The sequence below is a fragment of the Pinus tabuliformis genome, chromosome 7 (assembly GCF_031772625.1).
Source record: "Pinus tabuliformis cultivar Carrire ecotype Pingquan chromosome 7, CPIR1, whole genome shotgun sequence".
Classification (NCBI taxonomy): domain Eukaryota; kingdom Viridiplantae; phylum Streptophyta; class Pinopsida; order Pinales; family Pinaceae; genus Pinus; species Pinus tabuliformis.
This window is the reverse complement of record NC_142293.1, coordinates 1,993,181,062-1,993,253,150: the sequence shown is the minus strand read 5'-3', so window position 1 is coordinate 1,993,253,150 and position 72,089 is coordinate 1,993,181,062. Positions and strand designations below refer to the sequence as shown.

General features: G+C 39.3%; 1 protein-coding gene across 1 annotated transcript; it reads left to right on the top strand.

Moving 5' to 3' along the window:
- The first annotated feature begins 29,352 nt into the window (after positions 1-29,352).
- Positions 29,353-54,168, top strand: LOC149256456 (uncharacterized). The gene is made up of 3 exons (XM_089460752.1): positions 29,353-30,711; positions 53,072-53,629; positions 54,051-54,168. The coding sequence occupies exons 1-3, from the start codon at positions 29,830-29,832 to the stop codon at positions 54,147-54,149; spliced, it is 1,539 nt and encodes a 512-aa protein (XP_089316878.1). The 5' UTR covers positions 29,353-29,829; the 3' UTR covers positions 54,150-54,168.
- Positions 54,169-72,089: the final 17,921 nt, after the last annotated feature.

The window sequence follows — 72,089 nt, the reverse complement described above, 5'->3', positions numbered from 1 at the left end:
ATTTTATATTGAATCGCATTGTTGGATTATGTTTTTTTTTTTCATTGGCAACATGTTCTATGGTAGATGTTGCATTCAACAAAATTTCCCAGTCATTGTTCAAGTGGTTGTATTGCTTATTATCCATTTTTACATCCCCTTTAGAGACAATGTAGACATTTTCATTTTGGATTTTGTCGAAAAAATAATCTGCGACATTATTGAAACATGTAATATGTATTTCTCCACCCTCTGTATCGAACAGGTCAAAACCAAACACTTTACCAGGTCCGTATTGATTCTGAAACTGTCGAAGAGCTGTTTTTCTTTGGACGTATCCTTTTATGCACCAGTTTGAGTGGTAAGGGTTTCACGATTTGATGGGAATTTGAACTGGCAGAATGGACAGAGTTGGAGTAGTTGGAAGAGGGCAGTGTCTTTTTGATAAAGGATGTGGGTCCGATGAGGATGGAGTGTTTTCATCAGATGTGATGGGGATACTCATAGTTTTTGGATTGCCAATTAAGGGTGCAAATGAAGTAGATATTTCAAAGTCTATTAGCTTTATAAACCTACACGAAAAATGAGAGTCATAGGAATAACTGTTAGAAGCGGTTGTGTTATAAATAAAAAATGTTAAATTTGAAATAAGAAATTTATAACAAACTTACGTTGAAGGACCAATAGCTGAGGTAGTCCAACTTTTAACATTTATAACAGAACCCTTTTGTAGCAAGCATGTTGCTACGAGATCATTGAAATCTTTTGGAAGCATGATGTGTTTCTTATGTGTTCCGTCTGAAATTGCAGTACGATATCGTGGAGTTGAATTTTGCATTGATTGTATTGGTTCAAGTTCAACAATTTGTAGGTATGGTTGAATATGAGTTGATCCAGATAACATTGAGGAAATTGCATTTTCAGTAAGGTTTGTTGTCATTTTCTGGTACAAAACAAAACACAAAAATGTTGTTTTCTTCGCGTAAGATGTTTAAAATTCATTACATTCCTACAGCATTACTTGAAAAAATATGAATTAAAGGGCAAAGGGAAAGAAGCATGTTCAGTTTTTTTCTAAATGAGCGGGCATCTAAGCTTGTAAACATAATGAAGAAAGATATTTATTACAACAACTTTTATACGATCATTTTTTTTGAAGCATAGTTCCACCAAGCGAAGAGGAAGAAGGAGAGGGAGAAACAAACGAAATAGAAGGTTTGGGGGTAACTCTAGTATCATTTGGTTGTTGATTTGATTGCCCAAGAATCATGGTGTTTTGAACGACAGAGGTCGAGAAAAGCCATACCGGCGGGCGAAGTGCAAGCCCTGGAAGGGACAATGTAGCCATATGAGGTACACCAACATCTCCCCTAGAGGAAAAGGGAGTAGGATTCCCCCAAGGGGAAATCTGTTATGAAACCAGCTCAAGAAAAGATAGAAAAGAAAGATCAACGCCTTAGAATTCAGCCTCTTCGAGGGGGCAACCTCCTTTACATTACATAAATGAACAATTCTTGGATGATACAAATGAAAAGACCTCCTTTCTATATATAGGAGTCTAAGGGGTTCAGAGCCTACATAACAATAATAATGTAAGGGCACAATAATAACAATGGTGGGCTTCTATGGGGCACAATAGTAACAATATGGGCACTACATGGGTACATCAATATAATAAGAGGGTTGTACTAATAATAATAAGGGGTTACACTAGTAGTATAGGGGCCTAACATGCCCCTCTCCTTCAAAAAGTGTTGTCCTCAACGCTTGAGTAGTTCTTGATGCTTCTGTATAAACTTCTTGTCCTCCGATGTGGAATCTTCAGCGGGTAAGTTCTTCCACTTGATGAGATACTCTGAAATTGATTGATTTCGTAGCTGTCGGGTTCTTGTTTCTGTGACTACTCCAGGTTCCAATATGATTTTTCCTTCCTCTTCAATTCCTGGCAATATTGTTTGAATTGGGATCTTTTGCAACTTTTGAATAAGTGGCCATACTTCTTCATCCTTCTTCGATTCATCCCTTGCTTCGTTTATCCAATCTAGTTGGATAATAGAAATAGCACAAAACAATGCTTCCAAATCCTCATCCTTGAAGAGTCTTCCCATTCGGTAAAGTCGCCATTTTTTAAGTGCACGTAGTATTGCCAACATTTGCTTCTCATAAATAGCTTGCTTGAGATGTAGTAGTAAAAATACCCAATCACCTACATCAAAACATTTTTCACTACGATGTTGATCTACCTGTTGTTTCGTTTGATATTGCACCAAAGTGGCATTATCCTTTAAAAGTTGGAGAACTTGTTGTTGATGCACGATGTGATCTTTCACCACTTACACCTTTTTCTTCTTGATATGTCCTTCTATCTTTAGAGTTTGAGGAGTGATAATTTCTTCCAATCCTTTATAAGATATGGTCAGATTCATTTCTTGATGCTCGATGTGATCTTTCACTTCTTGAACTTTTTTCTTCTTGATATGTCCTTCTATCTTGATAGTTTGAGGAGTGGTAATTCCTACCAATGCTTTTCAAGATATGGTCTGATTCATTTCTTCTATCTCTGGGGTTGGATCCTGGCGTATATCCTCTTCTTTTGATGTTTCTTGATCCTTTTCTTCCTCCTATTCATACTCTATGTAAAATAATTTCTTCTCAACACACTTATGACCTTTAGTGCATTTGCTATCACAATTGTAACAAAGCCCTTTTTCTCTTTTTTCTTCCAATTGTTGTGGTGTAACCCTTGTAGGTTGTGGAAGGTTAGGAGAAACAACACTTCCATCTTCATAGATGTGAGGGGTAGAATTCATTGTTGCCATAATTTTACTTTCTAGTATGTCACAAAACCCTTTTACTCTTTCCAATTGTTGTGGTGTTGCTCTAAAGAAGGTGTTGCTCTTTCTATCCTCATAATGTGCTATCATTTCCTCTGTGAGAATTGACCACGTAACAAGTCGTTTACAAGAACAAAGCCCTTTATACCATAAAAATTGATTCGGTTCTAAATATGAAGATGCAATACATACCTTCTGTAACAGTGGTACACCATGTAGATCAAAATATTGCTCCATCTGAAGTATCCAATTTACTGGATCCTTCCCATCAAACTTCCTCATCTTGTTTTTTTCTTAATTTTAGGAGCTCAATCTTGAAACGACTGTAACTCTTTACTTTCAGATCTTTAAGTTCTGAAATTGTGACCTATAGTAGCTCTCTATGTCCTCTTTCCAATTCCACCAGTATGATCCAAATTGGATTCTCCAAGAAAGAGTTATGCACAATCTCCCAAGATGACCTGATTATAGACCTTTCCAGAAGAGTGAACTTGTATGAAGTGCCACGTGTACAATTTTCGACCTTTGATTCTGAAACAGATGTACAAGAAACTACAGTCTGTCCTCTTTCTGCACCTTCTTACGAAATTTCAATCCGATCCCCAGAGAGAAAGTTATGACGATTTTCCCTAGGTCACCTGTTTTGAATGTAATTCAGGAGTCTGTAAAAAGACCAACTTCCTCAGAGCATATCTCCGCAAATATCGCGTGAAAAGATCTGAAATTCAGACCCAAGGTTCAGCGCGATTTCTTCTCAAATGGGTTTTTTTTGCGACTTCTGAAACATCACAGAAAAAAAAGTTATAACGAAAATTCCACGATGACCTGTTTGGAGCAGCGAAACCCTAGTATCCAAAGCTCTGATACCAAATGTTATGAAACCAGCTCAAGAAAAGATAGAAAAGAAAGATCAACACCTTAGAATTCAGCCTCTTCGAAGGAGAAACCTCCTTTACATTACATAAATGAACAATTCTTGGATGATACAAATGAAAATACCTCCTTTCTATATATAGGAGTCTAAGGGGTTCAGAGCCTACATAACAATAATAATGTAAGGGCACAATAATAACAATAGTGGGCTTCTATGGGGCACAATAATAACAATAGTGGGCTTCTATGGGGCACAATAATAACAATAGTGGGCTTCTATGGGGCACAATAGTAACAATATGGGCACTACATGGGTACATCAATATAATAAGAGGGTTGTACTAATAATAATAAGGGGTTACACTAGTAGTATAGGGGCCTAACAAAATCCTTGATTGGTGGACTCCATTTTCTCAAACTTAGACCAATGAGGGAGCAGTGATGTTATTCCGATTTGAATAAATTTTATGACGCTTTGACACAACTTGCTTTTTCAATTTTTAAGAGTAGAGAAAAAGCTAAAGATGACTCTAGTTGCCTTCGATTTGGGTAACTCTAGTATCATCTGGTTGTTGAGTTGACTGTTCAAGAATCACGGTGTTTTGAACGGCAGAGGTCGAGAAAAGGCATACTGGCAGGCCAATTGCAAGCCCTGGAAGGAACAATGTAGCCATATGAGGTGCACCAACATCCCTCCTAGAGGAAAAGGGAGTAGGATTCCCTCAAGGGGAAATCCTTGATTGGTGGACTCCATTTTCTCACCCTAAGACCAACGAGGGAATAGTGAGGTTATTCCGATTTAAATAAATTTTATGACGCTTTGACACAATTTGCTTTTTCAATTTTTAAGAGTCGAGAAAAAGCTAAAGATGACTCTAGTCGCCTTCGATTTTTAATGAGCCTGAAGTGACAAGTGCTCAGATGGTCCTTTTCTTTTAAGGAGTCTCAAAAGGAACGAAAGTGACTACTCTGGATATCTAGACAGGGGGATTACCAAACCAATCGCAAAACTGCAGAATACCTTTTATGGTACGACAATCAATCTTCCCGAATGTTGTGTTCAGTGCATTGCGATCGATAGGGCGGCAGACACGACTTCCTAAGGATAAAGGATATAGCCTACTGTGGTCTCCCAATATATACTCGACGGTACGTGGGAGCACAAGTCCATACTGGCACTTGTCGTTTCAAAGAGGAGGAATCACCCAACCTACGATGAAAGTGATAGTTACCAGGCTTTACGACGCCGGAACACGTCTCTAGCCTAGACTTCTAAATGGTGTGCGTTAGGTTCCAAAGCGTTTTTATGTTTATTGAAATGTATTTTACAGTTGATCTTTCTTAAGAAGTTTACCTTTAAGGTTGATCGCGTGATGTACATATACAATTCCTAAATATGCAATCTAAAATGATAAACAGGCATTTACTTTCTTTTTGCAGTGAAAATCCTAGCTACTAAGGAAAGAGAAGTGAAATTGTTTCAACATAGAGCAGAGAGCACACACTAAGTCCTAAATCAATTGCTGCATGCATTCTAAATGTAAATGTACATTCATGTATTTCTTTTCCGCTTTCTTAATGTCTGCATGACAAAAAAAATGCCAAGTGGAATATAATATCAATACAGGGATATGACTATTCCAGAATTCTGACAGACATAAGCAAAGCTATTGAAGTTTGTATCTAAGATTTTCTAGAGTCTGTTCACTAGAAACAAGATAGTCACGATGGCACCACTTTGCATTAGTTTAACACAAAGGAATAAAGTTTAAATTATCAAGAAAGCATATATATAACTGAATCATTTCAATCGGGAAATAATTTTGAATCAAATTTATAAGACTCTGTAGCTGCTCAGTGGCTAATGTACAATTGATGGAAGAGGATTTTCTATCATGGTCCATGGATGAAATAGAAATGAAGCAAAAACTCGGAAAGGAGATTAAGGCTGTTACCGGAGATGAAGCAATACAGAAAACGTCCAGAAATGTCCTTCAACACTGAAAGTTGAATTGCCCAGTGACAAAACAGAGTAGGCCAAGGCAAAGTATCTGTATTTAACATTGCTGTGTGAGTAACCAACATAAGCTGCATAGTGCTATGCAAATTAATAGTCTTTGTGGGAAAAAAAACCCAATATAATCCACACAATCTAATCCTCACGAGGAAGGTTTTGCAGGGATTAAAAGGTTTTCTTATGTTATAAAATCCTAGGCTAATGTGGGTGTCCCAACAAATAAAAATGTATACCATAATACCCACTTACTATTAAGCATCGTCTCCAAAGGAACTTGAACAATATGATAAAAGATTCATCTTTTACTTCTATAATATACATAATGTTAAATATATGAAAAACACTTTCTGCTTTCAAGCAAGTTGTTTTTTTCTCCTTTCATATTATCAGCCATTTCCATGGCTCATGTTTTTAATATGTTTAGCCTACCGCCTTATACTTGGAAGTTGGTACCAAATGTATAGTGTTGAATAACTAATTGTTTTAGCTCCATGCTATACACTTTAGAATTAATGCATGCATTTTACTTGCTTAGTTTCTATCTAACCATTTATCATTTGTTATAAACTATAATGCAATCATGTGACCAAATGTAAGAAGTGATTATTATATCATAATAGTTGAAAAGCATTAAGGAACTACACGCTTTCCTAAATAGTTGGTGAACTTTCCCAATTTTTAAAGTGATGCAAGAATTCTGATCAGCAAATGAAGAGCTTCTATCCACTTTTATATATTTTGCTCGGTTGAAAATTGCTGAAATATAGCATAGACGCAAAAAAGATCTAGAATGCTAGCCTTATGAGCTAGATACACATTCTAACATGAAAACATGCAACTCCATTCTGTCTAATGTTTCTGGGACAACCCATAGATGTATCCTGATAGTGTTAACTTAGCATCCAACTATTGTAAAAAGGGAAATAAAAACAGCAACTACAAATTAGTTAATATCATATTTAGCTTGCAACTGCTTGCTATATAGTAAAAAATGGCTATTGTCAGATAAAGGTAGGGAGAAACAACTGCAAATTTAATAATAGAACAGAGATTAAACTGCATGCAAGATGATCCAAGAACAAGTAGTAAAGAAAAAATTACCAACACTTTCTCCAAGGTGCGTAGATATCGAATTCAGTTGTGCCCTATTCTCATAAAGGCGCTGAATAGCTTGCCTCGATCTTACAATTTCTTTTGCCAAATTCTGCCCAAGAAAAGTTTGACTCATTAAAGATAAAAGCGAAGCCTGTTTCTGAAGAACTCCTAGCAGCTGCAAATACTGCTATGAATGCAAGTGAAACTGCATGTTCATGACCATTTTGGAATAACTGGAGCCTCTTTTTGCATTCTTCACTTAGGATGGCCTAGACCTCGTTAAGGAACAAATGAAATAGGTGGAGGACATACATGCATCTACAAATTATATATCTGGGGACCATCAGAATGGAAGGCTGGTCCCATTATTACAAGCAAGCAAAAAAATATTGTCAAATGGAAGTGTGAATAACAAGGCCTTGAGGCCTGGAAGTTTGAATGACACAAAGGATATGGAGGGTTCAAAGGGTGCTCTCAGCTTTAATTATTGAAGATGGCCTCCAAGAAGCCAACATAATTCTATGTGATGGACAACAAGACAGCTCTGTTCAATGCACTAGTGAGGATTGTCCTTATGATACTATCTAGATTAGCAGTGACACTAAGAACACAAACAATCACAATGCCTAAGGTAAATGGCTCCTCCAAATCTCAGAATATATACCATGATTTCAAAAAAAATTGGGGGAATGTTACCTTGTAAGACTTTTCCAAATTACACATAGCATCCAACATTGCCTTTATTGCTACAACTCCCTTCCACAGTGTCATTGGTAAGGGTTGCATCATGAAGAATTGCAAAATTCATGCAATTGATATGTTGGAATGTCTAAGAACGGATTCTGGTAAAGTCATTCTGCTTAAGCTTTATTTGGGAACACAAAGGACTGGTCGATATTGAACCAATCCAATAAGTTTGGCAATTTTAGTGGAGGCCTTTACCTTTAAATTGTTTGTTGGATAGATTCCATAATGAATCAACAAATTAATTGACAACAGGGGATTCAAGTTATATTAACTAGAAGCACACCTTGCAAGAAAAGTTCTTATTGATGGATCCATCTTTGGCTGCATGGTTGGATCAAGTACACGGTGTGAGCTGACAGTGTTGAACAATTTATATGCATGCAAATTGATAAGAAATAATTTCATACTGGAATTGATTTTTAAGGAAAAGATCAAAGATGTGTAACACAAATCTGTTGTCCAAGTACATCAGGTGTTAAAGGCTTTGTTCTAACACTGGAGTAGGAGCACAAACCAAGTTCATCTCTAACACTTGTAAGTAAAGTTGAAAAAGTCGATTGAGAAATATAATTAGAAGTCAAAGTAAAATAGAGTTGTCAAGACCCGGATGCGGGTGTTTACTCCAGCCATTAATTATGCAGCACGCCACGATACCATCAACGCTGACGGATGGCAGGCAGGCGTCCTCCGAGGTTTGTGCTGGTGGTTATCAGTTAATGTTCAAGGCAGGCGACAGAATTCGCATTCAAGGCGAGCATGGCAACTCTGTCCTTGATGCAAACCAGGCAAATGGATGTGCGTCATATTCCTGCGGCGGTGAATGTTTCAGTTCTTTATAATGTGCAGTCTGTTTAATTTCATGACCAAAGTTCTTCTGTCGATGCTTGTGATATGCTCAGGGATCCTCACGCCTCTAGTGCTCACTGGCTCGAGCGGCTTCTCAGGTCTCTTGCTCTGAGTACTATGCCACGTAGCAGGGGAGTTCCGCGACGAGGGGGTCGGTCTGGCATCAGAGTTGGCCTCGCTCATGCGGACTTGCAGCAAGCGGTCCCAATAGCCTCTGTTCCCCCCTCATCCCCGATATCGGACCAGGAGAGATATGTCTCGAATGGCTCATATCAATCCTTTAGCCTCAGGTTCCAAAGTAGGCTTATTAGACCAGTGGTGACTGTCAATTTCACTGTGCACATCTCAGAGGAGGAGCCTCGCACAACCAGCTCGACTTCCCCTGCTTCCACAAGTGCTCAGGAAAGTGGCATTCTCCTGGGGGACATGAATGGGCTGGTTTACAGGGCTGACTGTCTGTATGAGGAAGCCCCGGTCCAGGAAGATCCTCCGCCATCTAACCCTGCTAAGGAAAAGGATACGACCAGCGAACATTCGCCGCATGGTTTTGGCTGCCTTCACTTGGTCACTGACTCTCGTGGAGAGCCGATTTTGGATGAGGAAGGATATGTCACTTGGCTGGCCTCACCAAGTCCGGAGAAAGAGGAGCAGCAAGCGTCGCCCAGCCATGCGGTCTAAACTTCTTCGGGTGCATATGTCAAGCTTTTTTGAACTTGTGTCGTGGATTATGCAGCTATCTCATCCTGTTTGTTTCAGTCTAATGCTTCTGGTTGTTAGTTCAGGCAACACAGTCATCCTCCTCTGTTCTAGAGTCAGCTATGTTAAATGGTTTTGTATAGTTACGATTACTGTTGTTTATGGTAATTGTAGTCCAAGTCCAGTTAGTCAGAATGTCAGGACAAATCAGAACTATGAAGTATTTTTTGTAAAACCGCTTGACCGGTTAGACAGTATTGTCCAGGTCTTTTTGTTTGAGGACTGGCCTCGGCCTCCTCGGAAGGTCTAATCTCTATGTACATATTTTCACTTTTTTAATATAGAACTAGTCTTTACTTAGAAAAAAAAATAAAAAAAAAATAGAGTTGTCAAGAATATGTTGAAATGTCCAATTCAAAGCCTGTACTTGATGTGAATTCCAACCAGCTTGTGACGTTGAAGAACAATAGTCTATTAATTGCGGTCGTGGCAAGAATTATAAGTCATTGGTATTTGATGTGTGCACACAATTAACTTAGTGATAGTAAGCACTTTGAGGGGGTTGGAATGGGAAGGCGAACATAACCCTCCTCTATTGTCTCAGAATTGCAAATAGAATAATTGGTATTAGACAACTAAATAAACAAAAAAATTCCCAGCTAAACAGAGATGCCTCTTTTACAATGATCAAGGCTTATAGTACAAGACTATGCCCAAACTGTACATTTTGATTCAATGAGAAGTAAGCTCCTGGAATTAGTTAAAATGAATGTTGGTGAATCACTAATGGATGACTAATCTAAAGGTGTGCAAACCGATATTAGGAGAATGGTGAACCCATGAGTAACGAGGATGTAGTCCATATAGTCTCATGTGGTATTGATGTGGAAAAAAATACATTTAGAAACATGTGTAGGCAGTGTAGATCAATAAGTTCTCACGTGAAGGCAATGTTACAAATACATTTGATGTCATTTGCAACTATATGTCTTGAAGGTGTATCTTTCCAAGTTAAATACACCAAATCATCAGATACCAAAATGACACAGGTCTATTTGAGGCATTATATTTATCTCAAGTTTTATTAATTTTTCTATGCTAAGGTTAGCTACAGATTCCCAGCTAAACAGAGATGCCTCTTTTACAATGATCAAGGCTTATAGCACAAGACTATGCCCAAACTGTACATTTTGATTCAATGAGAAGTAAGCACATGGAATTAGTTAAAATGAATGTTGGTGAATCACCAATGGATGACTAATCTAAAGGTGTGCAAAACGATATCAAGAGAATGGTGAACCCATGAGCAACCAGGATGTAGTCCATATAGTCTCATGTGGTATTGATGTGGAAAAAAATACATTTAGAAACATGTGCAGGCAGTGTAGATCAATAAGTTCTCACGTGAAGGCAATGTTACAGATACATTTGATGGCATTTGCAACTGTTTGTTTTGAAGGTTTATCTTTCCAAGTTAAATACACCAAATCATCAGATACTAGAATGACACAGGTCTATTTGAGGCATTTTATTTATCTCAAGTTTTATTAATTTTTCTATGCTAAGGTTAGCTACAATCAGGCTTGAAAGCATTAGTAGTTGGACAATGGTGGCTTTGGTGCCTGGTTATACAATAAGCATCTTCTAAGCACTGCTTGAAGCATAATATCTTCCAGCATATTTCCTTTAAAAGATGTGACTGAAGCTGTTATCCGGTATTGGTAATTTTCGGAGGAAGTAATCCTTTCAATAGACTAAAGCAAGAAAGAACGTAGAAGATATATTTTGTTACTATTGGGGGATAAAATGGTAAATAAACTCATGGCTTATGTCAAATGGAAGAAAAAATATGTCCAAGTACATCAGGTGTTAAAGGCTTTGTTCTAACACTGGAGTAGGAGCACAAAACAAGCTCATCTCTAACACTTCTAGAATGCTAGCCTTATGAGCTAGATACACATTCTAACATGAAAACATGCAACTCCATTCTGTCTAATGTTTCTGGGACAACCCATAGATGTATCCTGATAGTGTTAACTTAGCATCCAACTATTGTAAAAAGGGAAATAAAAACAACAACTACAAATTAGTTAATATCATATTTAGCTTGCAACTGCTTGCTATATAGTAAAAAATGGCTATTGTCATATAAAGGTAGGGAGAAACAACTGCAAATTCAATAACAGAACAGAGACTAAACTGTGCATGCAAGATGATCCGAGAACAAGTAGTAAAGAAAAATTACCAACACTTTCTCGAAGGTGCGTAGATATCGAATTCAGTTGTGCCCTGTTCTCATAAAGGCGCTGAATAGCTTTCCTCGATCTTACAATTTCTTTTGCCAAATTCTGCCCAAGAAAATTTTGACTCATTAAAGATAAAAGCGAAGCCTGTTTCTGAGCACTAGCAACCTTGCTGATGTTTTTTAGTCACAAACATGATATCATTTAATTTAGTACAATATGATATCATTAAATTTAGAAATTGTACTAGAGAGAAATATAACAAGAATTGTGAAAGCAGTACATCAGCTTATAAGATGTGGGAAATTTATTTAGAACAAAGGAGGACATTTTAGATGCAAATAAAAGGAATATTTTAACACCCAAGGTACATCTTCTAGTGCAGCTTATTTTACTGTAGAGGAATGGTGAAGATATTTGTTGTGTTACATTTGTAAAAAGAGTGATTGCAGCAGCAATAATCTCTAGACTAAAGCAACGAATTGGTTACCCTTCATTTGTCATCAATCACTACTTATCTATAGCAACTTCTACAGATTGTGGGAATAAGTAGCAAAAAACACAGAGATGTTTTCTATTGGCAAGGTAAATCCAAAGGCAAAGTTTTCTTTCAAGCTTGTACCAGAAACTGGAATTAGAATTATTCTCTGTGGAGTTGTCAAAGGTAATGCTGATATAATACAAATATCAGAACATGAAGGGGGCACTAGAGAAAGTTTGATAAGTTCTATAAAACACAGGAATTTTGGGAGTCGAATGATGATCGTGAAGAACTCCTAGCAGCTGCAAATACTGCTATCAATGCAAGTGAAACTGCATGTTCATGACCATTTTGGAATAACTGGAGCCTCTTTTTGCATTCTTCACTTAGGATGGCCTAGACCTCGTCAACGAACAAATCAAATAGGTGGAGGACATACATGCATCTACAAATTATATATCTGGAGACCATTAGAATGGAAGGCTGGTCCCATTATTACAAGCAAGCAAAAAAATATTGTCAAATGGAAGTGTGAATAACAAGGCCTTGAAGCTTGGAAGTTTGAATGACACAAAGGACATGGAGAGTTCAAAGGGTACTCTCAGCTTTAATTATTGAAGACGGCCTCCAAGAAGCCAGCATAATTCTATGTGATGGAGAACAAGACAGCTCTGTTCAATGCACTAGTGAGGATTCTCCTTATGATACTATCTAGATTAGCAGTGGCACTAAGAACACAAACAATCACAATGCCTAAGGTAAATGGCCCCTCCAAATCTCAGAATATATACCATGATTTCAAAAAAAATTGGGAAATGTTACCTTGTAAGCCTTTTCCAGATTACGCATAGCATCCAACATTACCTTTATTGCTACAACTCCAACCTACCACAGTGTCATTGGTAAGGGTTGCATCATGAAGAATTGCAAAATTCATGCAATTGATATGTTGGAATGTCTAAGAACGGATTCTGGTAAAGTCATTCTGCTTAAGCTTTATTTGGGAACACAGAGTACTGGTCAATATTGAACCAATCCAATAAGTTTGGCAATTTTACTGGAGGCCTTTACCTTTAAATTATTTGTTGGATAGATTCCACAATGAATCAACAAATTAATTGACAACATGGGATTCAAGTTATATTAACTAGAAGCACACCTTGCAAGAAAAGTTCTTATTGATGGATTCATCTTTGGCTGCATGGTTGGATCAAGTACACGGTGTGAGTTGACAGTGTTGAACAGTTTATATGCATGCAAATTGATAAGAAAGAATTTCATACAGAAATTGATTTTTAAGGAAAAGATCAAAGATGTGTAACACAAATCTGTTGTCCAAGTACACCAAGTGTTAAAGGCTTTGTCCTAACACTGGAGTAGGAGTACAAACCAAGCTCATCTCTAACACTTGTAAGTAAGTTGAAAAAGTCGATTGAGAAATAGAATTAGAAGTCAAAGTAAAAAAGAGTTGTCAAGAATATGTTGAAATGTCCAATTCAAAGCCTGTACTTGATGTGTCTAAGAACGGATTCTGGTAAAGTCATTCTGCTTAAGCTTTATTTGGGAACACAGAGGACTGGTCGATATTGAACCAATCCAATAAGTTTGGAAATTTTACTGGAGGCCTTTACCTTTAAATTATTTGTTGGATAGATTCCATAATGAATCAACAAATTAATTGACAACAGGGGATTCAAGTTATATTAACTAGAAGCACACCTTGCAAGAAAAGTTCTTATTGATGGATTCATCTTTGGCTACATGGTTGGATCAAGTACACGGTGTGAGCTGACAGTGTTGAACAATTTATATGCATGCAAATTGATAAGAAAGAATTTCATACAGGAATTGATTTTTAAGGAAAAGATCAAAGATGTGTAACACAAATCTGTTGTCCAAGTACATCAGGTGTTAAAGGCTTTGTTCTAACACTGGAGTAGGAGCACAAACCAAGCTCATCTCTAACACTTGTAAGTAAAGTTGAAAAAGTCGATTGAGAAATAGAATTAGAAGTCAAAGTAAAAAAGAGTTGTCAAGAATATGTTGAAATGTCCAATTCAAAGCCTGTACTTGATGTGAATTCCAACCAGCTTGTGACGTTGAAGAACAATAGTCTATTAATTGCAACTGTGGCAAGAATTATAAGTCATTGGTATTTGATGTGTGCACACAATTAACTTAGTGATAGTAAGCACTTTGAGGGGGTTGGAATGGGAAGGCGAACATAACTCTCCTCTATTGTCTCAGAATTGCAAATAGAATCATTGGTATTAGACAACTAAATAAACAAAAAAAATTCCCAGCTAAACAGAGATGCCTCTTTTACAATGATCAAGGCTTATAGTACAAGACTATGCCCAAACTGTACATTTTGATTCAATGAGAAGTAAGCTCCTGGAATTAGTTAAAATGAATGTTGGTGAATCACCAATGGATGACTAATCTAAAGGTGTGCAAAACGATATCAAGAGAATGGTGAACCCATGAGTAACCAGGATGTAGTCCATATAGTCTCATGTGGTATTGATGTGGAAAAAAATACATTTAGAAACATGTGCAGGCAGTGTAGATCAATAAGTTATCACGTGAAGGTAATGTTACAGATACATTTGATGGCATTTGCAACTATTTGTTTTGAAGGTGTATCTTTCCAAGTTAAATACACCAAATCATCAGATACCAGAATGACATAGGTCTATTTGAGGCATTATATTTATCTCAAGTTTTATTAATTTTTCTATGCTAAGGTTAGCTACAGATTCCCAGCTAAACAGAGATGCCTCTTTTACAATGATCAAGGCTTATAGCACAAGACTATGCCCAAACTGTACATTTTGATTCAATGAGAAGTAAGCTCCTGGAATTAGTTAAAATGAATGTTGTGAATCACCAATGGATGACTAATCTAAAGGTGTGCAAAATGATATCAAGAGAATGGTGAACCCATGAGTAACCAGGATGTAGCCCATATAGTCTCATGTGGTATTGATGTGGAAAAAAATACATTTAGAAACATGTGCAAACAGTGTAGATCAAAAAGTTCTCACGTGAAGGAAATGTTACAGATACATTGGATGGCATTTGCAACTATTTGTTTTGAAGGTGTATCTTTCCAAGTTAAATACACCAAATCATCAGATACTAGAATGACACAGGTCTATTTGATTAATTTTTCTATGCTAAGGTTAGCTACAGTTAGGTTTGAAAGCATTAGTAGTTTGACAATGGTGGCTTTGGTGCCTGGTTATACAATAAGCATCTTCTAAGCACTACTTGAAGCATAATATCTTCCAGCATATTTCCTTTAAAAGATGTGACTGAAGCTGTTATCCGGTATTGGTAATTTTCAGAGGAAGTAATCCTTTCAATAGACTAAAGCAAGAAAGAACATTTATAAAAAAGAACCTAGGGTAAAAAAGAACCTAGTCAGTCCAGGCAATCATTTTAGGAATGCTTCCAGTGGTCAAGAAACTAATTTTGAGATTAAAGAAAGCTGCTATGTTCAACGAAATTCCAACATCAACTGATAGACTTAGCACATTCAATGAACCCAAAAGCATTCTACAGCGCAGGTGGAGAGGGTGGGGTGAGCCACCATGTTTATGTTCGCGCGTTTGCGCATTGAATGTAAATGCTAGATTAGGGATATTGAATATGGATGCTACCAAAACCCATCTGAACCCAGGTTTGATATATCCCTATAGATTATCAGGCACAAAGATGCACATATTTAATTTGTGCAAACGGCCAACGTACGATTGAAAAATGCCAAAGCTGCAAAATGAGGCTCAGAGCAAAGAACAAATCCCAGTGACTTCAGAAACCATAACAGCTTTAAAAGAATAAATCAGAAACCATAACAGAAAGAAGGGCTAACATAAATCAGAAACCATAACAGAAAGAAGGGCAAGAAACACTGACCGCTAAGAGTTTTCCAACCAGAAGACCTCTGAGCAGAAATCCCATGTGTGAAGCAGAAAGTACAAATAGTGATATAACAACACAAGGTTGCGCTGGCTACGCGGCCCTCATGCAGCAAGAAAGACACGAAACCAAGAAGAAAGACACGTTTTGTCACTGCGAAGACACGTTTCAGTTCAGTCACTGCGAAGAGTCTCATCGCCAGGAGGCCTGGCCTTTCATGGCCCATTGCCAGATCCTTCCTCTCTGTCTTCCAGCTGGTGGAAAAAATAACATTTTTCTATGAAAAAAACAGATTAAACCAACGGCAAAAAACACCCCAATCGTCTAACACACAAAATCAATGGCTCAGGATCGCACACGTCACATTTTAGGTATGTCTTTCTCAGAGGGAACGCCTTACGGTGTAATTATTTGGGTCATATAGTAGGGGGTGGTGAATTGAAAATAGATTCCTCTAAGGTGGAAGTGATTGTAAACTAGCCTAAACCCAAATCTGCTACAGAAGTGAGAAGCTTCTTAGGGGCAACACAATATTGTAGGAAGTTCATTTCTAACTTTTCCTCGATTGCAGCTCCCTTACATGCTTTAACAGGATTGAACAAGGTGTTTCAGTGGGGAGGCAAACATCAGAAAGCCTTCGACACCTTGAAAGAAAAGATTAGTACAACACCTGTACTAGCACTGCCTGATCTGCAAAGACCATTTGAGATCCAAACAGATGCCAGTGACTATGCCATGGGAGCAGTGTTGACACAACATGGTAAACCCATATGTTATCATTCTGAGACTTTTAATCCTGCAGTAGTTAACTATCCTACATATCATAAGGAATTGTATGCATTAGTTCAGAGTGTGAAAAAGTGGAAACATTACTTAGTGGGCAAAGAGACAATAATACATACTGATCATCAACCACTTCAATATCTACACTCCCAAACCAAGTTGCAGCAATCAAGACATTATACATGGATGGGGTTTCTACAACAATTTCATTTAGTCATCAGATATAAAAAGGGCATACATAATAAAGTTGCAAACATGTTATCTAGACCCATTATAAATGCATCTACTATACTTAAGCATAATTCTGTGCTACATGAAAGCTACATTGATCAATATGCTCAAGATATGGACATTAAAGATGTATATGCAACTTTGAGTCAAGGCAAACGGGTAGAAGAATTGGATTATCATGTGAAGGACCGACTCTTATACCATTGTGGGAAGTTATGCATTCCACAAACTGAAAGAGTAAAGATAATTAGAGAAGCACACACTTCTCTGATATCAGGTCACTTTGGGGTAAGTAAAACAATTGCACAGCTGCAAAGATTTTGTTATTGGCCTAAAATGAATGAGACAATTTCTAGATATGTAAGAGGGTGTACTATGTGTGCTAAAAGCAAGCCCACCAATCGAAAACTAGGCTTGTACACTCCATTACCAGTTCCTTCTCACCCTTGGGAAAGTATCTCCATGGATTTTGTTGGAGGATTGCCAAAATCTAGGAAAGGTCATGATCACCTATATGTTATTGTGGATAGGTTCAGTAAGATGTGTATTTTGATACCTTGTATTACAGCTGAAAAAACTGCAAAATTGTTCTTTGAACATGTATGGGTTCATTTTGGATTACCCACTTCCATTGTATCTGATAGAGACACCCGATTTGTGGGGAATTTTTGGTCAAGTCTGTGGGAACTGATGGACACCAAATTGAAGAAAAGCACAACTTTTCGTCCACAAACTGATGGCTAGACAGAAGTAGTTAACAGGACAGTGATCCAGTTACTCAGAGGATATTGCAGCAAACATCCTAAGCATTGGGATGAACATTTTTGTTATGTGCATCATGCTTACAACAGAGCAAAACATTCTTCTACACAGAGATCTCCTTTTGAGACTTGTTTTGGTTTCACACCAAGGTCTCCTTTGGATTTTGTCTTTGGTAAAGATACCACAGTTGATGGTCACAGTGATGTGGACAAGGCAACTAGGTTCATTGAATAAATCCAAGAGATCCACTAGGCAGTACAGGAACAGCTGGAAAAGAGCCAAGCCAAATACAAGGCAAGGCATGACAAGCATCAGATGAAGCATAGTTTTCAAGTTGTTGACCAAGTCTGGCTGTATATCAGCAAGGACAGGATGCAAGGTGAAGGTAAAAAGCTAAAGCCTATCATGTATGGACCCTTCAAGATACTTGAGCAGATTGGTGAAAATGCTTTTCACCTTGATCTACTAGCTTACATGCACATCTACTCAGTTGTAAATGCAGATTGCTTGAGATTGTTTGAACCTTCACTGATTGAGGATCCTAAAGAGTAGAGTCAATTGCCTTCTATTGATGACCTGCTACCTGAATATCTTAATGAATTGCAGGAAGACACAGTTTTGGACAGGAAGGTGAGGACGACATGCAGAGGAGATGTTGAGTACCTCAGAATTGGGCTTAAGGGTTCAAAGCCGAGCAGTGCAAAGTGGATAGAGATTGGACAAGTGAGACAATTGTACCCTCACTTAGTCGATGCTTGAAAACCAACTTTTGGTGGTCCAAAAACTTTTTCAATGGGAAGGCTGTGATTCGAATTGGATCCATGAAGATTATCAAAGCACCATGACTGTATCAAAACAGGACAAACTTCAAAGTTTTGAGAGCACAGAGTGATCAAGAAGACCTTTGAATAGTGATAGTTGGCAGCCAGCGAGGAACGACGAGGACCTTGGTCAAAGTGCGCTGAGCAAGGCCCATGGAGACCGCGTAGGAGGTGAAACTGGCACATGGGAAGCCCAGATCGGGAAAAGGAGGCCATCCCTGGGCAAAACCCCTGGAGAAGGAAGGGCCTCAAGTGCTCGGCCGCATGGAAGCTGGGAAAACTGTGGGGAAAGTGCTAAAGGCTAAAGGCGGGATCCGTGCTCCAAAACCAGCGGTATATTGGGGGCACCCTTGGATGGTAAGCAGATTTGGCTGAAACCTAGCGATTCCATTCAGTGCCCGACGCGTGGTAGGCGGAGGAGAGAGAAAGTCGCCGCTCATCGCACGCTAACGGTCGAGCAAGTCAACCGCGTGAAATGAGCGAATGACGTCGGATCTTGGGGCTCGAGATCTGACGGCTGAGAACGCGCTCGATGAAGGAACCAGATTTGATAGGGGATTAAGCCATGATGTATAAGGATTTGAGGTCCAATTTGACTGCTGAGTTGGCGGATGAGTCGTTTCCCAACGTAACCAAAGAACCGAACTGACGGGGAAGATCTGGCGCAGTTCGCAAGAGGACAAGTGGCCACTCCCTATGAGCCATTGACGATGACGCAGAGATAGGGAACTCCAAGCGAGCAGCAGCAGGCAATCTAACAGGGGTGGAAGGGGAAGCGAGCAATCATGAGATCGATTGGCTTTAAAGCCATGAACATACATAACACAAGGGACAGAGAGGAAGAACTAGAGAGAAGAATATGAAGACAGAGAAAAGAAAAGACAATGAAGCAAAGAGCATAAAAGACAGAGAGCCAAGCTGACCTGCAGCGGAAGGCAGCATCGAGCAATCCCTGAGAGGATCTGTCAGGAACTGAGCACCACATTGGGCTGCTCCCATAAAAGACTAGAGAGGTCAAGAGATGGTAAGGCAAAGAGTCTGTGCACTCTAGTGGCTTGGGGAATCCAAGAACCACCCTGCCAAGCAATTCTGTTTCAGGAGACTCAGATTGAGCTCCTCATTGTAATTCTCTGCTTTAAAGACACAATAAAAGAAGGCCACCACTGAAAGCTAGACCGGAGATGTAGCCCTGGAGGATAGGGTGAACTCCTTATTAATTGTTGTGTTCTTGTATTTGCTTACTGTGTTTCTCTGCTGTTTTCCATTTTCCATTGTCTGTGTATTTTGCAATCTGATCGATCCATTGCCTAAAATAACATAGACACGCACCAGCACTTGAGTATGTAATACCTTCATTCAATAATTAATTAACTGAGATCACTAAAGGGTGATTCTCAGATCAGCTTCCCAACCAAACCGGTGCAGATATTAAGAGTAGTGAGGGTGGGAGAATGTGATAGTTGAACAGACGTGTGCACATGCTCTCCAACATCACTCTACGGTGGTGGAGCTGTTTGATGAGGGGAAGGTGAACAGTCACTTGTGACAGCGACTGTTTCCACTTGTGATTGCGCAACTCCATCACCGAAGTATGCCGAGTAGGGTTTGAACTTCAACTTCATCTTGGGACTGAGTGATTTGCTAAGGAAATATTAAAATCTGTCCATGAGATATTGGAATTTCATCTGACTTTTCGGAGCTTCAAACATGAATAGACGGAAGCACTACAAACAATCCATAGGTGATTCATGCGGGCCTTCCGTTATTTTAACAATTTTTTTATCAAGTGCTTCAGGATCAACATGGTGAAAAATAGATTCAATTAGATCACTGAACTTCTTGAATGAGTGCACAGAGTTATGAGGCAGTATGCTACACCATCGCAATGGGTGGTCACGAAGTGTGTGTGCAAGCAACGAATAGACCTCTGTTTCATTAAAACCTTCTACATTCTCCATGAGCGCATGGAAGTCAACTAAGTGCTCAAGCCAGGCCACTTCACCTTCATACGTGATTTGTGACAAGTCATCCCATAACTCCCTCTTGACGTGAAACATATGTCCATTGGACAGACATTTCAGAGGGTGAACTATAACAAACTCCATGATAAATGTGCGAAGATTCAACATAGATTGTGAGGACTCAACTTGTCATCTGGCCCTCCTTCTAGCGCCAAAATGTTAATGGTGCTGGACCCGCCAACATTCAGGGGATCTCCCCAATATGAAGTCCCAACTAGACCTCGCACTGTTTGGTGTAGGAGTCCCATCCGATACGATGGTCCGGTTGCCATTATATTAAGGATATGCCTTAGCTCTTGCTTTTCAGCAAATGAGAGTAGTTTGTTTCGTCTTTGAACAATGAGGTTCATGTGCTTAGTGAGTGCTAGTGTTACTTGTGTCAAGGTCCTTTCACCGGAGAGAGAGAGGGTGGAAGTGAATCTCCAGTTGAAAGAGAAAAAGTCCCAACTCTGTAAGAGAGACACAACACAACAAGACATGCACAACTTCAGGAGGAGCATTCCACATGGATGCGACAGTCACAACACACAAGAGAAGATAGCACGTACAACACCCAATGGAGTAGTCTGCGCAAGTGCGACGATCATTATAAAACTTTTATAAGAAAGTTTTCATTTGATGTCTGGTGAGGCAGCCCATGCGGGCAAGACAACATTAACAACTTATACAACACATTTTCATAAATATATGTATTAGAGAAACCAAAAGAGTTCAATTGTTTAACACAAGTTAAAGCAACATGCATTACAAGTGTTCAAGATTAGTCTTACAAACAGTTACAATACATGTGTGAAAATGTGCTGGCTTGTTATCAGGCTTCTGAATTAAGCGAAAGTTCCAAGACACATTGGTACACCATACATCACTAACCCCGTGAAAGGGGCATTGGAGCCACTGCTCACTCCTCAAAGAAAAGACTACAGACTCTGAAGGCTATGTGGGAGGAGCCAAGGTGAAAAGTCTTTGACATGTACAAATGAGGGGTATTTATAGCCAAGGGTAAAACTGGCCCTTGTGACTGTTCGACTTCCCTCATGACTATTTGACTTTCATGACTTTTCAACTTTACATGACTCTTCAGATTACATGTGGGTCTCTTGGACTTCCATGTTACATTACATTGATTTACAACAGTATGGCCCACAATAGTGATGTGGCCGACATGACTCATGACACGAATCGACACAACAATGCTGGTGGTGTCCATGTCGAGCTGCAGTGTTGCTCAGTCATGGATGTGCTCTTAGTGTATCACAACTTCACCTCTACATGGCAAAATGTTTAGAGTCTTTGATGGTCTTGGTGTTCACTTGATGGTTCATGTGCATGTCGCTCCTTTGCTTGTTCTTTGGCATGCTTCACATGTTCGTCCGTTCACGAAAAAAATCTCCTCGCATGTTTGTCCATTCTTGAAAAAATATCCTTGCATGCATCGTTCGTTCGTCTGTTCGGGAAGAAATCTCATTTCATGTGCTCTCCTTGTTCATCCCATCTGTCGTCATGTCATGTCTTATCCATGTACCTGTATCTGCAATCACTCATGACGAGACAACATCAAATCCATAAACTCGTTAATCTACCATGATGCATTGTCGTTCGCTTTTGGATGCAGGTGATCGGGAGAGAGGACAAAGCTACGAAACTGCACAAGGCATATTTCAAGCTGGGACGCGAGCTCTAGGAACTGCCAGTGAAAATTGCATAGAAGTCATTGGGAGACTAAGATGAACAGTCGGGATCAATAGTGACTGTCCGCAGGATCTGGCTCGGCTGGCGGGTATATCTACGTAATTTTTTGGAGGAAGCAATGTAGGCAGCAAAGGGGCTTGGCAGCGAAAACTGCACGATTCCTCCAGGGTGCTGGCATCGGGCTGTAGGAGGCTTGCTGGGAAAAAATGCACATTTTTTTAGGGGACTAGCAACGGGATGCAGGAGTGCTGTTGGTGAAAAATGCGCAAATGCTGGGAGGTTGGCCTACTAGACATCCCATCGTAGTTTTTGAGCTGAGTGGGATGCTGGGTTGTTGGACATCCCATCGTAGTTTTTGAGCTGAGCGAGATGTTGGGTTGCTGGACATCCCATCACAGTTTTTGAGCTAAGCAGGATGCTGGGCAGCTGGGTGGCTGCTCATGAAAACTGTGCAGTTTTCCGGGTGAGCAACATGCTAGCTGTCTAGTTGACTGGCTGGAAAAACTACGCAATTTTTTGAGGGAGACAGGGATGGACACAAGGTGTTTGTCCGTCATGTCAACGCAATTTATTCAGTCAGTGGAGTGGGCAAGGCCTGCAGCTTTTGCGCAATTTTTGGGCGAGTGAGTCCCGGGACCATTGCCCGATCAAACTCTCCGGTTGACCAGCTAGAGGGTTGGTTGATTCGCTTGCGAGCAATGCAGATTGAGATGGCTTGTTGAGAAACTTTTGTGTTGTTGTGTGTGACAGTTGATTCGGTCGATTCTAGGATTTTGGTAGTGCAGGATACCTAGGAGACAACCTCAAGCTCTGTGTAATTCTGGGCAGTAGTACGTGGTCAATAAGTACTAAAACTGCGCAACGCAACTCATCAAGGGTCCGACTGTTGGAGGGTGATCTGGTCGTTAGAACTTCAACAAAATGACTAAGTGTGTGAGTGAGTGAACTTGTGCATACGTGATCTTGCGAACACACACTCAACATGACTCGATGACAAGACGCCTCAAACCATCAAGACAACATATACTCAGTGTGACTGACCGACGGTGCGAGCGACAAGTGCGACACTTGTGATAGATCATTGAACGACCGTGACGATGCTTGTGCGACAATGCATACAACTTCGTGTGTGAGTGCGACAAATGTTTACATAACGAATACAACTTGTACACACGAAGCAAGACCTTGTGCATGACTAGAACATGGCTGCAAGTGTGACATTGTGACCAACATGCAAAAGGATGTTTGTTGAATGGTCAAGCGAGGAGGGTGCAAAGACTCAACACAAGCTCACGAGGTGAGCCCGAGTGCTTGCAAACATCAAGTAAAAACCCAAGGGAGGCTTCGAAATTGGATGCAGGCCAAAATTTTGGAGGGTGTTTTAGCCACTACAACACCCCCATTGAAAGCATGGTGTACAAGAAGAAGCTGTACAACATAGAATCCAATAGGTTTCCCAAAATTGCTTCCAACTCTAGCCAAAACCCCCACCTTCGTCTCAAGTGTGGATGACATAAGGATGCCCAGTCTTGGCTCGACCATTAGGGGATAAAGAAGGAGATCATCTTGGGGAATAAGGATAGTATTAAAAATACTATTACCTCCAAATTTAAGGATAAATTGTGGGATGATAAGGAGCTAGAGAGGAAAATGAAGCTAGTTTATTACAAGGATGAGATCAACCCCACCCTTGCTAACCTGAATCATCTCTTTGTCTTGACCATACTAAGAAGATAATAAACATTGCAAAGATTAGAACTAATTCTCATGAGCTTCATAGTGAAATCAGGCATTGGACTGCCCCCAAAAACCCTCGTACGAAAGAACTTGCCACCTTTACGATACTTAGAGGGTTGAAGATGAAAAACACTTTCTCTTAGATTGCTCGACTCTTACTCACATCCATTCTCATTTCCAAAACATTTGCCACACATCCAACCTTCCTGACTTGTTAAGTCAACAAAACTATAGTGATCTTGAAGTGTTTCTTTCCCTCCTTTTTGATCATAGAAACAAAATTTTAAATAGTCACAATTAATCCCTTATTAAGGTCCGATAGACCACATTGATCTTAGTGGACGTTAATCATCATCATCAAATATATTAATATTATATTGGAGCATTTTAATATAATATTACATTTAATAAATATAATATAAAATTGGAGTCCAAAATGAGGGAGATGTTGTTACTTAATTTTACATTTAAAAATAATAAAATAATACTTACATTAACAAGTTAAAAAATAGTAATAACAAAAAAATCAATGTCATCAATTTCCACCTTAATTTTATATGAACTTGATATAGAGAGGTAAAGTAATTGAAAGTAAAAATAATTAATTTACTTTTTAGTATGAGGGAGATATATAGAGTTGACATATGACATATAAAAATAATCTTATTAGTAATACATGATGTGTAATTCATTCTATGTTGAGTTGACTTATAATATTTAAAACAAAAATATATTATAATTAAAAAATATATTTATTGTTAGCGATAAATAAAATATTTAAATGTGCATAGTCAATAATAGAATTAGATTAAAATTTTTGAATTTAGGCTTCTGTGATGCATATTATATTAAGAAGAGCCCTTTCCGTAGAAATCACATAGGATAAATTTTGTCGATCCGTTTGGAACCACCTTGTGTGGTTCATCATCAAGACAAGATGCACATCAAGGCAAGATACACATCATGGCAAAGGCTTAAATAGAGGGCGATGTAGAGACCAAAAGATCATATAACGACTAGTTTATGAAAATTAATATTTTAATAATGATTATTAAGATCAAATAATATTAATTAGTTAAGAATAATAATATTATAATTTATAATAATAATAGTAATAGTAATTAAGAAAGATTGAAAAAAGTAAAAATAACCACTTCAAGTCAACCAAATATAAAATAAAAATAAAAACAATAAAATAAATAAATAAATAGGAGTCAAGATCCTATAACAAAAATAATAATTAAAAGAGACTAAAATTAAAACAAAGCAATCAAAAGGGAGGGTAAAATTATTATTATTATTATTTTAAATTATTAAATTTTTTTATAACGACTAGTTTATAAAAATAATATTTTTATAATGATTATCAAGATCAAATATTATTCCTATAATGGCTAATATAACGGTTAGTTTAAGAATAATAATATTATAATTTTATGATAATATATATACACGAGAGAATTTTTATTTGCTCAAATGGAACTTTAGCATTGAGAAAAGGATTAATGGGGGTGGAAAGCTTATTTTGGTCTTGAAAATAATTGTAAAACGACAAACCTCATAATGTGGGATAAGAAGAAGTTCCTCTTTGAAACTTTAGTCACTCTTGTTATCTTATATGGATGTGAGGTCTGGGGTTGCAGCATATCTAAAGAATCCTGGAGAAAGATTGAGCAAATCCAAAAGCGTTTTATAACATATAACCTGAAAATTAAAAGCAATACACCCTATCCTATTCTCCTTATAGAAGTAGGTCTTTCCCCTATCGAGAGCCTAGCTATGACTAGGCTTCTATTGTACAAGCACAAATTCAATAACATAGGAGATCATAGACTTCCTAAACTAGCTTTAAATTCCAACCAAAATCACCTAAGGCTCAAGCGGAGGTGGTATAAAGACACAAGGGCCTGGTTAAACCACTGGGAGATCAACCAGAATGATGCATTGCAAAACATTAATAACATTAAAAATATTGTTACTTCTAAGTTCAAAGAAAAAATGTAGTGTGAGAAAGAATTAACAGCTAAAAGAAAATTAAGTTATTATAAGAAGGTCATCAACCCCACCCTAGAAGATTCGATCAACCAGAATGATGCATTGCAAAACATTAATAACATTAAAAATATTGTTACTTCTAAGTTCAAAGAAAAAATGTAGTGTGAGAAAGAATTAACAGCTAAAAGAAAATTAAGTTATTATAAGAAGGTCATCAACCCCACCCTAGAAGATCAAAAGTATCTCTCTGTTTTAACTAGCTCAAAGAAGAAAATTAATATAGCAAAGATTAGAACAAACTCTCATGAGCTCCATAATGAAACAGGGCGTTGGGCAGTTCCTAAAACACCATGGATGGAAAGGATCTGCCATCTCTGTGAGAATAGGAACATTGAGGATGAAAACCACTTCCTATTCGAGTGCCCTGTGTACAACCACATTATTTCTCAGTTTCATAATCTTTGTCGCAATACTGACCTTCTTAGCCTTTTACAAAGTCAAAATTATAGTGAGCTTGAGAGGCTTCTCTCCAAGCTTTCTGAGCATAGGAATAAAATCTTAAATCAAACTAAATAATTTGTTTCTTTAGGTCCAATAGACCAAAGTTTGGTCTCATAACCATCATCATCATCAATATGGATATCATAAATGATAAATAAAATATTTCAATGTCACCCATGTATGGCTCATTCTACAACCCACTATGAGGGGATGTGTAAGTTTGTTCATCCATCCTTGCTCCTTAAAAAAAAAAAAAAAAAAAAAAAATAATAATAATAATAATAACAAAACTATGTTCTAAATAGAAAAATGACAGCTATAATTAAAAAAAAAATGAATATTTTGTAAAGTATTTAGAAGTAAAAAAATGTGTAAACCTTATACTTTTCAAAAATATTTCAACAAGATATTTAAATAAACTATTTGAAGATCTATGTTAACTAATTTATGTCAATATCAACTTCATATATATCTATATATAGAAAAAAATTTAAGTTTTTATGGTTAAATTTTTTCTTTTGGTCCTATATAAACTATATTTAGCATTCAAAAATTCAATTTAAACAATGAAAAATAACACATTGTATTTTGCACTCTAATCATATATATCTATATATAGAAAAAAATTAAGTTTTTATGGTTAAATTTTTTATTTGGTCCTATATAAACTCTATTTAGCATTCAAAAATACAATTTAAACAATGAAAAATAACACATTGTATTTTGCACTCTAAAAAAGTTTGCAGGTGAAGAAATCCTTCTCCGCTCATCTTAGATTCCTACTTAAATGGATCTATGTTGGTCTAAAACAAGTGAAACTAAAAATTACTCAGAGTTAAATATTTTATTAATGTGTTACTCCAAACAACATAGATTCATCTTGACTCCATATCTACCAAGAGAGGTGTAGACATTTCCTAATGTTTTGTACTCAAAACATGGTTTTCATCTTGAGAAATTTGATCCCTCTACCTACGCTGGTACTAGTCTAGATTAATCTTAACTCTATCAAGTGCAGAGAGGAGCAAATCTTTAGAGGTGCAAACCTTATTTTTAAGTTTAAAACTTGAGAAAAGATTTGCACCTCGAAAGATTTGTTGTGATAAGGCTCGTTACCCAACTTGTGAAATTTACAAATCAAACTTCTCATCTCATATTTTTTTTTTTTTAACAAAGTCGTCTACTTGTGTATTATAAAACTTGCGATTCGAAAACTATTACAATAAGAGGAAGATTCCAAGAGCTGAGATTCAAAATTGGGCTCGCAGACCCATAGTTCTCGAAGCTCTTCTTAACTACACTTAATACTGAATTTAAACGGCTATAATGCCTTACAAAGGATCCTCCTATCCATTTATAACTACACTGCATGAGTTAGGGGGAATGTTGGGTAACCGAGTCATCCTGGAGAGGTTCCCTCTTGCTCACTCTTGTTGAAGCTTCTCCTTGCTGGCTTTCAGTTAAGGTGCGGAGGTGGTCAATGACTGCCTCCATGTGGATGCAGCGATCCTTAAGGTCTTCGATTTCTTTTTTCCTCTTCTCCAGCTTCTTTCTCTTCGAGTTTCTGTCCGCGTGAAAGTCCTCAGTGAGTTCTTTCACCTGCTTCTTTAGAGCATTGATCATAATGACATGTGCCTTGCACATATGGCAATCTTTGTTGTTGAATATGTTATCCATCGGGTTCCTTGGCTGCTGCTGGTTAGCTTGCTGATTGTTCTGGTCAGCCATCTTGCTGGGAGCGGTGAAGGCTTTGTCAGATGCTGAGGAGTTATGAGGCTTGCCGCTTGTGTAGCCGGATTGCTTTGGTGAGGCAGAGTTGAGGTGAGCGCCCTGTTGATGATTGAGAGCAGTGCTGGGAGCACAGAACCAACTGTTAGTATTGAAAAGAACACAGATAAAGGGAAGATTGTTTACCCAGCTCAGATGGAGATCTGGTAAGTCCGCCCTCGTGGAGTTTGCTTGCGCTCGATGCCTGGTGCCACTGTGCGCAAAGGAAAGCCAGCTATTGCCGTTCACTAAGAGAATCTCAGAGTGTATTTGGTCTCCGGTGCTAGCCTTGTTACTGCAGAAAAGACCACCTTGGCACTGCCTAACTTCTCATCTCATATTATCCATAATAAACTCACTAATAAAATCACTTATAAATAGCATTCAATTTCAACATAAATCACTTTTAAATAACATTCAATTTCAACATATGTAAAATATATATACACCATTATAATTCATATTCCTTATATCAATATTTATTAAGAGATACTTTATTTATTTATTCCATTTTTGACAAAATTAAACGACTTATCTCATTTTATCTATACCAGCCACATTGCTAAAATCACATAAAAATACCATTTAATTTCAACATATATATATATATATATATATATTTTTTTTTTTTTACATATATTTTTTTTACATGTTATTCAAGCTAACCTCCCTACTAAAATCACTTATAAATAACATTTAATTTCAATATTAATATCTATCCTATATATACGCAATTCACATTTTTTTTATCAACGTTGTACTCGATCTCAATTTCTAATATGATTTCTAACCATACAAAGTTTCTAATTTTTTATAAAAATCCAATAATTTAAGTCAACTTCAAAAAAAAATTATAGTCCAAGTTTCCTTCAATAATATAAATAACTCTCTAATTTTCCGAATTTAAATTAACAAAAAAACTATAAACACCCTCCTTTTCCCACCTGGTCCACCATTCTTAATATTTAAATGTTTGTGTAATCCCACATTGAAGAGGACATCTTTTTGAAAGATTCCTATACAACGTATCCACTTCAAAAGAGGTAAGGGCACATGACAACCAACGGTTATTGATCAATGAAGATGTACATGATCCATACTTCAAGTCAGCCCTGAAAAATGCATGCTCACTCAATTGAAGTTTTTAAAACGTATCTTCCCAGTGTCTTCTTGTTACAGAATTTACTGGATGGAAATTTTAAAAACAGATCACATGGTGCCCATAAAATCGCCACCTTGCTTTTATGCTAAACTTAGTGCTCCTAACAACGTTTATATATTAAAAATTGAAGGGATTAGTGCAGTTACAGCTCGAGGCCGCTGGTCGAGTGCCAAGAATGGTGGGTTTAGAAAGCGGAGCGGGCCATGTGAGCATCAATTATTATAAAAGGAGAAGGAACAGCCCATGCCGCCGGTCGAGTGCCAAGAATGGTGGGTTTAGAAAGCGGAGCGGGCCATGCGAGCATCAATTATTATAAAAGAAGGAACAGCCCATTTCCACTGGACTTTGTATTCTAGCTACTGTATTTTTCGTTTGAATGTTGTTGATATCGACGGGTATTCTAATTTGATGTTCAAAACCGTGCTGACTTCTTTTCCCATTGGTCATTATCTGAATTTCGAGTATCCAACGTGCCCATCTCGGATTTGAACGGTCCAATTGGTGGGTTTTGACAGGAAAAGAAAGAATAGGAATATTAATGGTGAACGAAATCCCAAACACATGAACGGGAAAGTACCACTGTAGTTTTCTGGAAATTGGGAGCTAGAGATGAAAGCATTGGAAGATGTATATCCATGACCGCTTCAGAAACAGGTCCAATAGATGGGCATGGCGTGAGGGTCGAACCCACATCTTGGCAGTCCTGATTCTGTCCCTAGCCTTCTCAACATTAGCATGGTTTTCTCTGGTTTTTTCTTCAGGCAGAAACCACCGTTCCTGTTGGCTGCATCCCCTGCAAGAATGGCAGGGGAGTCCTGTCGCCTTCCCCTGGCAGCCCCTCCACACAGTTTCCCCCGAAACAAAAACGGATGAGGATCGGCTTCCCGTGGTAACCAATGCGACCGAGGGCTTAAATCTCGACCACATTCTGTTCGGCATAGGCGGATCGGCTCGGCTCTGGCCTAAGCGCAAAGAATACGCCAAGCTCTGGTGGAATCCCGACCTAATGCGGGGTTTCGTTTGGTTGGATGAAAATCCCGGGAGCGTCGATCCGTCTGAGACGTTGCCGCCCATCAAATTATCTGACGACACCTCTCACTTCTCTTACACGAATCCGACGGGACACCCCTCCGGCGTTCGGATCGCCAGAATTGTTCAGGAGACTTTTAAGCTCCGTTTGCAGAATGTCCGGTGGTTTGTTCTTGGGGACGATGATACAATTTTCAATGCCTATAATTTGATGAAGGTTCTGAGTAAGTATGACCCCTCTGAGATGCATTACATTGGGAGCTCCTCCGAGAGCCACTCTGCCAATACACACTTCAGTCACGGCATGGCTTTCGGTGGTGGTGGCATCGCCATCAGCTATCCTCTGGCGGAGGCGTTGAATAACATGGAGGATGCCTGTTTGCAGCGCTATTCTCAGTTGTTTGGCAGTGATGATAGACTCCATGCCTGTATTTCTGAGCTCGGGATTCCTCTTACTAGAGAAGCTGGATTTCATCAGGTGAGTCATTCGGTCCACTTTCCCTTCTTTGTTATTTTAATTTGAATTAAAGTTTCCAACACTATTTACAGGGCGTTAATAAAAAAGCTGGCCGTCCAAGCAGCCTCCACAAGCATATAGTAACAAAAATCAAAAGATTGGGTTGGCTAAAGCCAAAACACCCCAATCATAGATTCGAGAGCAAATTGCTGATAAAACATAACACTAAAGAGAAGAAACCCAAGCATAGAAAGATGAAATAGCAACCATGCCTGCTGCAGGAAGGGGTTGGTCATGATGATCAAGGGCAGGGCCTTTCCGCGACACCCCCAGCCCCCCCGCCCCCCCCCCCCAAAAAAAAAAAATATATATTTATATTCAGAGAAGAGATGAAGTATATATAAGCTGTGCCATCCGATACTCCCAAAAAGCAGAAAGTTTGCACTTCAGCTTAAGCAAACCCTACAGGACTTTCTTTTCTAGGGCCTTCTGTTAATTATTTGAATATCTACTGTGCTTCTCTGTTATGTTAGCAATTTGAATATCTATTGTGCTTCTATGTTATGTTAGCAATTTGAATCTCTACTACCCTTGGCTGTTATTTTAATTCTTTGAAGTATGTAGGGCCTTATTGTGATTATTGGAATATCTGAGCTGCACAAGAACCCCAAAAACCAAATTTCAAAATTGTTATTCTACATGACTTTTTGAACAAACCTAATAACCTAAAATCCCCCAACTAATTTGGAGTTCTGTAGAAATTATATAGATAGGATATGAATGTGGAAACCCTCTATGGATCTTGTCAATGAAGGTCATCTACTGAAATTTTGGGGGTTGATGAACCATTCTCATGAGAAGATGGTTAGAAGAATTTTTGATTCAAATAATTTTGTAGGTATTTTCTATTGACAAGAAATTAAGGTAGCGGTGTTTAAGTTATAGGTTCCTCTCTCATTCAGATGGCTGAATACATATTTTTTTTGTAGCTAGCCAACATTTATGCCATTTGGCTTGTTTGTGGAGGCTTTAGTATTGTATAATCAGCTAATGAAGAAGGATTGTTAGCCAGACATGCGAGAGAGATCTGAGAGAGAGAGAGTGGTGGGCTGGCTTGGTGAAAATTGAGATCCAAGCTTTGGATTATATGCATGAGCAGGTGCGAATGTGAGAGAGAGGAGGAGGCCAGGCTTGGTAAAACTTGAGATTGAAGCTTGGATTATATGACCACGGCTCAAGCAGCACTTTCAGACCATTAACCAAAGATCTCTTTTGTTTCATTGTGTGTAGAAATGCTACACATCTTAAGAAACTGTGACATACTTAATGTCTCACATTTAGATGGAATTCATTATCTCCACAACATTTAGAAAGCTCTGGTAGGTGATCCCAAAGACGAGGCTCAGGGTGGCTCATGCTGGAATGAGTTATGGACTGAAATGAAAGCCTATATGACAACTACCGGCCTTTAAGCATTGTGTGAAAGTGGTTGGAGTAAGAAAATATAAAGGTGAAAAAATATGTGGCTGCTTTGATTTACCCAAAATCAAGGACAAACCCTCAAAAAAATTCACAGAAAATTCTTTAGAGCCTCCGCTATAAAACAAGCTTTTGAGCATTTTGTAACTATTAAATCAGATGTAAATTGTGCCAATTAAGGTCTGAATTGCGAAAGAGTTGATTTTCTAACTACATGCTTATTTGTTTGTTGTAAGGAATATTCGAAGAATGTAGGGTGGCCATGCATATTTTTGTGAATGTGTTCCCTTGAACATTAACAAGACAAAAAATGTATGACTGGTCCCTCTCATTAGATGATTTCTAAGTTGCTTTGCAACATATGGCAGAAAGTCATTGGGCCTAGAGAAATTATCCTACAAATTTTATAAGGCTTCCTAGGGTTTTGTGGGTTCAAAGTTACTTCAAACCTACTTCAAATCTTCTAAGAATACATTAGAACATAATCTTTGGGTGAGCCATTAACCAGATCAACATCAAATTTATCTTGAAGGTGAGGGATCTTGAATTGATTATCAATTGGGGGCCTCTAACTCTCTGAAGTATCACTTACCAGATTTTGGAAAAGTGCTATATCCTTGGCAATTTGGGAGGGCATGGAATAAACCAAATGCATAGGCCAAGGCAAGTTGTTCGTTTAGACTATTTTTGAAAAGGTCTATGATTGTCATGCATCTATTTATCTTATGAATTTTGCAGGGTCTTTTTTTGGACTTGTTGTCGCTCAAATTATACATGCACGGTGCGACTATGACTTAGGTTAGGGGCTGTTACTCCGATCCCCGACCTCTCCGTTCTAGCTGTCTCCTAACAACAGACTATGGGGGTATTCCCTATGAAATGAGAGAATGCAAGGTCCGTTGGCAACCAACAAGTCCGGGAGACACGATGCCTCCGGCGCTGCAGAGACTGTGGCTTTGATGATTGCAAGGTCTATCCTTCACAAGTCTAGGCCTAGGATGCAAATGCAAATTGATTGAGTGATCTTGAGTTAAGATTGTTTATTGACTTTAAGTACTTAGTTATGATTATCTAATGACATAGAGTAGACAATCTTAAACGCAAGGAGGAGTGCCAATTTCAATAGTGCTTACCAGATATATCAATGTAACCAATGGACAGTTTGCTCAAGTACTCAACACGATATTAGATCTTAAGCTTATGTGCTTGTGAGAGTGAGCTTATTAGGAACTTTGAAACTTATGAAACTCACAAGAAACAACACTGTTAGTGTTCTTAATAGCAAAGTTAGATACTTCACCAATTGTCTAGTCACTTTAGGAAATTCAATGTAAACAATGTAGACAATGTAAATAATCCCTTCCACGATGAGCAATTCTTATCAATAGAGCATGAACAAATGAAAACCTTTATGTTACTTATGTTCAAGTGACATTCAATGAACAATAGGACATCAGTAAGTTAACTTAGTTTAGAGCACTTTTAGGATGCAAAGGTGAAGATGCCTGTTGTACCTTAAGAAACCAATTTCTTGGCTGTAGAGAAATTGTGCTTAAGACATTAATAAATATTATTTACTGCCACTTATTGTTTGTTGTGTTATCAAATGAAGGACCTGGAAAATTTGGTCTTTAACCCTTAACACATGTATGACCGGAAAATCTTAGAATGCCATTTGTTGTTAGATATAAATGATGAGTGAAGAAAGTTTGAAGGAGAAGTTAAAAATAATATGCTGGTTTTTCACAGAAACTACTATTTGTAACTTAGAAGAATTATGAAAATGAGAACTGAATCATAGACAATATGCTGCTTAACACAGAAACTACTATCTGTGACTCTTGGAGAAGTTAAAGATAATATGCTGGTCTTTCACAGAAACTATTATCTATAACCTAGAAAGGAAGGTGGAAGTTTCAAGTATGGGAGCGCTCTTTTAAGGGATTTTAACTTTATCTACATAAGGAAATAAAGACCTGCAGCTTCATTACTATGCTTGAAAGAAGAAAACATAACATGACACATGACAGAGAAGGTTACAAAATTATACCCAACAACTCATGGAAACTTCTGATTTTTTCATTAATCAACAATTATATCAGGAATACAGTGGCCTAGTCTCCAGGTTCTCCAAAATTCGAACCACTAACCCCTTTTCTGTAAGTTTTCCTCCTTTTATACATTTGTGAAACAGTTGTTGATCTTTGAAACTGTCAAACTACTAAACTGTTTCTCTAACTATCTAAAGTAAGAATTATTACAAAATATTACCCAGAAGGTGAAGTGTTAAATTTGGCAACTAGGGCCAAACTCCATGTGGGTCATCTTATTAATGGAAGCTGATATTTTTCTTGGATCCCTCTCATCGAGAGGTGTAGGATTGATCTAAAGATCATCCGATTCCAATAAGTATTCATGGAGATATGAATTTATTTGTGTTATGGGATAATTCGTCAAGGTCGGCCAACAACCAAATACATCCCACTTGTGCTCAACGTTTTACTATAAAAGGAGGAGGTCTTCAAGTCATTTCAATACACACTTGGGATCTCTTCTTCTCTCTACTTGTCTTTGGGTTTTAGTAGGAGGAGAGATCTGAAGGGATAACGCTGCCCTGACCCAGAGGGCAGAAAGCCGGAATTGCCGGAAAAGCCAGAACTGTCCGAAAAGCCGGAATTGCCAGAAAAACCGGAAACGTTGGAAAAGCCAGAAAATCCAGAAAAGCCGGAACTACTGGAATGTCGGAAAAGCCGGAAAAGCTGAAACGGCCGGAAAAGTCGGAACTGCCGGAAAAGCCGGAAAAGCTAGAACGTCGGAAAAGCAGGAAAAGCCAGAAAAGCCAGAAAAGTCGGAATTTCCGGAAAAGCCTTAACTGCTGGAAAAGTCGAAAAAGCTGGAAAAGCCAAAACTGCCTGAAAAGCTGGAAAAGTTGGAACTGCCGGAATTGCCGGAAAAGCCGGAACTGCCGGAATTGCAGGGAACAGCCGGAACAGCTGGAACTGCCGGGCACTGTCAGAATTGCTGGGAACAGCCGGAACTGCCAGAACTGCCGGGCACTGCCGGAACAACAATACAACAAGCATTCAATGTTACATCTAGCATGCAACAACAAGCATGCTAGGGACAACAAGCAAGGCACAACAAGCAAGTAAGATGCAACCAACACATAGGTCAGGATGGCAACATGGTGCAGCAATGGCACATAATGTAGTACAGTGATGGGTACAGTCATGATTAATGAAGCGTGATGTGATGCAGCATAGTGATGATGGGTGCAGCATGGTGCAGCGCGGTGGGGTGCAACATGGTGCAGCGCGGTGAGGTGCAACATGAAGATGAAATGCAGCACAACGATAGGTGAAGGAGTCACCTTGGAAAATCAGTTGAAGCAGCATGTCTTCAACTGATCTCATGTATCATATTCTTAGAGATGATCTATGCTCTTATCTAGATAAGTCAAAGTGTTGACTTCTGTTGTAAACGTACTATCTCTCTCTCTTTCTCTCTGCTGAACTATTCAAGAACATAGAAGAAGAATTGATCAAGGGTTTCCCACATTGGGGTTTGTCTCTGGCTAGCGCCACATCTTGTGTCCTCTTGTCTTGGCTTGTCTTCTGCGATTTATGTTTATGTTCTAGCTGCACTTTGCTTTAATGCTGATGTGTTTGCTAATCTGGAAAAGGTATGGAGCTAATTGTGAAATTTGAAATAAATTGCTCTAAGCATAGAACATACCTAAAATTAACATGGTATCAGAGCTGAGGTTAAGACAATGCCCAAGCAAGAGTGAAAGAACAATCACTGAAGACAGTTGGAAAAGGACAAAAGGATCAGTTGATTCCTCATCCCTCTTCAAATTCACTGAGGGTGAAGTTGAAGCAGAGTATATTATCAGAATGGCGCAACGGAAGTTTCTGATGGCCTACCTAAAGATCACTTCATTGGGAAGTTCAGATCTAAGGGTGGAAGGAAAGGCGGATGCCTTGGTTGCAATAAGTTCAACCATTATGCGAAGGAGTGTCCGAATGGCAGAGACACATCTCTTGATGAAGATAACACTCATTCCAGTGACATCTTCAATGGTCAAAGGAATGACAGGTAATGCAGGTCATTAAGGAAATGGTCGAATCTTCAAAGAAAGCAAGGAACCCCAGGTATGAAGAATCAAATGTTGTTTCTGATAAGATAAAGAAGCATTATCTTGTATTGGCCCTCTCCTTCAGATTCTTTATCTTGTATTGGCCCTCTCCTTCAGATTCTTTAGGAATCTGGCTTATTGATTGTAGTGCTTCAAGGCACTTCATCGGATAGATAGGTGCACTCTCTAATTTGGTAGAGATGGAAACAATCGTGGGATTATACTTGGAGCCGATGCCACATATCCCGGAAAGGGTGTAGGGAATGTTATCCCTCAATTGAATGAGGGTAACTCGATTCATTTACAGAATCTCTTTTATGTACCTGATTGCAAGAACCTGGTGTCCATTTCAGCAATGGAAGTCAAAGGTTTCAGGGTGGTACTCATCGATGGAAAGGTACGTGTTTGAAAATAGAATTTTCAAAGATGTTTTTGAGTTGAGGGTTGTATGAAGTTGCAGGAAGTCTACTGGGGACCATGCCCATTGACACGTAGCACTGAAGGTCTGTGAGTCAGATGGTGACAGGGATGCCTGAATTCAAAAAGAGCATGAAAGTACATGTCTGAGAAGTATCGAAGGAAAATCTTACATGGGGACCATTACCCTATTGTAGCAGGTCCTCAAGTTTGGAACAACCCGAGGGGTTTGAGATTGATGATCAGGAATCTCACTTATGCAGGTGGAAGAAAGCCCTCTATGGCTTGAAGCAAAACTCCCCGGGCGTAGTATGAGAGGATTGATAGCTGTCAGATGAAGCTGAGATTCACTAGGAGTGAAATCGATCCAAACCATTACCGAAAGGTTGTGGATGATAGACCTCTCATACCAACACCTTATGAGGACGACCTATTTCTGACAAGTGCAGACCCTCTCATTTGCAAAAGTAAGAGAGAGTTGGACTCTGAATGTGGAATGATAAACTGCAAACCTCTGACTACCTCGAGGATCTTAACTTTCAGAAGTTATATGGTAGTGATGTTGGACCAGATTTGGGAAATGCCTTTGAGATTCATAAACTCATTCGCGTTGACGTTCTTGGTGAACTTCCGTCCGAACATATGTTTTGCAGTTAGCATGGTGAGCTCATATTTGGTTGAGCCTCACTGGATTACTGCCAAGAATCTTCTGAGATATCTTCAGGGCACAATCTCTCATGGATTGAGATACACTACCAGAAATATGACACTGCATGATTATTCAAACGCTGAGTGGGCAGGCAGTATGGAGGATCACTAGAGCACTTCTCAGTGCTGGTTCTCTTTGGATTCTGCTTCGATATCATGGATGAGCAGGAAGCAAAAAGTCGGTTGCTATAAGCACCGCAGAGACTGAATACATAGCTACGAGTATGATCTCGTGTGAAGCTGCATGGTTGCAGAAGCTCTTAAGTGAGCTATTTGTACACATGATGAATACCACTGTGATTCTCTGTGACAACTTGAGGTGGGATTCGATTATTGAGGGATCCCGTATTCGATGATTGCTCCAGCAGATAGACATCAGATACTTCCTTATTTGGGATATGGTAAGTCGATGAGCGAGGAGGCTCCATCGCATTGAGACTGATGTACAGGTCGCAGACATTTTGTCAAAGCCCCAGGGAAAAGTCAAATATGTGACTTTCTCGAACGACTTGGAGTCGTTGAGAGACCTTCTTATAAGGGTCCTGAATTTTTCATGCATTGAGCTCTGGGAGCTCTGAGGGGCTTGGGGTACTTACTGGAGCAACATATGACCACAGGGCGACTCACCCTCCCTTGGTGATGCGCTATGTACAGGATGATTAGTTCTCTTGTGGGCTGGGATGATTAGTTCTCCCATGGCAACTGTGGAACAGGATGATTAGTTCTCTTGTGGGCTGGGATGATTAGTTCTCCCATGGCAACTGTGGAACATGATGATTCGTTCCCCTGTCGGCTAGGATGATTCGTTCTCCGTGGCGACTGTGGAACAGGATGATTCGTTCTCCTGTGGGCCAGGATGATTCGTTCTCCGTGGCGACTGTGGAACAAGATGATTCGTTCTCCTGTGGGCTAGGATGATTCGTTCTCCGTGGCGACTGTGGAACATGATGATTCGTTCTCCTGTGGGCCAGGATGATTCGTTCTCTGTGGCGACTGTGGAATAGGATGATTCGTTCTCTGTGGCGACTGTGGAAGAGGATGATTCGTTCTCCTGTGGGCCAAGATGATTCGTTCTTCGTGGCGACTGTGGAACAGGATGATTCGTTCTCCGTGGCGATTGTGGAACAGGATGATTCGTTCTCCGTGGTGACTGTGGAACAGGATGATTCGTTCTCCTGTGGGCCAGGATGATTTGTTCTCTGTGGCGACTGTGGAACATGATGATTCGTTCTCTTGTGGGCCATGATGATTCCGTGGCAACTGTGGAACAGGATGATTCGTTCTTCGTGGCATCCACTGACAGGATGATTCGTTCTCCTGTCGAGGCATCCTACCCATGCAGTCTGGGACTCATGGGAAGTACCTCTCATCTGATCAATAAGCAGGGAAATGAGGATAGGGACCATAGTAGTTTTATCGATGGACGCATCGTTGTACCTACTGTGCTCCCTATGCTAGGATTACCTCCATTGATCTGGGATCAGTATGAGTGATTTGAGACACTCTCTTGTGATATTGATCTGGGATCAATAAAACTGATTTCGGGTCAGTAAGAGTGATGTGACACTCTCTTCAGATGAAACTGACTTCGGGTTAGTTGAGAATGGTATGAGACATTCTCGATCAATTCTTCTACTTCATGGTTCAGCAGAGCCGAGCTGAGCTGAGCAGAGCAGAGCAGAGTTGAGTAGTGCAGGGCACTGATGGCAGAGAGTGTACGGTCGAACATATGGATCAGCAAATGGAGTTCTCCCTAGTTGAGAGGGAGTGTTAAATTTGGCAATTAGGGCCAAACTCCATGTGGGTCATTTTATTAATGGAAGCTGATATTTTTCTTGGATCCCTCTCATCGAGAGGTGTAGGATTGATCTAAAAATCATCCGATTCCAATAAGTATGCATGGAGATATGAATTTATTTGTGTTATGGGACAATTCATCAAGGTCGGCCAGCAACCAAATACATCCCACTTGTGTTCAACGTTTTGCTATAAAAGGAGGAGGTCTTCAAGTCATTTCAACACACACTTCGGATCTCTTACTCTCTCTACTTGTTTTTGGGTTTTAGTAGGAGAGATCCTAAGGGATAACGTTGCCCTGATCCAGAGGGCAGAAAGTTGGAACTGCTAGAAAAGTTGGAAAAGTCGGAATTGCCGGAAACGCTGGAAAAGCTGGAAATGTCGGAGAAGTCAGAAAAGCTAGAAAAGCCGGAAAAGCCGGAAAATCCGGAATTGCCGGAAAAGCCGGAAAAGCCAGAATGTCAGAAAAGCTAGAAAAGCCGGCACTGCCGGAATTGTCGGAAAAGTCGGAAAAGCTAGAAAAGCTGGAATGTTGGAAAAGCCAGAAAAGCTAGAAAAGCCTCAACTGTTGGAAAGGCCGGAACTGCCAGAAAAGCCAGAAAAGCTGGAATTGTCGGAAAAGCCGGAAAAGCTGGAAAAACCGGAATTGCCGGAAAAGCTAGAATTGCCGGGATCAGCGGGAACTGCCGGGAACTGTCGGAGCTGCCGGGAACAGCCGGAACTGCTAGAACTGCCGGGAACTGTCGGAACAGCCGGAGCATCTGTAGCAACAAATACAACAAGCATGCAATGTTACATCTAGTATGCAACAACAAGCATGCTAGGGACAACAAGCAAGCAAGGGACAACAAGCAAGCAAGGTGCAACCAACACATAGGTCAGGATGGCAACATGGTGCAGCGATGGCACATAATGCAGTACAGTGATGGGTGCAACATGGTGCAGTGTGGTGAGGTGCAGCATGATGACGAAATGCAACACAACGATAGGTGAAGGAGTCACCTTGGAGAATCAGTTGAAGCAGCATGTCTTCAACTGATCTCATGTATCATATTCTTAGAGATGATCTATGCTCTTATCTAGATAAGTCAAAGTGTTGACTTCTATTGTAAACGTACTAGAGAGATGATCTATGCTCTTATCTAGATAAGTCAAAGTGTTGACTTCTATTGTAAACGTACTATCTCTCTCTCTCTCTCTCTGCTGAACTATTGAAGAACATATAAGAAGAATTGATCAAGGGTTTCCCCACATTGGGGTTTGTCCTTGGCTAGCACCACATCTTGTGTCCTCTTGTCTTGGCTTGTCTTCTGTGATTTATGTTTATGTTCTATCTGCAGTTTACTTTAATGCCGATGTGATTGCTAATCTGGAAAAGATATGGAGCTAACTGTGAAAATTGAAATAAATTTCTCTAAGCATAGAACATACCTAAAATTAACATAAAGACATCTCAAAGAACATAAAATAACGGAAAATAACTGAACATAGAAGATGACAATGACTGCTGGCTTTCGTCTCTGTTAATCGGCTCTTGAGTTCCTCTGTGGATGCTTTAATAACGCTTAATCCATTTAAACCGTAATTAACTGCATTAAACTTTGACATGTGCGTAGACTGGGGCTTACATATATATCAGATACATTTTAATTGGCCAAAACACCGAGAAGCTCGACCAATTGCCTTTTCTTCAAATTTGGCTTTAACACTGATTTTTTCCTTTACACGGCAAAATTAACGCAAAGCACGCAAAAGCGGAACTGAAAAAGAATTAACCCGGTTTAATAACTCCATCGGATCCGTTTGTTCATCATTGCATTAACTTCCCATCACAAATCCCAATCGGCCCATCTTATTGTTATATCAACCCAATCCTTAATAACTGCGGCATGACGGATGCGATGGAGTTATAAAACGTAATATATATCATATCGAGTCCGAAACCCATCACAAATCGCAATCGGCGCTATCAATGGATGTATTAACCCAAACCTTAACAATCTGCGATATGGTGGACCTGCTGGAAATATAAAACATGGCATATATAATATCGGGTCCGAAATCCCAATCGCAAATCGCAATCGACACTATGAGCCAACACATATACATAAGGCGTTCTACGGACCTGCCGGCATTATAAAATGCAATATATATGTTTTCGGGTCCGGCCATCACATATCGCAATCGGCATACCATATACATATATATAAACGTTATGCGATGATCGCGGACCTGTCGGGGCTTATAAAACATAATATATATATGTTTTGGGTCCGCCTATCGCAAATCGCAATTGACGGAACCCAACGTACATAGCTCTGCGGTGCAGCGGACCCGACGAACTTTATAAAGCGTAATATATATATTTCAGGTCTAGACCTTTAACTTTATCACTTGTTTCTTTTGCGATTTCGATACACGATGTGCTTTGCGATATATTATACGTATACATTCATATAACCATTGGCTATACCGGGGCCGATTCTTTTATTTTTACTTGTTTCTTTACAAAGAAGACATACCCGATATACCATTATTATTCCCTCCTCTTGCTTTTATCTATTTTTGAAATATTTTCAAGTTCTTGTATGAAAAATGAATATTAAAGGTAACAAAAAATGCATGTTACAACATCTGGCTCCACTTGGGGATAGTGCTTTTGCCACAAAAGCACTAAGAATTGTAGATTAGTGCCTTATCCATTGGGCATGGAGTCATATATTGCTTCGCCAAGCTTAATTGTGTGAAAATTTTGTACAGTGATCCCACGCCGATATCTGCAGTGATAAGATGCTTGCACTTTGATAGCAAAATATTGAGAATCGTAGATCAGTAGCCTTAGTTGGGCATGGAGTCCAAAATTGTGAAAACCCTGAAATTTGACAAACTGGAACCTGACAATCTTGAAGTCTGAAGCCTCTGCAAACCAGTTTCCAATTGGGAAAGTCACCCTTATTCATCAACTAATGATTAAACTGAAGAACTGCAACTGGAAAACCAAATGCTCAACACCTGAGCTTATTTATGTACAAGTTCCTACATATGTACATGATTGATCTCCATCAGGTGAAGTCAATCTTCCAATGGTACCAGGTTAGCATTTGGGTGCTTAATCTAGAACCATTCTGCCAGTGAATCTTGAAAATGCAATTCATCCTGAACAAAAAATAAATTATGCATAAAAGCAGCTCACAACGAAAATTAAGAGTATATCCACAAAATGATATGTGTATATTGCTGATAAATTCTTCCATGTAATCTGCCACAGGATCTTCAAAAGAAAGAATATGTTCTTGATCAGCTCCAAAAAAGAAATTCTCTATGTATGAAGGTTCCTGCTCAATTGAACCTTTTGTTGGGATAATATGTTCAACAGAATAATCAACAACATCTTTAAGAAAATGATCTATGTCACTTTCATGTCTCCACTTTTCATCTTTAAGCTTTGATTGAAAATAATTTGTAATTCTAACCTCAGGAAGAAAAAGAATTTTTTTCACATCAATATATGACATATGATCAACTTCAAATAGATTGTTTACCTCTGATCCATGGGCATCCTTATGTTCTTCAATGCACTGATATACCATCTCTTTATCAGCTTTCTCCTTACATAAGATAGCCTCTTTTGCTATGATAGATGGCTCAATATATTGCTGTCCAACATATTCCACTTGCTGGTTTCTTCCTATAGGTTCAACACCCAACTGATGAACTTGAAGAGCTTCGTCCTGTTCCCCATTTAAACCATTTTCGTTATAGATAGGAGGATCATCAAATTTAACAAAATAGGAACTCTGGGGATTTATTTGCAACTTAATTATTTCTTCCTCTTCTCGAGTGCTGAGCAGAAATTCTTGATGCATGTTTGAACTTTCCTGTATCTGAATAGTCTCTTGATTTGCTTGGAACTGGCTCAACCAATTCACTGCTTGGGAGATCATTGAAGAGAAATGCTTTATAAACTTCTCCGCATCATTTTGAGAAAATAATAGTTCCTCGCTTTCAGAGACTTGCTCATAGTTAAACTGGCTATAACTTCTTTGAATGCTTGATATATTATCAACAAGATCATTAATTTCATCAACAAGATTATCTTGAGCTTTTAAAGTTTCTTTAAAATCATAATATTCACAACAACCTTCAAAAAGAAACTTGTGTGGATAATAAATTCTACAAGAAGAATTGAATACTGAATGGAAATCTTTCAAAGATGAAATGCTTGCAAAAGGCAGAGACCTGAACCAAACCCTAGCTTCTAGGTCCAAAGAAAACAAAAACAACTTCATCTTCACATCTTCATGAATGATGCCCTGCTACTCCATGCATTCATGAAACTCTTGGAGATGCTGAGCCGGATCTTCATATTCCTTTCTACTGAATTTTGGAAGATACTCATTCCACGCAGAAAATGCAGGCATATCATGAGGATAGCCAGTGATCCTAGTAAAATCAAATGGATCAAATTTATGGACTAAGAATGCAGGGAGAGCCATTAAAACCCAGAAAAGAAAACTTCAAAGTACAGTGGAGTCGCCAATCAATGTTGTAAGTGAAAATCACAGGTGTGAATGTACAACCAACTGTTGAAACTTGTCATTCTCAAGAATCAGCTTCAATCTTAATAAACCCAAGGAAAAATGCTCTTATTCCATTGCTTTGCAGGCTGTGGTCTCTGTTATTATGGAGTCGCCTTTTATTGCTTTTATTCGAAACAGCCAAGTATTTCCTCCTCACTGAACAACCAGAGGAAAATATTGAAAAACCCAGGGAAAAGTGTTCTTGTCTTCTCTCCCCGATAACGGCGCCAATTAATGTTGTACCTTAAGAAACCAATTTCCTGGCTGTAGAGAAATTGTGCTTAAGACATTAATAAATATTATTTACTGTCACTTATTGTTTGTTGTGTTCTCAAATGAAGGACTTGGAAAACTTGGTCTTTAACCCTTAACACATGTATGACCGGAACATCTCAGAATGCCATTTGTTGCTAGATATAAATGATGAGTGAAGAAAGCTTGAAGGAGAAGTTAAAGATAATATGCTGGTTTTTCACAGAAACTACTATCTGTAACTTAGAAGAATTATGAAAATGAGAACTGAATCATAGACAATATGCTGCTTAACACAGAAACTACTATCTGTGACTCTTGGAGAAGTTAAAGATAATATGCTGGTCTTTCACAGAAACTATTATCTATAACTTAGAAAGGAAGGTGGAAACTTCAAGTATAGGAGTGCTCTTTTAAGGAATTTTAACTTTATCTACATAAGCAAATAAAGACCTGCAACTTCATTACTATGCTTGAAAGAAGAAAACATAACATGACACATGACAGAGAAGGTTACAAAATTATACCCAACAACTCATGGAAACTTCTGATTCTTTCATTAATCAACAATGATATCAGGAATACAGTGGCCTAGTCTCCGGGTTCTCCAAAATTCGAACCACTAACCCCTTTTCTGTAAATTTTCCTCCTTTTATACATTTGTGAAACAGTTGCTGATCTTTGAAACTGTCAAACTACTGAACTGTTTCTCTAACTATTTGAAGTAAGAAAATTCTACAAAATATTACCTAGAGGGTAAAGACATCTCAAAGAACATAAAATAACGGAAAATAACTGAACATAGAAGATGACAAATAACGAAAAATAACTGAACATAGAAGATGATAATGATTGCTGGCTTTCGGCTCTGTTAATCGGCTCTTTAGTTCCTCTGTGGATGCTTTAATAACGCTTAATCCATTTAAACCGTAATTAACTGCATTAAACTTTGACATGTGCATAGACTGGGGCTTACATATATATCAGATACATTTTAATTGGCCAAAACACCGAGAAGCTCGACCAATTGCCTTTTCTTCAAATTTGGCTTTAACACTGTTTTTTTCCTTTACACGGCAAAATTAACGCAAAGCACGCAAAAGCGGAACTGAAAAAGAATTAACCCAGTTTAATAACTCCATCGGATCCGTCTGTTCATCATTGCATTAACTTCCCATCACAAATCGCAATCGGCCCATTTTATTGTTATATCAACCCAATCCTTAATAAACTGCGGCATGACGGATGCGACGGAGTTATAAAACGTAATATATATCATATCGGGTCCGAAACCCATTGCAAATCACAATCGGCGCTATCAATGGATGTATTAACCCAAACCTTAACAATCTGCGATATGGCGGACCCACCGGAAATATAAAACATGGCATATATAATATCGGGTCTGAAATCCCAATCGCAAATCACAATCGGTGCTATGAGCCAACACATATACATAAGGCGTTCTACGGACCCGCCAACATTATAAAATGCAAAATATATGTTTTCGGGTCTGGCCATCACATATCGCAATCGTCATACCATTTACTATGTATAAACGTTATGCGATGGTCGCGGACCCGCCGGGGCTTATAAAACATAATATATATATGTTTCGGGTCCGCCTATTGCAAATTGCAATTGATGGAACCCAACGTACATAGCTCTGTGGTGCAGCGGACTCGGTGAACTTTATAAAGCGTAATATATATATTTCAGGTCCAGACCTTTAACTTTATCACTTGTTTCTTTTGCGATTTCGATACACAATGTGCTTTGCGATATATTATACGTATACATTCATATAACCATTGGCTTAATCCTTGGCTATACCGGGGCCGATTCTTTTATTTTTACTTGTTTATTTACAAAGAAAACATACCCGATATACCATTATTACTCCCTCCTCTTGCTTTTATCTATTTTTGAAATATTTTCAAGTTCTTGTATGAAAAATGAATATTAAAGGTAACAAGAAATGCATGTTACAACAATGCCTATGAATGCCAAAATGCAAATGAGTCAATCCACTATCAGACCACCTTGCCAACACCAACTTTTTAATGAATTAGCTTCCCTTAGATGCCAATGCCACAGTTATCAGACTTTATAATGCCTATGACAATCATAAGATTTTCACGAAACAAGCTAAACAATGAATGCCCAATTTATGCAATGACTAGCTAATGGATTTAGATAACTTGTTGATGATTTTTAGGTCAGTTAAATGAAATTTTTACCACTGTTAGGAAATGGTAAGATGGTTGTAGCAAAACAGTGAGGAAGGTGAGGGTTTTGAGAGACAAACCAACAGGCCTTTTAAGCCTAGTAAAATGACTAGTCCTCTTGTCCAAAAAATTCTCCAATGGGATAATCTCTTGCAACCATAAAAATTTGACCAATACCTCTGCAGACAACAAGTATTAGCTCAAAAAATTTCAATGACAATCTAAATAAGAGATGAGAAGGGGCAAAGAGGGCTAAAAGGCAAGGGAACGCCACGAATGAGTGGGAAAAGGCCTTATAGGCATGTGGCTAGGGCAGCGAAGGCCTTAGAGTCTACGCTATGTTTGAATGAGGCTCTTTCGGGCTTGCGACACCCAAGAAGAGGCCTCAAGAGCCTGTGGCAAGGCTAGGAGAAGCCTTTAGGCTTGCCGCAAGGGAAAAGGGAAGATTCGAGGGCAGACAGAGGAGTGTTAAAATTGGCAACTAGGGCCAAACTCCATGTGGGTCATCTTATTAATGGAAGCTGATATTTTCTTGGATCCCTCTCATCGAGAGGTGTAGGATTGCTCTAAAGATCATCTGATTCTGATAAGTATTCGTGGAGATATGAATTTATTTGTGTTATGGGACAATTTGTCAAGGTCAGCCAGCAACCAAATAAACCCCACTTGTGCTCAACGTTTTAGTATAAATAGAGGTGGCCTTCAAGTCATTTCAGCACACCTGGGATCTCTTCCTCTCTACTTGTCTTTGGGTTTTAGTAGGAGGAGAGATCCTAAGGGATAACGCTGCCCTAATCTAGAGGGCAGAAGCCGGAACTGCTGGGAAAAGCCGAAATTGTCGAGAAAAACCGGAACTACCGGGAAAAGTTGGAATTGTTGGAACTGTCCGAATAGCCGGGAACTGTCGGAACTGCTGGAACTGCCGGGAATAGCCGGGAACTGTCGGAACTGCTGGAACTGCTGGGAACAGTCAGGAATTGTCGGAGCATCTGTCTCCGAAGGAGAGCAGCATGCAAGGGACAACTAACTAACATTGGGACAATTGTATGGTACTTAGCAACATATACACCAAGCATGCAATGTCACATCTAGCATGCAAGGGACAACTAGCATGCAACAACAAGTATGCTAAGGACAACAAGCATGCTAGGGACAACAAGCAAGCAAGGGACAACAAGCAAGCAAGGTGCAACCAGAGCATAGGTTAGTACGGTAACATGGTGTAGCAGTGGCACATAATGTAGTACTGTGATGGGTACCGTCATATTAATGAAGCGTGATGAGATGCAGCATAGTGATGATGGGTGCAGCATGGTGCAGCGCGGTGAGGTGCAGCTTGATGACGAAATGCAGCACAACGATAGGTGAACGAGCCACCTTGGAGAATCATTTGAAGCAGCATGTCTTCAACTGATATCATGTATCATCTTCTTAGAGATGATCTATGCTCTTATCTAGATAAGTCAAAGTGTTGACTTCTGTTGTAAACGTACTATCTCACTCTCTCTGTGCTAAACTATTGAAGAACATATAAGAAGAATTGATCAAGGGTTTCTTCACATTGGGGTTTGTCCCTGGCTAGCGCCACATCTTGTGTCCTCTTGTCTTGGCTTGTCTTCTGCGATTTATGTTTATGTTCTATCTGTAGTTTACTTTAATGCTGATGTGATTGCTAATCTGGAAAAGATATTGAGCTAACTGTGAAAATTGAAATAAATTGCTCTAAGCATAGAACATACCTAAAATTAACAAGGAGGAACAATGGAGGCCGAGAGGCCTAAAGGCTTGGGGAAAACTGCGACTAGGGTTTAGCTGCCTTAGAAGGATGACAACAAGGGAAAAGAAGGTTTAGGCTAGGGCCAAAGGCTTGACCCTGGAATTAGGAGGCGCTAATATTTTTCAAAACCCCTGCAAAAAATGAATCTCACTTTAGATCTTCAAAAATTGCCCAAATTCACTGCAAAACCTTGAATGTTGGCTGTGCAAATTTAATGGAGACTAGATCTTACCCTCGAGGGCCTAGATCTAGTTCCAAATCCTGACAACTCTCTTTGAATAACTTGAATCTCAGTTGCACAAATGAAAATAGAATTTCCCAAAACCCCAATATATACAAAAATTCAAAATAAAACCCCAAACAAAACAAGGGTTAGAAAAATATTTTACAAAATATACAATGCTTGTAAATGAAATGTTTTTTGAGAATTTTGTGGTTAAAATAATGACAATGGCTCAATTTATTTCTAAAGATAGAGTATTAATCACAACCTTTAGCGAAGTAAGACAATCATATAAATTCTCTGGAGCCCAAACAAGGTCAGCCCATGCCCACAGTCTGTGAACTTGGAGCCCAAGGGTTGGTGTACCTACAAATCTCTATATATTTCTTCAAGCAAACTTGTTAGACATATGGTGAATCAGATCACCTAAGATAGACCCAAAATCTACCAATAGAATGCTCTTATCACCGACAAATGAAATAACAAGCTTATATAAAAATTTAGCACAATATAGGAAAGCACATAGCTAGCACGTACCACAGATCAATGAGACAAAGACACCATGAACTGAACCCCAAAGTCTTTTATTATGATATTCAAATGTTCCCAGCAAAACAATGGCTTAACACCAACGTTACAAAATTACATCAGTTTAGAACTAGAGTTGTCATCATGACTGGAGAAGCAAAATGGCTTCTAATTTATAGATAAATCTCAATTGGAAAATAATGGCTAATAGGCTTGATCCCCCTCAAAATAATCTTAACTGTTGATAAAATTTTGATGATCTTTTAATCTCCACCGTCGAAAATATTTATTTTTGAGGAATTTTAGTATTTTTCATAAAACCCCTTTTTTATTAATCCAAAAATTAATTTTTTAAATTAATTTTCTCAAGTTTTACTTTGACTTAACCACCAAGGTCCAAGGGCTTAATTTTTTTAAAAAAATCCATTTTTTCCTTCGTGGGGGACCTCCAAAAATTAACTTCTTTTTGATTTGTGGCCGCGTATGATTGAAACCAGCTTAGATCCGTCATAATCCCGGATCTATCAAGCACGAAAAGGGATCAAATCTCTTGAGGTGCAAACCTTTCCTCAAGTTTTGCACTCAAAAAAGAGATTTGCACCTCGAGAGATTTTATCTCTCTTGGTGCTTGATAGATCTAGGGTTAAGATGGATCTAAGCTGGTGTTATTGTAATTCTTCATTTAGACTCTTTTGAAGCTGTCTCCACAATGTTGTCCTTGGGTTCATACGTCAATCTCCACCCTACAGAATGCAAGACACTAACGAACACATATGTCAGTCTCCAGCCCCTACATAATGCAAGACTGTTTGTGTAATTACTCAGCTTACAGAATATTATGTTCTGCCTTAAATGGAGAGTAAAAAATGATATCTTTTGCACTAGCGAGATTCCACATCTTGACCTAAAATAGGCTATGAGTTATGTTCTTAAGTAGGGAGGACATCCAATGGGTTTTTGTTAAAACTTTTAAGAATGGAGTGTTCCACCTTGGTTTAAACACTCTCCTCGAAAGATTTTCTGATTGCAGGAGACACATGGGTCCATGCCAGGACCTCAGCTACATAGAGCCAAAAGACTTTTGGGGTTACTCCAAAATTGTTTTCACCTTTCTGGGAGAGTGCTATGTCTCCTATCCCCTTGGCAATGCTTCATGCACATATGGATGACTTCGTTTGGGTAGATGCTTGAACTTGGCCGTTGATGAACTCTTAAATTAGCTCATTATATTCAATTTTTGTATAAAGAATTATCCCCTAGAACCCCGCAGTTTATCCATTATTCAGCTTGTTATCTACTGCATTGACCAATTCTGTAGCTGATGACATTGTGCTGATTAATAGTTGGCAATGGTATGTTTAGGTTACATTTTATGAGATTGTTATGTGAGAATGCTGTTGCTTTCCTATTGCTAATGAGTATGATGTGTTTGCTGTTGATTTTCTTTCTGTATCTTTAACCCTTACAGCTGTGGAAAAGTTATTTTGTTTGTTTTCAGCCTTGGTTTTGCCTTTGACACCTGTCCCGCCTATGGCCAAGAGAAAGGTAAAGCATTGACCATTTTGTAGCCAGCATGTGACCATCAATGCACAAGGCAAGAAATGCTTCACTGGCAGAGGATTAGGGCATGAATTGGCTTTCCCTGGCAACCTGAACAAAGAAAGGATTGGCGCTGCAAAGGTGTGATCCATAGTGTTCCAGCTCGAGAAGGGGGTAGATGGCCACATACCCAAGTAAACGTGTTGGCATATATTACTGAGCCTAATCCAAGGGGCTTTGAATTGGCATTTGCTGGCACAAAACTAGCTAAATACTTTTGGCAACATTGACAACAATTGGTTGAGCTAAACTCCTTGGGCTAGAATGTCTGGAACATCTTGCCCCACCCTCAAAAACTTAAACAAGAGTGAGATTGCTGGTACCTTGCCAACCCCTTTTAACCCATGAGGGGCAAATAGGTAACAAGTTGGAGTTGAACCAAGGTGGGGGAGGATAACAACTTCTCTTAACCACCCAAGTCAATTAACATTTAAAAAGAGCCATTTTCAGCCTTGGACAATGCATCTTGAAGACGATAACAGTTACTAGTCTATCATTGTTAGGAAAGCAGGAATAACTTCCAAGTCAGTCCATACATTCATGAGTGATTGGATAGTTCATGTTGGAGCCATGAGAGCTAGTGTTCTTGACGCAACCTTGTGCCTTTGATAGGTAACCCCAAGGTGCTCAAATGTGATTTGATACCGAGTTCTGCATATAAAAACCAACATTTCATTCTGACAAGTTCATGATTGCAAAAACCGATGACATTTGAGTTCATTTAGTACCTTCCTTCTGTATTGGCTTGCTCAAGAGCGCACCCAGATGTAGGCTTCAAGGGCTTAGAATAGTGAAAAAAATGGTGGTTTATCTTGGAGTTTTGTGAAGTCTTGTAGAAAGATTGTCTCCTCTGTGCCAAAATCCAGTTATACTAAACCTTGTGGCAAGGTTTTTGGTTCATCTTACGTGAAGGAATCACTGGTTTGTAGAATAATTTGAGCAGAAACAACAAAGGTGGAATGATGTTTGGCCTACCAAGCAAACTGACACATACAGAACTCATGGTGTCCATGAACAGTCTTATATGGGTGCAATAGAAGCTGAAGGGTTCTAAGGGCACCACTTGGTTGAGCTTCTGCCATTTTACTAATGGGCTCAAGCAAAAGGCAATTGGAGAGACTGACTCGGGAAAGGAAGAGAGGAGTGGATACTGGGCCTGTGTAACAGTGAAAGCTGGGAGAAGCGAGGCGAGGTGAGGTAAGTTGTGTGCCTTGAGAAACTGTGGTGTTGCCTTGGTATTCGATTGCCACTTTTGGCCTCTGAATGTTGTAGCCTGTGTAAAGAAAGAGAAGCTTTTTAACTTCTGAATTTATCAAGTCTGAAAGGAATTAGAGGTGTTTGGCTGCAGCTGTCTAAATGTGTGAGATTGAAGAGAGTGCAGGCTTCAGGCCTGGTTTATTAAATGAGTTTCCAGGGGTTTTTAAAGTTTAAACCCTGTGTGATTTTGGTCAACAAGAATAATGTTGTTTGTATATCTGCTGTTATTAATTTGAGTTGCGTTTTACTTGAGTTTGTTCTGTGCATTCTAATATTGCAGGCCCTGACCTGCATCACATTCTTAAAAGGTCGTGCCAACTCTAAAATCACAAGGAATTCAGGTACCTGGTATTCATGGAACTATGCAATTGAAGGTATTCATTGAAGAGTGCAATTGAAAACGCCCTTGTTTCCCTAGACAATACTTGAGCATTCTGCCGAAAGGACTTCTTTTCTTCTCAGGTTGATGCTGAAATTGGGAGAATCCACTTCGACTCACAATCAGAACACGAATGCTTGAGTAATACATAATTGCAGGATAAGGGCGTCATTTCTTTTCTTCATTTCTCTTTAAAAATCAGCTGCTAAACAGCTACTCTTGATAATATTTAAATATTGTATTTCGTTTTTCATTCCCAATCCTTGGCTATTTTGGGTGAATTGAGTTGCACCATTAAAGTTCAGTAAATATCTCTGCAGGGATGAATTGTTGGAAAAGGTGGAAGCTATGATATCGGGCATTAGATTTGGATTGAGCCTTGATTAGATCTAGTGTAGACAGGGTGCTTGGGAACAGAGTATCATAAATATATTGATACCAATCATATTTGTAATTTTAAGAACCTGATCAATGGTGATCTTAAGGTATTTCCTTCTGCTAATTAAAATAAGAAGGGATTTACCTGTGAAACTGACTGCTTGACATGGGACGCCGTTCAAGGATTTTGTTAAATGTAACTAATTTGTCTAACATCTTTGCTTTTATATTTGTCTAATTTGTCTAACCTGATCAATGGTGATCTTAAGGTATTTCCTTCTGCTAATTAAAATAAGAAGGGATTTACCTGTGAAACTGACTGCTTGACATGGGACGCCATTCAAGGATTCTGTTAAATGTAACTAATTTGTCTAACATCTTTGCTTTTATATTTTTTCTGAAGTACTAGAGGTCTAGTCCAAGGATTTAAAGGAGGTTATTGTGATCTGTCGGAAAGTATTTTAATCCAAATCATTTGGAGATATTGGTCTTTTCTAAATCACCTTTACTTCGAACTTTCATGTCCCTTGTAAGAATAATTAGTGAAGGAGCCTTGTAAAATATTGCTTCTACGTCGAGTATATATTCATTTTCATTGCTTTAGATTCGTTCTTAATGATTTCAATTATTTTTGTTTGCAGTGGGATGTTCGAGGCAATGCATTTGGGCTTCTGGCAGCTCACCCTGTTGCTCCTTTTGTCTCTATGCATCATTTGGAAACTATTGATCCTGTCTTTCCTCAACATAATTCATTGGATGGCCTTAAACTTCTTGTTAAAGCGATGAAAACTGAACCTATTAGTTTTCTGCAGCGTTCAATTTGCTACGATCGTGAGAAACGGTTAACCTTTTCTGTATCCATGGGTTATGTTGTCCAAGTTTTTCCAAAGATTATTCTTCCACGTGAACTTGATCAACCTGAACGCACATTCAAGGCCTGGAACAAAAGGAACAGGGCAGAAGATTTTGATATCAACACAAGGCCTCCTTACAGATCTACTTGCAATAAACCATTCCTATTCTTCTTCAAAGATATTGTACGTAATGGAGAAGGAAACACTGTAGTGAGCACCTACCAGCGAGATAAAGCCACAGACGATTCAAAAAGTAGGGCATATTGCTTGCCATGGTTACTTCCTGTTCATGAAGTGCAGGAAATTGAAGTTGTCAGCAGGCCCATGCCTGAACGATGGCATCTGGTATGTCCTCTCTCAATAGCTATTCCTTCGAATGAACTTATCCATAGTTAATAGTTACTGTAAACCCGTCTTAGATATTCCAGGATGTTTGGCGGGTTGAATTTTAGTCTGGTGGTTTAATGTCGTGCTGGGACCTACAAAAGAGTTACTGATATGAATCCCAACAATTGAACTACATTTCTTGGTCGGGATTTCAGAAGGTTGAGCATTAATTAGGATCTCTCTTTGAGGTTAGGGAACGGATTTATTGACTAGGTAGTTATCTTCAAGAAATTCTATCAACAATGAACTGGTCTTGTTGATGAGTAAGTTATACTGTGCTTTTCTTTCTTAGAGACTGTTGTGAGTAGGAGATTCTATGGTTGTGGCAGATCATCTTCAAGTTCTGACTAATTCCAAATCTATATCTTTGATGTGGCAGGCTCCAAGAAGGCAGTGCTGTAGATTGACAGAAACTAAAAACAAGGTACTGAGAATAACAATTGCGCCTTGTGAGCGAGGAAGGATTAGCTCCAGTTGAGGTTCTCATGAACATGACATGAATTCAATTTTCAAATAGGTTGAGGTAGAATTTGTTTATGTCAGAGTGGCTTGAATTCTTTTGAGGCCGAGGTATCTTGTGTGCCCCTTGAAGTAATTCATCAGGAACTACTGTTTGGATTGGCAAGAGACCAGGTGAATTGAAATTATTTCCTTCCTGGATACCTCTTAGGAATCCCTAGCATGTTAAGATGAGTAGCTCGGGATTGATTGATTTCTCCAATAAGATGACAAGTTCATTCTTCCATCTTTCAGCATGGGCCCTGTGCCATCCTTACAACTAGAGCATGTCTTTGCATGTACCATTTTACATTGGGAATCTACCTTTTGAGTTTCTCTCCGACAGTTTGAGCTCACTATTTTTCGCCCAATTGTGAGTTGGTATTTAATTTTATTCTTTGCTTCCCTTTTTGCTCGGGAAGTGTATAGTGAAATTGTCGAAAATTGTAGATAGCAGTCAAGGGGATATGGTTATCGCTCAAATCCCTTTTTTTAAAAGCATAAGCTATTTCCACCTACGCTTAATTTACGTTATTATTGTAGCAGTCACTATGGATGCTATTTCAACAACGGTTTCAAAGAACTTTCATGGAGTGGTGTACCTCCAACTGGGTCCCCTTATCACAATATTGAGCATAACATGTTTATAATTTTCTTATATGAGATATTGTGTTTTCCTGTATGGTTTGGATCAAAGTTGAATAAACCTCTTTTCCTGTACTTACATGGAGGGCTGGAATTTGACATCCTTGCCTAAATTGATTTTAGTGGTCTTAAAAGACGACCTTCATTTCTATGGGAATGTGGTGTATTATAAAAGTAATTAGTTTTTAGGATATTAATGTAATTGCTAAGGCAACTTTTAAAACGTGCTCGTACTATTGCATGATTTCAAATTTTTCTGGTAACAAAAATATCCTTCCCTGATGTGTTTTGCATAAACCGAAACGGTAAATCTATTCTAATGTTAATCATTAATCACCGATTCTCTTAAGGCCGTGGCATTGGTGGGTATGTTCAAGCATGCGATATTTTATCAGGGTATTCTTTTGATTCCTTTGAAGAGCGGTAGGAATTCAAGTTTGGTCTCTGTATATTGTGAATGGAAATCTGTCAACCGAGGAGGGATGGAATTTAAATTTTGGACTCCAATTTACCATGAACCATTATGAGTATCAGTGTTGGGAAAAAATCACGATTTTTTCAGCTTGTTGATCCAATCGCGATTTCGCCTATTTTTTTTTTTTTTTTTTGCCGATTTTTACTGGAAAAATTGTGATTTTTTCCCGTGTGATTTTTAGAGATGGTTTACATATTAAAAAAATTGAAAAAAATATGAAAAAAATGAATATTTTTGTACCAAATGATTTTTTTCCGATTTTTTCTGATTCGTTTCCCATGCCAATTTAATCCCGATCGCGCTTTTCACGACACTGATGAGTATAATTCATGATGGCAAATATTTTCACTACGTTTCAATTTACATTCCCACAAATGTAATGTCAAGTTTATGTTCATACAAATTTATAATGACATTGTTAAATAAGAGATTGATGGATGTTTTATAAGATGAATAAAATTTAAGTAATAAATAATACATTGATAATATAAATACAAAGAAATACAACGGAAACTATAAAAGCATAATTGTATTATACGTTTTATTAACATTTGTTTAAATAATATAGTTCAATGCTTGGACAATTGTAAAATGCTGCATGCTTACAAGGGGAAAGTGGTGGGAAGCTTATTGCCCAACATGTAAAATCTATAAGCTGGGAAATTTACTCCATGTTAATCTTGATGCTCTGTCAAACTGCCTGTAAAAAATGTTCAAATTAAATTAAAGTTTCAACTCTGCATAAGTTCTTCTCAAGTTTGGGCCGCAAATTCACATATTTGTGCATAAAAACAACCTGCAAACACATTATAACCCATGGTTTCAACAAATCTCACCTGCCATTGAGCAAGGCAGCCTCAAGAATTCTGATCTCTAGTTTTGCTGCTAGCCAATGATGTAGTGATGCCATTAATCTAATCTTGGATAGCGATCAACGTGGATTCAGATTAAACATTGAAATTGAGAGATGCGAAGATGGAAAATGCATATAACTTAACTAATGGATTAAATATATAATGGATTAAATATATAGAATGATATTGATTTTTTTCTTCTTCTCTCTCTCTTTCTTTCTTTCTTTCTGTTTTTTTTAGGACTATGATGCTGTTGTAAGAACAATTGAAGAATTAAATGATAGATTAAATGATTTAAAAAGGTGCCCACAAGAGTGTAGGCTAGTGGCAGGGAATGAGATGATTGGGCTTGTAGAAATGCAAAGACCTAGGTTGAGAACCTCCTAGTGGGCACATGAGGTAGGGGACAAGTTGTAGGAAATTTTGATGATATACATGTTCCTCAATGTGTGACAACTTAGCCAAAGGGACAATGATAAGTTTATGGAGGTGGGGGGAAAGGAAATTTAATGCCTCAAAATGAGACTCTAATGTTATAGTTCTCAATTTTCCAAATTGAGACCCATGGTAAAAATGACCCTGAAAGCTGATTTTCCAATTGCTTTCAATCTGATAGTATCAGCTAAATGAAAAATAACACAATGATCCAATCTTGATCACAAATCAAAACCATTAATGCAACAACCACTTCACAAATGAAAACTACCAAACCGAATTTCTCAAACCAAATTCACCAATGCAACATACATAAGAAATCACAACTCCAAAGGAAAATAGGAAAGAAATGGCTTTTTTTGCTCTTGTTTCTTACAAATGTTCCTAAATGCAATTGATAAAGCAAAAAAGCAATGAAATCCTATTCAATGCATACCTTAACTTCTTAAATCAAGGGAAGATACCAACCAAGCGCTACCGTGAAGTAACAAAGCATGTAAATGGATTTCCTCTGAAGAGGAGCATGTACATGCTTTACCAATGAGGGAAAAGTTCATATAGGTCCTATAGAAGTAAAGAAAATTCAGCTGATTTTAAACCAACAATAAATCTACTTCCCATGCTACTATTTGAACTTTTTATTATTATTTTTAATAAAAACTCAGCGCTTGTTTGTTTTAGAGAAACTGAGATCTAATCATAAATAGATCTAATGGCCACCACCCTATTCTTTGGTGAGTGGGGTTACATTTTCTATTGTAGGGAAAATTTATCTATAGATAACCAAATCCTATAATTGGCTAGATATAGGTCAATGCTAGATAGTATGATCTCTTTTCTCCTAAATCTAATCATACACTTTCAAGAGAAAATGAGAGATTGAAGGGAAACATATCTTAGATTTGATAGTTGATCAATGTATCCACTAAATTCTTCTAGATCTAGCTCCTATGATGATGCTCCATCTAGTTACCTACATAACAATAAGATAAGAAACACCTTTCTCATTCCCTTATAACATCACAATTGGAATATTGTACAATACAAACTCTGATTTAATAGCTCAATTGTAATGTACCAAACTCCTAGTCAAGCCACATTATGTCAATAAATCCATCTTTCATACCAACTATAATGTACATTGAGAACAGATATGCATGAATATATAAAACATATATGCATGAACAATGAACACATTAATTGCTTAGTGCATAGCCATAACTAATATCATAACATTAAATAACAAACAAATGCAGAATAAACAGAGCATGGATATAATTAATAGTGAACGCTTATTTTTCTTAAAATATTTTATCGACCAACTACAAATGTTCGATGTTTCACTTGACCATATACTTTGCTCCTCTAAATCTCTTAGTGGTAGGTCACCTCTGAGCTAAGGCTATGAATCTACAAGGATGGGCATCTAGGCCAACTCTACTTTCACATAGGTACTCAACAATCTCATGTTGTCATAACTTAGTCGCACAACAATCCCATGCTGTCATAGTTTGCTCAACTAGTCACATAGTTGTTTCAACTTCTAGTTCTCTTTGCCCTTCATCCTACACAACCCAAGGAAACAAATTTCCTTATCTGCAATGCAATCCCTCAGGGTATTCCGTTTCCGTCCAAGACTCTAGTGCTATTGGTAAGGAAATTTTAATGTTGGATGCTCTGAAGATTCTCAACCATGGACAAGTTCTTCAACAATGCCAATGCATTCATGCACTTAGTGTTATAGACATTTTTGGGCACTGCAACCCCAAGCATAAATGTCCATAAACTAAGGGCTCCTAAGTCCCTAAAAGTGTTGTTCCAACCCCTAAAAGAACAAGGTCAACTGATTACAGCTTCTCCCAGAAGTTCTCCATGAAAAACTGCTCAGAACTGGTCAAAACTGGACCATTTCACCTGCTCCATAGGCAAAGTGCGTTGCATCTCACCTAAATACACACAGTAGGTGCGTTGCATTTCAAAAAGCCCTTCTATGGGGTGCGATGGGCGAGAAGGGACAAATGGCAGTGTCAATCCGCGAGGTGGAGAAGCATGGAATCTTCCAGAAACTTCTCCTGTGACACTTGCCTCTCTGAATTTGACCAGGGATGAGTAAGAGATCATCAATCTCCAAGTGGAAGCAAGAACTATCAGAGGGAAGACACTAATCAAATCTCAAAAGCTGACTCACCTCCCTTGCAGACATCTATATATGGATCCCTCATCCCAGAGATCCGGAGGCTAGAATTTTGCATCTTGTAAGGAATTGCTGTTGGTTTCTTGAGGCAACATCATAGTGTTGGGTGATCTAAGCTTTTCATGAGGTGAAGAAGGGCTCACTTGCTGAGAGGATGATGCTGGGTCAGAACGATTGGTTGTAACTCTCTTGGCTCTTTCTTGATTATCAATAAAGCTATTCAAGTTTTCCTCCATACTCTTGTGTGATTTATGTTTTATGCATTTGTATGGTCAATTTACATCTGATCCTAGATTGTTTATGATAATAGATCCATGTTCTCGTATAGTGTTATGCTGCTTTGATTCTACAGGTACTCTGTGAAGCTGGGTATACAAGAAAGCAAGTAGCAAAAGGCTATCAGAAGAGAGAGGAATCGAGCAAGGAACCAAGCGCAAGACAGAGGTTGGTCTCCTTTATTCTTCTCTCATCTATCTTTCATAAAGGAAAATGAAAGTAGTTTTACTTTGTTTGTTTCTAAGGTAGCTACCAGCCTTAGTGGGATTAGCAGTTCTGCATAGACACTTTTCCCTGTAACAAAATGGCGACTCCGCTGGGGAGCGAATAGATTGATTGTTTATCTACATTTGTTTACTTTATAAACTTACAGACAGAGCCTGAAGTCAAGCCAGCTAGCCTTCGAACTGCATTTGCTATGCAAGTGCAAAGTAGATCAACGCTGCTTCAATCAATCTCCGGGTTTTGTTTATGAATTAAATAATTGATTTACAAGCTTTCTAATTGCCCTCGTGGTGGCTCTAGTAACCTCCTTAGATCTGCCCTTGTGATTGATTTACTGATTACCACTTGCTCGGCCAAAATCCCTGAATTGAACTGCAAACTGTGACCCGGAACCCAATCAAAGTCTCGTCCCTGGTTTAGTGCGCTGTCTGTTCTGTGAATCTCAAATTCAACGCACTTCTCGAGTGTAGTAGGTGCATTGCATTTCAGTTTCACTGTGTTACAGGTGCGCTGATCAGACTAGGCATTGTTCCTAAATTTTGGTTTCTGTGTTCACTCTTTTCAGATCTATTCAAGAGTTTTGCTGCCTGTAGTTAGTACACCTCTGTTTGAAACCCCTTTCCTTGCTGTTATTCCGCCTCCATTGTGCAAAGAACTGTAAATCTTTTTATGTATTTTTTGAGTCATTTTCAGTTCTCCTTTAGAAAGAAGTAACGTAATTGTACTGTCGTTTCTTGATTTGAAAGTGTCACAAGTGTCGTTTTCAGTCATAGAAGAGAATCTGATTGTTCTTGATAGTCGATTACCCTGTTACTATTGTATTCAATCTGAATTAGTAGTTTTTCTAGTGTCGAAAGCAAGTTTTCATTTCCAAATCGCAAAGTGTTGTCATTGTCTTCATTTTGATTTTGAAAAGAAACTTGTTAGTAATTGTCGCTTTGAAAAATAATTCAGATTTGCGCATTAGCTTTCTTTTTATCATTCACATATTAAGAAGGTTGAAAACAAATACATGCATGTGCATTTGCATTTAGACTGTTTGATTGGTTTGATTTAGGACAGTGCATATAGTGTGTGCTCTATGCTCTTTGCTGAAAGAATACTGTATCTCTTTCCTTAGTAGCTAGGATTTTCATTGCACAAAGAAGATAAAACGACTGTTTATCATCTTAGATTGCATTTTAGGAATTGTACATCTACATCACACGGTGAACCTGAAAGGCAAATTTCTTAAGAAAGATCATTATAAAATAAATTTAATGAATCTAACAACGCTTTGGAACCTAACACACAACATCTAGAAGTCTAGGCTAGAGACGTATTCCGGTGTCGTAAAGCATGGTAACTTTTGTTTTCACTGTTGGTTGGGTGATTCCTCCACTTTGAGACGATAAGTGCCAGTACAAACTTGTGCTCCCACGTACCGTCGAGTATATTTTGGGAGACCACAATAGGCTTAATTCTTTATCCATAGGAAGCCGTGTCTGCCGCCCTATCGATCGCAATGCACTGAACACAGCATTCGGGAAGATTGACTGCCGTACCATAAAAAGTATTCTGCAGTTTTTCGATTGGTTTGGTAATCCCTCTGTCTAGATTTCTAGAGCAGTCCCTTTCGTTCCTTTTCAGACTCCTTAACGGAAAAGGTCCATCTGAGCACTTGTCACTTCAGGCTCATTAAAAATCGAAGGCGACTAGAGTCATCTTTTGTTTTTTCTCGACTCTTAAAAATTGAAAAAACAAGTTGTGTCAAAGCGTCTAAAATTCATCTAATTCGGAAACATACTTCCCCTTTATTTTTAGTTGATCGAGTAATCCGCAATCGTGGAAGAAAGTCAATTGAAACCTCGTCGTTCATGGAGGCTTACGAGTCAACCGTCTTTGTCTCCAGAATCGAAACTATTACGGACAAAGCAAACTCGTTTAACTGGTTCCAAATCTCCTGGTAAAGTTAGAACAAGTGTTCCAACACCATCAGAGACTCCGGTTACTCCAAACGTTTCTGGTATCCCTGCCTTTACAGAAGAAGTTCAGCAGCCACCAAGGGACAGTAGCTCTGATCCTAGTTTGAAGGTAAACACTTGTGTTACTGAACTAGTTTCATCTACAACCGGTTCGGAGAGTGTTATTCCCCAAACATCTGTCGCTGCAGATTCCATACCTTCTTCGACACCAGAAATATTTTACGGACCTGACGGTCTACCTCTTCCACCTGGTCTGATTGCTATAGAAGAGATTGTGGAGGATCCTACATCTAGTACTCCATCGCAATTTGGAGTCGGGATCACTCTGTATCCTTCTTCATCAGAAATTAGTCTACCGCCATCAGAAGCTCCTGTAGAATCGCTAGGTAATCTTTTGGATAGACTAGAAATGTCTGAACAACTGTCGACATCTAGGACTGTGTCGTCCGACACAACGACGACAAAACTTCCTGCTGTCACTCCAACAATGTTTGCCGGTATACCATCTGTCCCAACTAGCTCTCAATCGCTAGAAGGGGCCCACTCAGGGGCTATTTCGACAGTATGGTCCGTTCCTGTTTGTTCATCCGGAATAGTATCCAGAAACTCTTATGTTGAGTCTCAACAAATTGATCCTTTAGGGTGTCAATTTGGGCAGTCCGGTCCCCAAGGGCAAACCATTCCTTTAAGTACCGGATTACCGCCGTATGGGGGGCAATATACCCTTTCATTGTCTCCTCCGGGAGGACAACCATACGGGAGTTCACAACAAAATTCAGGTTATGCTGGAATTACATCTAGCGGTTGGGTGCCGATACTGCCTCAACAACCAAGAGTTGTATATTCAATGCAACAATGTTTACCTATGTCAAATATACCAACTACGCCAACTATTGTGATGGTGTCGCAAGTACAAGCGCTGCCTGTTGTATGCCAACCTCAGGTTTCTCAGGTTGTAATGCAACAGCCTCTTGACCCTGCGACTCAACCACAATCGCCGACTGGTGGAATGACACAGGCCCAAACGGGTACAATTACCCCTCATCTTGGTCAAACAGTTAGTATCGGGCAACAACACATGGCTTCACAACCCTGGCTGGTGCAATACCAACAACCGCAATTCCAACAAGTATACCAAGGATTTGAGCAACAAATCTTTGCAAATAGTGGGCAGCCGTATATTCAAAACGGTCAAAATCAACCATTCTACAATGGTTATGCCCACCAACCTTACCAAAGTTACCAACATCAAATGCATTATGCTGGTATGCAAAGACCAACTGCTCAAGTGATTCCATCTTATCCTGGGTATGCTTCGCCTAACCTGAATCAACAGTTACCCTTCGTGGCGACTTTAGAGTTATCGGATCTAAATCGGTTAACAAACGATCCAATCGCTTACGCCCCTTGGTGGCCAGCGATTCCGCATAAACTTCCGTCAGATATTCCTAAATTTAATGGAAATCCGGGTGAAGATCCATTGAATCATGTGATGACCTTTCATCTGTGGTGTTCATCAAACACCCTAAACGATGATTCGATTAGGCTTCGCCTTTTTCAGAGGACGTTAACTGGTCCGGCAGCAAAATGGTATATCGAATTGCCCAGAGCTTCGTTTGAAAACTTCAGTACCCTAGCCACAACCTTTTTAACCCATTTTCAGTTACCGATAAGGTACGAAATGGGAACAGAACTCCTTACCAATTTTAAACAAACAACGGCCACTCACATATCTGATCATATACATGAGTGGCAACATCGTCGTAGAATGGTAAAAACGTATGTTCCTGATCAACGTTTAGCTGAATGGTTTATTAAGTCTTTGTTACCTTCCATTACAGAAGATGTGGCAAAAGGGGGAGTCGTCACCGAAGAGAAAGTTATTGCTCGTGCGCAATATTTGGACTTGATTTACACTCAGTCTGGCACGCTCTACGATAAAATACCTGACGCGCCCAGACCGGAATTCTCGGTCCCTCCTCCTCCTAAATCAAACAATGACTCTCATGCCGGCGATGGCGTGATTGGCGCGACAGACACGAAATCGACAAAGGCTACATCTAAAAAGGCCCGTAAGATTTCCAGTCAAAATGCAAAAGAAGAACTTCTTGCCTCGGAAGTAAATGTCGTCTCGACAGATAAAGGCAAAGAAACCAAGCAACCAGGAGGCAAGAAGAAAAACAAAGGGAAGAAGAAGAAACAGGAGGAATCATCACCTGAAAAATCTTCTGCAAACCCTCCTAGAAATAGGAAACCAAAAAATCCATGCTTTATATGCAATGAGGATCATTGGACATCAGATTGTCCACACAGAGCTGAGCTTAGAAAATTCTTCAAGAATTCAAAAACCTCGACAGTATTAACTGATCCGTTTCCGAATCCAGGAACAAATCTGGTTGACAGTGGAAATGCTTCCCCGTCTCAAGTGCTGATGTTTTCGGTTTCCAAACAACAAAATGATGCTTTGATATCGACAAGGAACAAAGATTACGGGAATCCATAGCTGTCGAACAACAAGGATAAAGATCAACCTAGTAGTTCGACAACAACTTCGACAAAAGTTACACTGCCCATCATTCCTGAACTGACAATAAAACCACCAAAGGGAGTAGTACACAAGTCGACATTTAATCCTCGTGCTAGAGCAGCACAACATTATAATATAGTGGAAGATCTGGCCCAATCGCCATCCGCTATGTCGACACTTGAGGTACTGCAAAATTTCCCATCCCAAAAGCAGGCTTTATTATCAGCTATCGGTGGGATAGACCCAAAGGATTCAAATCTTGTGTCCTTTAATCATAAAGGATACGATCCTCAGTTACCAGCTCAACTAGCTTTCCTCATTCAAGTGAAAGCCCTCAACAAAACTGTTCATCGAACAATTATTGATGAGGGAGCATCTACATGTATTATGTCGATGAGTTGCTAGAAAACTTTAGGGTCTCCAACCTTGTCGCGATCTTCGACGACATTAAAAGCATTCGACGGACGAACATATACCCCATATGGTATTCTAAGTAACTTGCAGGTTGAACTAGGAGGGAAAACAGTAGAAATAGATGTCGAAGTAATCGACGAAAACCTCAATTACAACATCCTACTGGGAAGACCATGGATATATGCTATGGCTGCTGTTGTGTCGACCTATTTTAGGAAGATTGCATTTCCCTTTCAAGGAGGGATTACAATTGTCAATCAACAAACTTTCCTCCCCAATGGTTCTCAAGTTACGGGAAGCATTCCAATGATCCATGGAAGCCCCCATTCGCTTAAAAATATCGGAGTAGGCCTACTAAAAGACCCTATATTAATGGGAACTTTTGCCCTTCCGCCTCCAATAAATCTGGCGGAAGTAACATCGATAGGAACCTGCAATATGATATCTTTGATTGAAAAGATCTTAGAAAACGATATAAACATGGATCATGTTAGCTACCTATACCAATAGGTTTCATATTTCATGATTGGCAAAGAAAGTTCCAAATATGCTCTGCTTTGGTGATGCAAAGATCCCATATTTTCAAGGAAAGGCAACATGTGTATATAGCTTGATGTTGTCTCAATTTTGATGGATGGTCCAACAGCCTAATCTGGATCATGCCATGTTTCAATTTTTTGTTGTAGAATAGAGAAAGAAGTCTGCCCAAACTGTTTAATCTTGGCAGACCAGTAGCTAGGTAGAGAAGTAAGGTTCCCAACTGCTTAATCTGGGACTTTGGAAGCAATAAGGGTAGCCTGAGGTAGAGAATCAAAAGAAAAAGCCAAAAGAAAAGAAAAGGCATATAAGGGTCTGCAAGTCTAAGTGCACCCTCCATGAAGAAACAAAAAATGCTAGGCAAGTAGATGGGGTTGCAGAAATGTCATTCATTTCAACTGAATTTTGCTGGTCTAGCATAAAGGAACATCAGTGGATAGAGAAGCTCCTCTTCTCCATCATGTTGCAGCAAAGCAAAGGAGCATGACTAACTCCCTTTCCTCCCCTTTCACATTCATTACTAACATCCCTTCATCAGTTGTGTTCATGAAAGAATTTAAGGTTTTATGTTGGTTCTTATTCCTTTAAAAGCCACATTTCTTGTCTAAAATTCTTTTCATTTTGATCTACTCCCTAAGCTAAGTTGTTTTTATATAAACTTAGTGATATCACTCCTCATTCACCTCTTCCATTCATATTAACCCCTAACTTCTTATTATCTAAATCCCCTATGTTACCCTTTCCCTATTATTATAAACACTATGGTGTATAAACCCCAAGCATTCTATAAATATCCCTTCCCCCCTGGCATTATAGCCATATGTTCACAGTCAGGGATTAAATTGACGTCTGGTCAGTTTAAAAGCCCAAACCCTACCCCTCTTCTCCCTTCAGAAGTTATCTAAACCATTAACCCCTTCATTTGCTAAAGAACCTTGTAAAAAACCCCATTTTCACCCCTAACCCGCTTCATTTGCAAAATATACATAAAAACCCACTTTTCCCATTTTACCCAAAGTATTGGCGCAATGCGCGTTTTGATAAAATACATTGAAAAGTCATACAAATTCGCCAAAGTCCACAGTCCCGCTGGGCGCGCTTTTCAAACAAATATATTATTTTAATCCCCGCCCACGTCCGTATCAACCTGGCACCTTAACGATCCGTCAACCGTTGGATCTGGCCCTTTTCCTCTGACGACTCTCATGCATTTCGGATTGGGCCCGACGTCCGTAAGTTACCTTCCGAAATCTGTCAGAGGGTGACGTCAGGCCTCTGCCACGTGTCACCCCCAAATCATATCGGAGCGCCCTCTGACAATTCCGCTTCCGTATAGAGAGCGGTGCAATATTATACCGCTTACAGTTTCCGATTTCTGTGAACCCGCCTTGCCAACGTCACTACCACGTCATTACCGCATCACTGCTACATCACCGCCGCGTCAGCGCCCCCGTCCGCCACTGCTCTGACCTGCCTGCCACCTCACCATCCCCGTGGACCACTCTCAAGCCGCCACGTCACTCGATGACGTCATGCTGATGTCATCCGACCTTGACCCCACCTGATGACGTCATGCTGACGTCATCCAAAAAAGCGCCAAATAACCCAAAAATCCATATTTTGGCCGAAAAATCGTGTTTTTCATTACTTTTGCAAAAAAAACGACTGTGGCACCTCTGCATGTATTTTACGACCAAACAACCGTCAACCTGCTGAATTCGACCCGAGGACCGTTGGTGCGCCAAATCCACCTGCATTTGTGACTATTGCCGACAGTTTACCAGATATTTATCCCAGTCATTCCCTCTGCGCCTGGTTTTATCCTGCATTCTCCAACAATAGCTTAAAGAGTAAGAAAACACTGTGTTTACCGCTAAATCCCCTGTGGCTAGCCTCCATTTTCAGTTGTAAAGTCGAAATTCGCCTGCAGAGCCTTGTTTACCCGAGTTTTCACAAAACATACAGTTAGTTCGCGCATTCGTGAACTGAGAACCCAAGCTGCACCAATTTACCGTGAAGAGAGTTTTTAAGGCCAAGCATTTGCCCTACCAGTGCTTTGTGCAGTGTTTCAATTGCTGCCATTGCCATTTTATCCTCTGTTCCTCAGTAAATCACCTCTCTTTCCAAGAAATACTCCTTTGTGTTGCTCTACACAGTAACACCAGTTCATACCAACATAATCCTAAAGTAACCATGGATGCACCAGTAGCTCCTGTAGCCTTGAATATTGCTCGATTAAATGCCCCTCAGAGAGAATTGGAATGGCAACCATTAGCAGACCTGGATTATCAAATATCAGAAGAAATGCTAATGCACAGCAAGTACCACATCCACTTGTTAAACGAATTGAAGATTAAACACGAGACTGGAACAGATGTATTGGGCATTTGGGATTCTTTCCTCCCTATCTTCAAGCTCCCTCAGGTCAACCAGTTTCCTGACCTAATCCACCTATGTGCTGACTGCTACGACGCCACTCAGAGGGCTGTGATTGACCCTTCAGGCTCAGTTGTTTTCTATGTCACCCCTGAAGCCATCAGAGAGATGCTGCACTTCAAAACTGAGAAGAAATTAGTTCCTTTATCACTGATTGATCTGATAAAGCAAGGAGCTAAATTGACAGATGCTCAGGTCACCAAACTAAATCAATTGTACATTGACTCTGACACTGTGAAGTACCCTCCCATTTCTCATGTTTACCTCAACCAATTGGGCAGGGACCTTGTAGACATGATCAGTCCCATTCTGGGCTATTATTCAATTGAGTTTGTTGATGAAACTGTGCTGGTGATGATGCTCATGTTTTCCCCTGGCAAGTCTCCAATCTGCTATGACTATGCCACCTACATATCTGACAAAATACATGAGCAATTAATGAACTTGGCAAGAGAAAGGGTGTTCAGATACACCTCCTACATCTACCACTTAATTTTGTATTATCAACATGAGAAATTTCCTTTTGTTGTGAAAAGAGTGGATGCACAAGGCAATCCAAGGTCAGTGGTTTATTGGTCCTCTGCCTTCCACTGCAGATCTTGTTTTCCATACACTTATTGTGATTTTATAGACCTCTTCATCCACCCAGCCATGTCTTTGCTTATGAGCTCACCTCCTCCTAGACTAACTGATGAGATGCAAAGGATTCTTCAGCTGTCTAAGGTATACAACATTGGAGATTGGTACTATTACCAAAACCACACAGTCATCAGAATATATGGGTGTGAGTTGCCCCCATACAGATTGCCCAAATATGTGCCCATGAGATTGTTTGCCCTTGAATACTTCAGGCAGTTTGGGAATGTTGATGTGCTACATTTTTCAGGCAAAGGCAAGAAAGCACAGCTCAAAGTAAGAAACCAATTAGGCCACTTCATTTACAACAAAAGGGAGGAAGGTTGGCAAGAAGCAGACAGAATGCTAGAATCCCTTGGCCTACAAACCAGTTTCCTTTGGAAACCTTATGACCCCAATCACTTCATAACTTTAAGAAGGGTCAAGTATAGACTGGCCAGTTATGACCACGTAAGGTTGCCTCATATAGAAAAATATGCAAATCAAATAAAGTGGAGGAGAGGCACCTTAGAGGAAGCTGTCACACAAGAAGAGTTAAATCAAAGAGCAGTTAAAAATCTCCAAAAGATGGCTGACTTAGAGCTTTGTGCACAGGTATTTGCTCTTCCAGGCACTCAAGTGGGAGCAGCTGCCTCATCCTCCACAGCACATCAGCAAGCAGCCAAAGCTACTGATCAAACCTCTAGCAAAGGCAAAGAGAAAGAGATGGAGCCAGAGCAGCCACCTCATGAACAGGTACAGCAGCAGGAAGTGCAGCAACAGCCACAGGTACAACAACAACAAGGGGGGTAGCAAGAAAAGGAACAGCCAGTGCAACAAGAACAAACATCACAGGCCCCAAAATCCACCGGGCAGCAAGCTCAGGACACTCTGCCTCCTAGGCAGGAGACAACAGTGGAGGCCTCAGCCCTCCAAACCCCACAAAAAGAAGACATAAGTAGAAAGAGGGACAGAGAGACTCCCCTCACAACATCAACAACTCAAGGGGAGAAAAGACACAGAATGAATCCCCTCTCAGAGGAAGAAATGCCTATAGGGCAATCTTTGGGCATGGGCCCACCTAGTATGGAGGCATCTGCAAGTTCCTTCCAGCAGGAACAAGAGAGGATGATCGGAGGAGAAGTCAGCTCCTCAAGCCAGCAAAGAGGAGGTGAACTGGGCATCAAGCAACAATTCATTGATATAAAGAAGAGGAATGAGCCCATAAGAATACAACTATATGATCATTTGTTGAAAATGGCTCCCACTAACCAGCAAAGACTAATGTCTGCATATGATGTCCAGGAGGGCAAAATGATCATGAGCCATTTTATGCCAGCAGTGTTGCAGCCGCAGTCAGCTGCAGATTACATAAGGACCAATCTTGAGGTCCTTGCCAGGGACATCCACCCAATGGATCAAATCGAATTACATAAGCAAACGGGTGAGATGGTGTATGCCTCCTTGGCGGATAAGACATTGGTGAACTACAGGCTACAAAATAGCCTAAATAATACAGCTGCCCAACTTGAGTTGGAGAGAGCATCCAATCAAGCAAAGGACAACAGAATCAAAGCCTTAGAGGAGATAATCATATAACTTGGGCATGATCCCAAGGACATCAAGGCTGTACAAGCATTATTGAAGTTAAGAGATGCAGATATGGCAGCACTAAGGAAAATGGTAAAAGTCCCAGCAACCATTCACCCACAAATTGGAGAAGTTGCCCAGCTGAGACATGACCAAGATGCAACAGCTATGCTGGTGTCATTATACAAACAGCTGATCCAGACATAGGAGAAATTGGGAGAATCAGAGGCTGCACAGGCTGCACTGCAGGCAACATTACAACAAAAAGAAGGAGGACAAGCATCTCAGCCTCCTCCAGAGATAATTAACCTTGAGGAACCTCCTCAAACTACTGCTCCTCCCCCTGAAAAGACAGAACAAACAACACCATCTACATCAGCACCAGCGCCAACAACAGAGCAGGCTCCAAGCCTGGACATGCAGAAGCTAAGGAGTGAAATCCAAGCCCTGGAAGCCCAAATGGCAGAATTAAATGAGGCCAGGGAAAATTTGGTCAAGTTGAATGAAAGATATGATAAATCAAAACAAAGTGTTGCTGAGAAAGGAAGAGAGATAAAGGCTCTCAAAGAGAAGATAACGGAGCTGGAGAAGGAGCTCACACTTGATAAAGTAGTGGCTGAACTCAAGACAGTCCTATGGGCCAACATTGGCCAATCGATAACTGATCAATGGCAATACATTGAGACCATTCATGAGCAAATAGAGCTCATAGGGAAAGCACATAGAGAAATCCAAAGAGCAAGGGCATCTCTAGGCAATATGCCTGAGGTTGCCAACAGAATGATTAATGTGCTTAATAACAGAACAAGTGCTCAGCTGGCAACAATGGGAATTTCCAACAGGACTGAGACCATTTTGCTAATAAAAAGAGTCCTAACACTAAGAAGCCTGGTGCAAACACTAGAAAGAAGAAGCCAGGATATGCAGACAGAGGTTAATAAGTTCATGGACAAATTTGTGGCATTGCAGAACAGAGGTCTTCCTAGCTTACTGAACAGCGCAGGAAGACTACTTTCCCATGAAAATTATGCCAAAAGGGTCAACACATTTGCTACAAATCAGATTACAGAAAGACCCAGCACTTCAGAAGAATCAGGGCCAGCATCAGGGCAGAGTCTCTACAACAGGGTTGAGAACCTATTTTTCATCATGAATGAGATCAAACATTTGTTTGAAGTGCCTCCAAATTTCTACAAATACACAGAGGCAGATGAGACTCTAGAGGCAATCCTGAGACATCAATTTCCCACACAGGAGGTCTGGACCAAAATGATACAGTTAATACTGTAAACCAGAGCCTGTATTCAAGTTTTTTCATTTAAATATATAAGTTATCATGCACAGGAAAATTTTTGATAAAATCAGCATGCATGGAGAAGAATGGGCTGAGCCAACTCAGCAAAACTATTCGGCCACTAAAGCAGCACTGACAGTCACAGGTGACAGGGCCGAAAAGATACAGGAGGACAGAGCCACAAAGACACGTCATCCAACATTTATAACAGAACATTCAACCGACTCAGTGGCCTCCAAAGGTCAAAAAGTCTTCTGACAGAATTGAAGAGCATTTATGTTGTATTCAAAGCTGTAATAACTTCTTATCTGTTGTTCTGTACAAGTTGGTGAACATATTTATTTCTCAGATGACTCAACGCTTCAGATATTTTGTATCACCGTTTGTATATATTCCCCCCTCGCATAAGCTTGCAGGGGTTGTTGTTGATTTCTCTTCTAGAGTTTCTTATGCTGTAAATTTTCAGAGTATTAATACAAAGGCTGATGGAATTTCCAAAGCTCTGCGTTATCTGAGTCATTGTGGTGTTTTGCTGAATGTTACAGGATTCCTGCGTACTTCATGGCACAATAAGTTTTCCTTAAAAACTCTTCGTTATGTGTTTTTTTTTGATATCCTTTCATAGCTCATTCATGTTTCTGTGTTTCATAGTTAATGGCAGAGAAAAAGAATAGTTCCAGGATTTATTCACAGAGTACCCTGAACTCAATCTATGCTGTTATAAATGTCTTTCTTCAGTTATAGTCATAAGGTGTAATTCTTAACTGCTGCACCTCCAAACTATATCTTTCACAGTGATTGTTGTTTCAGGAATTCAAGTTTGCTCCTGTGCAATATATCTCTTTCTTACACCCCCAGCTTAGTGGAGAATTCTTAATTGCTTTTCACTGGTTAAACACACCTCATAATCACAATTTAAATTTTGTTTCATGATGTATTTGAATGGCCCTGCAGTTTCAGCAACTCAACTTAATATCTCAGACAACCTGTAGCCACAGACTCCATTGCCCAATGGACTAGAACTATCTGAAGATTTCCACCTTAGCTACAGAAGACATCCCTCAACCAAAACATACAACCAAACCTTGAATTCATAACTAGCCTAAAATCTTCACAAAACAGAGACAAACCTTAAAGAGAGAGCCCTCTCTGATTACAGTTTGGCTAGAAGCTGTAATCCAAAGATTGGTTAGTGGTTACCCCGGCCGTATTCCCTTGGGAGTCAAAGGGAACAACCTGGGTGTTAACAGATCATATGCAGGTATTGCCTCCAAGCCCAATGGAAATATTGTAGCAATCAATGTTCCTAGCATGGGAGGCAAACCCAAATCAACGCTCATCAAGCGTTTGGATAGATAGGTCTAAGGAATATGGCACCCCTTCAGATCTTTGGTCGCGAGTGCATTACACCGACGAAGGAATTTTTCAATCAATGGTAA

What these genes read in the sequence shown, in the direction of transcription:
- LOC149256456 (XM_089460752.1), top strand. Translation starts at nt 29,830, where the DNA reads ATGTATATCCATGACCGCTTCAGAAACAGGTCCAATAGATGGGCATGG. An exon ending in GAGAAGCTGGATTTCATCAG is followed by an intron (nt 30,712 to 53,071) that starts GTGAGTCATTCG and finishes TTTTGTTTGCAG; the next exon opens with TGGGATGTTCGAGGCAATGC. An exon ending in TGCCTGAACGATGGCATCTG is followed by an intron (nt 53,630 to 54,050) that starts GTATGTCCTCTC and finishes TTGATGTGGCAG; the next exon opens with GCTCCAAGAAGGCAGTGCTG.